At 32.3% G+C, this 70,575-nt stretch overlaps 9 protein-coding genes across 9 annotated transcripts; 6 read left to right on the top strand and 3 right to left on the bottom strand.

Moving 5' to 3' along the window:
* The first annotated feature begins 11,719 nt into the window (after positions 1–11,719).
* On the top strand, positions 11,720–14,793 carry LOC114173865 (ABC transporter G family member 14). The gene is made up of 5 exons (XM_028058517.1): positions 11,720–12,033; positions 12,157–12,949; positions 13,200–13,376; positions 13,463–13,650; positions 13,939–14,793. The coding sequence occupies exons 1-5, from the start codon at positions 11,932–11,934 to the stop codon at positions 14,581–14,583; spliced, it is 1,905 nt and encodes a 634-aa protein (XP_027914318.1). The 5' UTR covers positions 11,720–11,931; the 3' UTR covers positions 14,584–14,793.
* Positions 14,794–17,919: 3,126 nt separating this feature from the next.
* LOC114174607 lies at positions 17,920–21,287 on the top strand. The gene is made up of 4 exons (XM_028059436.1): positions 17,920–18,034; positions 18,120–18,443; positions 20,586–20,716; positions 20,900–21,287. The coding sequence occupies exons 1-4, from the start codon at positions 17,920–17,922 to the stop codon at positions 20,993–20,995; spliced, it is 666 nt and encodes a 221-aa protein (XP_027915237.1). The 3' UTR covers positions 20,996–21,287.
* Positions 21,288–23,820: 2,533 nt separating this feature from the next.
* Positions 23,821–31,179, top strand: LOC114173659 (uncharacterized zinc finger CCHC domain-containing protein At4g19190). The gene is made up of 8 exons (XM_028058165.1): positions 23,821–24,144; positions 26,409–26,723; positions 26,798–26,860; positions 26,944–27,101; positions 27,204–27,314; positions 28,584–28,785; positions 29,639–29,753; positions 29,853–31,179. Exons 2-8 carry the CDS (start codon positions 26,514–26,516, stop codon positions 30,911–30,913), a joined length of 1,920 nt encoding a protein of 639 aa, XP_027913966.1. The 5' UTR covers positions 23,821–24,144; positions 26,409–26,513; the 3' UTR covers positions 30,914–31,179.
* Positions 31,180–32,534: 1,355 nt separating this feature from the next.
* Positions 32,535–34,411, bottom strand: LOC114171300 (protein TRI1). The gene is made up of 2 exons (XM_028056423.1): positions 34,021–34,411; positions 32,535–32,945 (listed from the first exon to the last, which is right to left on the bottom strand). The coding sequence occupies exons 1-2, from the start codon at positions 34,288–34,290 to the stop codon at positions 32,820–32,822; spliced, it is 396 nt and encodes a 131-aa protein (XP_027912224.1). The 5' UTR covers positions 34,291–34,411; the 3' UTR covers positions 32,535–32,819.
* A 4,884-nt stretch (positions 34,412–39,295) lies between these two features.
* LOC114169123 (F-box protein SKIP31) lies at positions 39,296–42,496 on the top strand. The gene is made up of 9 exons (XM_028054161.1): positions 39,296–39,682; positions 39,836–40,045; positions 40,219–40,292; positions 40,679–40,754; positions 40,973–41,083; positions 41,428–41,602; positions 41,719–41,837; positions 42,037–42,097; positions 42,209–42,496. Exons 1-9 carry the CDS (start codon positions 39,605–39,607, stop codon positions 42,277–42,279), a joined length of 975 nt encoding a protein of 324 aa, XP_027909962.1. The 5' UTR covers positions 39,296–39,604; the 3' UTR covers positions 42,280–42,496.
* A 2,647-nt stretch (positions 42,497–45,143) lies between these two features.
* On the top strand, positions 45,144–47,370 carry LOC114173825 (glycine-rich protein A3-like). The gene is made up of 3 exons (XM_028058453.1): positions 45,144–45,335; positions 45,821–46,188; positions 46,661–47,370. Exons 2-3 carry the CDS (start codon positions 45,864–45,866, stop codon positions 46,924–46,926), a joined length of 591 nt encoding a protein of 196 aa, XP_027914254.1. The 5' UTR covers positions 45,144–45,335; positions 45,821–45,863; the 3' UTR covers positions 46,927–47,370.
* Positions 47,371–51,806: 4,436 nt separating this feature from the next.
* Positions 51,807–57,496, top strand: LOC114173699 (ABC transporter E family member 2). Its single transcript, XM_028058240.1, has 12 exons — positions 51,807–52,068; positions 52,163–52,248; positions 52,338–52,435; positions 52,516–52,633; positions 52,717–52,806; positions 54,437–54,741; positions 54,855–55,050; positions 55,419–55,604; positions 55,689–55,961; positions 56,353–56,598; positions 56,709–56,844; positions 56,925–57,496. Exons 1-11 carry the CDS (start codon positions 51,966–51,968, stop codon positions 56,826–56,828), a joined length of 1,821 nt encoding a protein of 606 aa, XP_027914041.1. The 5' UTR covers positions 51,807–51,965; the 3' UTR covers positions 56,829–56,844; positions 56,925–57,496.
* Positions 57,497–58,620: 1,124 nt separating this feature from the next.
* On the bottom strand, positions 58,621–61,641 carry LOC114173876 (pentatricopeptide repeat-containing protein At4g19220, mitochondrial). Its single transcript, XM_028058535.1, is given in 2 exon segments — positions 58,621–61,295; positions 61,298–61,641. Coding segments are annotated over 2 exon segments (2,802 nt in total). The 5' UTR covers positions 61,466–61,641; the 3' UTR covers positions 58,621–58,661.
* A 79-nt stretch (positions 61,642–61,720) lies between these two features.
* Positions 61,721–68,253, bottom strand: LOC114173877 (arabinosyltransferase XEG113-like). The gene is made up of 13 exons (XM_028058536.1): positions 67,928–68,253; positions 67,290–67,586; positions 66,952–67,157; positions 66,461–66,566; positions 65,648–65,904; positions 65,380–65,515; positions 65,133–65,227; positions 64,982–65,035; positions 64,319–64,432; positions 63,338–63,436; positions 63,125–63,244; positions 62,350–62,436; positions 61,721–62,232 (listed from the first exon to the last, which is right to left on the bottom strand). Exons 1-13 carry the CDS (start codon positions 68,070–68,072, stop codon positions 62,065–62,067), a joined length of 1,884 nt encoding a protein of 627 aa, XP_027914337.1. The 5' UTR covers positions 68,073–68,253; the 3' UTR covers positions 61,721–62,064.
* Positions 68,254–70,575: the final 2,322 nt, after the last annotated feature.

The raw sequence follows: 70,575 nt of genomic DNA, 5'->3' as shown, positions 1-70,575 counted from the left end.
GTCGGCTGATCGGAGACGAACAATTATCATGTCGACAGATGACAGATTGAAAGTACTATGTTGTAAAGATGCACTAATTTAAACATGTTAGTAATCAAGAGTAAGAGTAATCCAAATCATGATTAGGTCAATCATAATACAAAGTTTAAATACAAAATTATAAATACAAACTCAAGGTATGGTAGTTGATAATTTTTATTACACATTCACTTTTTTACCTAACATTCACTTTTTCACCTGATCAAACTTAAACTGATAACACCTTTAACAGGTCTTCCTGATCAATTGATGAACAAATTGCCTTTGTCTGAAAAGAATAATATCGGAGTTAGTAACTCAGGAAGTTGTTTTAAGTGAGCCTTCAACCCTACACTCTAAACATTACTTTATAAAAATCATACAAGTATTTTTTCAAATTTAGATAAAATCTACAAATAAAATAAACTTTGAATTTTTAAAATTAAATATTTATTTTCAACCATAAATAAAAGGTTTAAACTTAATAAAGAAATGGAAATAAATCAATTAAGTTAATACATCATTACTTTTATGTTGTGGGTTAAATTATCTTGAAATACATCTATAGCTGGAATACATCATAGCAATGAATAAAATATTTTTTATAACCATATTTTACAAAATATAAATAATTTTTTAATTTATTCATAAATTAATATATTTCTAATTAAATTTATATATATATTTTTTAATATTTAAAATTTGTTGTTTTTATTATATAAGGTTTCATCGGGTTGATCTTTTCATTATGGGGAAGACATAACCTTCAATTTATATAGTCATCATCTTTATATATGATTGACGTTTTTCAGTATTTAATTTAAAAAATATAAAAAAAAAATTGAAACCATGTTTTTGTTAATGAAGGCATTGCCTTATTTGTTATTGCAGATAAAAACAAAATAATTTTTGTAAGGGATTTTGAAAAAAACAAAAGCTTTTGAAAACTTCGTTTTCATTTAGTAAATATGTCAATGACCATAATGCAATGTAATCATCATATTTAATTCCCATGACCAAAACAAAAACTAAATGATAGAAACTTTCCACAATAATAAAAAAAATAAGATACTTAGAAGAAATAACTTTTATTAAATATTTAATTTAACTAATTAAATTTAATTATGAAATTCAAATTAGTATGAATATTTTAAAAAATAGAATAATAATAAGACATTAATCCAATCTATATAATAGAAATTTTGGTTGAGAATCTAAGTGTGAGTCTAAGTCTCACATTGAGTAAAAATAAGAAAATTGAGCACCATATAAGGATCAAGATTCATAAATCCATCACCTTAAGATTTCAGATTGAAAGTGATGTCAATGTCTTATGTAATTAAACTCAAGTGTTTGTTCTTCTCGGTGAAACTTCTCAATATAAACTTAATAATTTTAAATCAAAATATTAAGACAATAAGACTTTATGACAAGAAAAATATTAAAACTTCAAATTAACATATGAACTTCTTCAAACTTTATAAAGTGATTATATATAATCGTAAAATCGAATGTACACCTTTACTTTCTTTATCAACTCATGAAAGATATGAGTCAAAATTAAAACATTTTTTTTTTTAAAATGAATACCAAGATATATTCAAATCTTACTCCATATATTGTATTCTAAGGAATTTCAACTAAAGGCTAAAGCAACGATTAGTCACTCGTGCACCACCAACTTTAGCATCTCTCTTTCTCTTTTCTTCTGATTTATTGATTTGATTGACAAACATTAATATAAATGAGATCACATTTAGTTTTGATTTCGCGGCATAAAGATCATGGTATTATATTTTCAAATAAAGTATATATATAATATTAAAACTAACGTGAAAAAGAAAGCCAAATATATTCTCAAAAAAAAAATTCCCAGTTTTTAAGATACTGGTATATATATAACCTTCAAAATTAGTTCACAAGTTGGATTTTGGATCAATTGTTATGTCACATCAGACACCGATGTATAGAATGGCAAAGATATTGTACAATATACAAACAAGTGAATACAAACCACTTCATCATCAAAGAAGATGAGTACATAACAAAGATGCGTGGGGCATTAAAAATAATGAAACATCGTCCACTTGTTTTCTTACACTTTCAATTTTGTATATATCAATGTTGTCCTTTGCAGTTTTAATTAAAAGCTGATATAAGATAGCAGCATTATCGCCATTTTTTTTTAAATCCAATCAAAATCATACGTCGATTAATTTTTTTTTATGTGATATCATACGTCGATTTTTGAAAAAGTTTTTTGTATATATGTCCTATGGGTTGAAAAGGGTCAACACTAAAAGCAGCAATTATTGTAATTAAAGATATGAAAAGCTCTTAAACTTAACCACAAAGAAAAAGACAACCATTTTATTTGCAAAAAGACATGACTTGGCAAGTGATATCCATTTCTTTCATTTTTTCCTGTGAATTTACGTTTGATTTGTGAAGTGTTTTATACTATTTGTAGAACAGAGTTACAGTGATTAATAAAGATGTTTTTTTTAGGTATCCGATCATGATGTTTTTATTTTTGTTTTTTAATGGTTTAAAATAAGAATGCGCATATTTTATTAATTAAGTCAATATTCGGTTAAATTTGTACTTATTTAAGTCCGCATCACGTCTAAATTCGTACTTGAAAAAAACAAACCTCAGATCAATAATTTGGTTACTTTATTTTCATATAAGAATAACGTAAAGTTATTTGACTTTATATTCTAATAAAATAAAATAACAAATATAAAATAACAAGTTCCTTCTTTTCTAACATATTTCTTATATATATGTCATATATCTTATATTTCTCATATTTTTATAATTTTTTAAAATTATACATACTCTAATTATATTATATGATTCTTAATATTTCGTACTATAACTCTTAAAATTTTATAAGTCCGTATCCTAATTAAATTTGCATTAAAGTCTCAAGATCAAAATGTAAACTTAAGTGAATGTTAATTATACACTATTTTTTTTTTCGTTTTAAAATTGTTAGTTTATTTTAAGTCAAACAAATATCTTAATTGTAAGGAACAACTTTGATAGAGATACTGATCAACACACATCGGGATTTTTTTAGTGTTGCTAGATAGGTTTGTTATGTCACCACTTCTTTCGCATCGTTTTAAATGCGTAATTATTGATTTTATACTTTTAAAAAATTAAATTAAATTTTAAACATCCATACAATTTTCTTCTTCATTTTGTTTATTACTAAAGAGCTGATATATGGTCATAGCTTTTCTATACAGTCATAGGTTTTGTCTCGTAAGAATCCACTTCTAACCCTAATCTCGTATAAAATCAGAGTATCACGTTGATTACATCTTCAATCTACTTAACAATATTATCATTAAAACGGCGTAATTAACTAATAACAAGGATTAAAACGACATTGTTGTATAGTGAGATCGAAAGAAGAAAAAAGAAGAAGATAATAATGAAAATGAGTGGAGTGGATCCCACGCGACACGAAATGATTTGCGGGGAGATGCGCGTGGGAGTGTCGAGACCTAATCAGCATTAGACGAGAAAACGACATGAACCTTTGCTCCACTACAAAATGGGAGTGGGTGCCACGTGGCAGCTTCCTAACTCGATTTTTTCTAACTTCCTAAACGACACCTCAAATGCACCCATTACCCGGCCCCTACTCGTCGTTTCGTTCCCCAGCTTCAATCACACGATAATTATTTATTTATTTATTTTTGTTGATAACGTAGCAAAATAAAATACGAATTCTTTTAATTTTTTTAATATAGTTAGTTTGGAAAAGGTTTTGTTTCTTTAATAAGAAAGAGATGAAAAGGAAGAAGAGGTTATTGGTGTGTCCATAGATGGAAAATAATGCAGCACAGTGAGACGCGAAAAGCAGTATATAAAAGTGGAAAATTATGGTCTATAGTCTGAAAATACCAGCACACCACACTTCTATTCTACTGTTCAATTTCGACAAAACCCTTTTAAACTTATTTTGCCTTATAAATAACCATGACAGTGACAACATTTTGCCCCTTCACTATCATAATAATCATCATAATTGGGTAACATTTTGTCAACATGACACATAAACACATTTTTCTCAACATATTTTCTCTTTTCACTGTTTATCTGTGTGCATACACTAATACACTAATTAATAACATATTTAAAAATTCATTTGTTTCCTATTTCGTTCTTTTTATTAAATTTGATCTTTATTTTCGTTTTATATTTGATTAGGTTTTTATTTTTGTCAAATTTTAATTAATTTGATTTTTTTATTAACGATGTTTAAATAATTAACGTTTTTTAACAATACATGTCATATATTAATTCCTAATTTTTTAATATTTATTTTAATTTTTTTTATTTTAAAAAATGAGAACCTAATTAAATTAAATTAAATAAAAAAAACGAAAATAGAAACTAAATATATATTTAAGCCTTAATAACAAATTAGTTTTTCTTATCTTAGTTTTAAATACGATGGTTGATCAAATTGTGTGCATTAGGAGACATATCCAGTGAAAAAAGTGTTAAAACAATGAAAATTTGAGAAAAATAAATTCTAATTACACAATTATATGACCATTACTAATATGTTTTCTATACGAGGGAAACAAAACTCATGTTCCTCAAATAAATATGATTTTTAATTTGATTTTTTAAATAATATATATATATATATATATATATATATAATTAAAATGAAATCTTTGTCTTAGATTGTTTAATAATAATAAATAATGTTATCTTAAAACCAACTGATAAATTAGAAGTTGTTATTTCATATATATATTATGTTTATATATATATATATATATATATATATATATATATATTAATAAAATTATTTTATTGACATTAAAATAAACATAACATATATTAAAATATATAAAAATGAATTTTTAAAATGTTACAAGACTTGATATAAACAATACAGGATACATAATTATAAATAAATGGTAAACAAAAATAAGATTACAAATCAAATGCACGTGTAAAAGTCTCTCTCGTTAACGTAATAAACATGTGTTATAATAATTTATCTTTCTCACTCAAATCAACATGTCTAAGGCTGAATTCGTAAGAGGTCGAAAGCAATTGGTAAGACAGATTATAAAGTGATTTTCATGTTCGTTTGTGGTTAATTAAGAGTGAGTGAATACACTGATTAGCAGAATATATCGTTTTTAGCATCTCGCATAATGGGAGGTGATTTAAAATGATTAATTGAGCAAATATATGTTTAACTTTTGTGTAATATTTGTGTGTGTGCGTGGCTATGGTCTGGAAATAGAAAATAACAGAGCTAGTGTAGATCCAGTGAGGTGTATAACGTTCACCGAAAAAGGGATCAAATCCTACCATAGTTGGAGTCGATCCACGACATGGCGAGAAAGAAGGTATCCAATCTTACATCACTTGGAACAGATCCCAATTACTTGATACTTTTTTTTCTCAATTTTAGTGGTTAAAAAAAACAACAAAATAAATTTACTCATACAAATATCAAATTATACTATTACATAAAGGGCAAAATGGAAATCTAGTCAATATTTCTATTAAAACATATTTTTCAATCTATTACATCAATCAAATCTCTCACAAATTTTTACCAAATTTACTTCCAAATCTATTCATAATCACCCCTAAATCCCTTATAAAAAACAACACATAATTCATTGTTTTAGTATTTTGAATTAAAAGTGAAGTCAGTACATGTTGGGTTTATATATTATAGTCATATGGATTATAGTCATTGAGAGATTTTTGTTCTATTTATATGATATTGATCTTACACATATAAGACAGTTGACACTACTTCTACCCCGAAACCTTACGACAATGTGATTATGAACAATTTATCTTATATAGTGTTTAACTTTATCTATTTTATCTAATGTGTGACTTTGACTTATACTTAGATTATTCTAAACAATACCTCATATGAATGTTGGATCATATTTCATTCATATTGTGTCTCTCCAATAATTCTTCTTCTAAAACCCATAAAATATATAACAATAATAATAATAATAATAATAACATCTGTAAATTATTTGTTTTATATTATTCATGTTTATTTTTTTCACTCGGGTTATTTTATTTATATTGTCTATAAATTAAACTTTGGAATCTGTTCTGTCAATTTTTTTTTTTAAAAAACCACATACACACACAATCTGATAGACCCTAAATGAACTTGTTTAACTGTTGGAAATAAATCACGTTCTCTTTAATGTGTGAAGCAAACAACAACTTAAAACTTTATTAGGGTTTCACGACCACATACATACGGTGAAAATTGCAGTTTTAATGTGTATTTCTCATTTATACACATGGAAGATTTAAACTTAGTATCTTACATTAAGAAAAGTAAAATTTATGCAAGGTAAATTAAGTTAAGTCATTGGTGGTGAAGTTAGTAATACAATAAATCTGTATTTAAGAGAGCTTTGGAGCATTAAGAAGAAGGTTGGTTTGAAACAATATTGTGGCATCCTAAAGACAATGATGAAGGGAACAAGATTGACGTATCTAAATCTTTCATCTTTTTTACACTGCTCATTTAGCTTTTTTATTTGAGGGGAGGGAGAAGGATTTTTCAAGGATATGATGCTTAATTTTCCTCCTTTTTCTAGGAAGATATGGTTGCATTCAAAATATAGGAATGGTATCGTGTGGATATTTAGTACGATACAATATTAAAAAATTTAAAGTAAGGATGCATTAACATCATTTTTTAATACATACAATTACAATTTTATATACTTAGTATGATCAAATTTTAATATTAGTACAAAAGGACTAATTAAGGTGAATAAAGGTCAACTTTTTATATAGGTTATATCAAGAAGCGATATAAAAATTTAAGACATCAACGTAATTCAACATTGTTCTAATCAAAATTAATGTTATTTTGTAAGAAAAGTTTAAAATATATATAAGGATTAAATATATTTTTGGTCTTTCAACTTTTAGTGTAAATTGAAATTAATTATTCTTGAAAATTTTGAATCAATTTAGTCCCTCAACTTGGTAAATGCATGAATTTAGTTATTTTAACAAAATTTATTAAGTTTATTTGACGTTTCAAACACATTTTATTATAGTATTTTAGTTTGTTTATATCATTTGACACATTTTCGTTTCAATGTTAGCTGAAAAACGCGTTTGAAACGTCAAATAAATTTAAAAAATTTGATTTAAAGGATTAAATCTACATATTTTTAAAGATGAAAGAGTAAATTGGTTCAAAGTTTCTCAGAATAACTAATTTTAGTGTTCACTAAAAGTTGAAGAACAAAAACATAATATATATATATATATATATATATATATATATATATATGATGTTAACATTAGATCATAAAAAAAATGTTAACTTGATGTTGATACTGAAGTTGACCTGTTAGATACATTGCATTAGTTATATGAAGTGGAAGATATAAAATTAACATGATGGTAAATGGTCTTATTAAAAAACAAAATAAAAGTAAAAAATATATTTACTTTTAGCCACACAGTCACTATAGGGGCTTGTTTGGTAAGTAATTGAGCTCGAGTTTTCACTTATTTAAGAAATTACTCTGAGAGCTCAAAGATAAAATTATTAATTTCATCCTCAAAGATTTAAAATATTCCCTTATATATGTAAAACTAAATATTTAAAACAACCAAAAATAGGCCATTTTTTCACTAAATTATAAATTTGAATTTAAAAGTAATACAAGAATATACCAAAAGAAAAAAAAAACAATAAAGGACTCAATAGTGGCTCTTTGAAAATAAGCTTGAGGTTCCATAAGAAAATAGAATCAATCTAACAATAATTTGAACCTCTGTTAAACCCAACTTAACTTGTAAAAAAAAAAAAAATAAATAAAAAATTCTTAATGTGATATTTCTAACAAGTGAATTTATATTTTAATCCTTACTAAAAGTAATTTTTTTTTCTAAACATTATAATTAATATTTTTAGTTATCGTAAAATAAACAGATTTTGGCAATGCTTTTTATAAAATATTTTTCCTTTAAACTTCCTCCCTCAGAAAAATTTAAACCATTATATTTTTCCTTTAACATTCATAATGTGAAATAGTCACTACAGATTTATGTCAAAGACTGAAACAACTAGTAAATATCACACAAAAGTAGGAAAATCTCACCTATTTTACGAAGAATAGTTTGACTCAGTAAATCCACTGAACTTAAGCTTTTGAGGTTGAAGTAACAATCATTATAAATTAAGATATACGAAATATGTGCATTAAACAATTTATAAAATTCTGATATAAGTCGAAACTTTTGATGGAGCATTGAGTTAGTGAGAATGATGATTGTTTAATGCATGCATATCTCTCATCTGTGATGAAAAATAACACAATACAAACATTAACATCATGCAAACAATTTCAACTCTTTCCCTGTCTATCATGGAATCTTCTCCGACATTGAAATGTGAGGCGTGCTGCACAGTTAATTCACTGTGCATTATGCATTTTGTTTACATGTTAAAACAGAAAATCGTGTGGCCAAATATATGTGTTATGATGGTTCGGTGAAATTTGATATATCTGTTCCCCATAAAAATCTGTGGGAAATATGTACACCAGAGTGTTCCATGGATATGAGTCCCCAGCAGAAGTCTCAATCAGAGTTATGGAATAAGCATAGTCAAATGAAACAGTGGTGAACCAATTTATTATCCGTTATGAAACAAGATAATAGAATATATGATTAATAAAACGCAATCCTGTTTCACCTTGCAGACAAAGGTACTAACATAACACCAGACACTTATCTGATGAATCTTATCATAATAATATAATCCCTTAGACCCTTGATGTAAAAGGAGGACATTCCATATGGAAATTCATAAATATTCCATATTATATACATGGTTCTCAAAATTTTGGTTCAAGAAGGTTCAAATTCATGGCTTGTGTGGTTCATGCTTAGAGCAGATATACCAGGAAATATAAACAAGGGAATCCAAGGGTAAGTGTAAGCAGTTAATCACAGAGAGAATATGTGAAAAAGCAAAGGGTCCAAGTGGAAGAAAGAAGGGGTTAATTAATTTAATTATGCATATCTATAAACATAAATTAATACACAAGTTGATGACAGAAAACACACACACACACACACACATATATATATATATATATATATATATATATATATATATGCGCACTTAATGTGAAGAAGCCAATGCTGCAAGTGCTCCACACTGAAAAGGTAGCTCCCACCGGACCCATTGTGGATACCATTTATCTGAGTGCTCTACCAAAAGAAAAAATAAATTATTTTTATGGACAGAAATTGGAATCTGATTGATGGGTTCTACCTTTAATCATTCCTCTCATTGAGATTAAATAGAAAGTATTAGATTAAAAGAGGAAAGGGGTGAATAGTAAACACCTTGCTTAGCAGCATCTCACTTCACTTCCCTTGCCTTTTAACTGAACACCAGTGATATGATAACACAGAATGATATAATAAAAACAGTCATATCGAATTTCGGTGATACGAATGTTGAAAATAACAGTGTTACATAATCAATACCATGTTGCTAGAGGGAATATATATTCATGTAGGAATCACTTAGCTTTGCAAAGTAATGCACCATTAATTTCACCTTTACATTTACCATCATCCAAAATAAAGTGGTATATATACATAGCTAGACAAGTTTAATGATCCTGGTAAAATCCTCACGTACCCTTTTCCTGTTCTTCATTCTTTTGAATTTATTCTTGCTTCTTCTACTTCCAGGAATGTAAAGTTTTCACTGTGAGGCATCCAACTTTATTATCAACTTCTATTGTACCAGACATATGACAACTGTTCAACCAAAACTTGCAAGGCAAAGAGAGTTGTCATGGGAATGAGGAATTAAAGGTTTTCAAAAATTTGTTTCGTTTTCTTTTCTTCTCTCTCTTTTTTTTTTTCCAGATGGATGGCTATCACATGCAGAGTAAAGAGGCAAGAGAATATAACGCACTTTTGGTTTCATTTTGGAGGGTTCTTTTACTCACTGCTTGACCATAACTAACACCAAGCACATGGGGGAGACAAAATCATGTCGTTGTCCTCAAAACGTACCAAATGATAATAACAATAATAATAACATTGTAAACGGAATTTTTTTAAATGAAAACAACCAAATTTCTCATCCATTCATATTTTAAAAAGATGTTAAATTCCATGATTATTTGTAAGCGGTTGAGAAAAATGACAGACCAACCACAGATGTCAGGATCCTTAAAAAGACATTTCTTTTCTTTCCCACGTCAATAGGTAACAATGTACCATCTCTTGTGCTTTTGAGTTCTTCCTCAGATACAAATCTTTTAGAGGGTAAGAAGTAAGTAACTGAATAAGACATGAAAATCCATGCAGAAATAGATGTCATTAACCATAATGACATCTTAGGTTCTTATCTTCACATGTAAGACAGATATGAAGGAAATGAATTGAAATTTCTGATCAATGGTGTAGTTTCCTTTGTAATGATTTTCACGTTTTACTTTTATAGAACATATCAGTAATCGGATTCCAGAAAGATATAGCATATTTCAGGTACGAAGAGGCTTAACCAAAACACTTTTTACTTGAGAGACATAAGATATTGAGTTTGGATCTTGCTTCAAAAGCTTGTTCAGCCTCAAGTTTGAATAAATCTTTAAGACATGGTCATGCCTCACAACAATATTAAGTTTTCAGATTAAGGGGATATGAAAGTATCCATATTTCCTATGAAAAAGGAAGGGGGATCGGCAAAATGATTAGAACTAAGAATGTTAAAAAAACTGACACAAATGTACAAAAGACTATTCACCAGGGTTTACTTCTTGTTCAATTGAATTTGTTTGTCCCTTGTTGAAATGGTGCAAGAGCCATCATGGTCACACTCTATTGTAACAGTATTCAAATGTTAAGTGCTTTCTATTTTCACATGTCCACAACCTAGTATGCACAGTACGATCTTCAAAAGAAAAAGAATGGTAGCGTGAAATGAACAAAGCATATCCAACAGATAGCTAAAAATCTCGAGGGTAATATCACAAAGCATTAAAGACACCCACTTGCTTCAAAAATTGAGCCAGTACATAGTTATGAAACAAAAATCCTATCGTTATCATAATAGGTGGTACTAGCATTTATTTTTTTATTTGTAGCTACATGCATAACTACGATAACAAAAATCCCTCTAATATCACAGGAAATGAAAAAGTTGATGCAGCAACTCTGTAGTCATCCTTTTGTTTTCTTGTTTGTGATGTGGCCCGGCATCACTTCATGGACTAGTGAAAAATATTGATGAAGAAACCTAGAGAGGAAGAAATTATTTGAACTTAAGATAGAAGTGGATTTTTTCGTATGCATGTATTGTTGTTCCTTGGATCAACTAGCTACTGTTGTATAAATGTCGTTTCTATTCGTGTGAGCCAATTTCAACCAGGACCTTTATAATGAGAAAACAGTGAAATCAATAAAGGTAAACCGTGAAAAAAAAATGTGTTAGAAATTGAAAAAGCAAGGATGATCTTAAGCAACGGTTCAGAATTTCTAAGTTTTTTGGTGAGCTTGGTCGTGATAGAATAATTTGAGATAAAAAGGTGGGATTCCACCATCCAAGGGTGGCCTATATACGGGCTCGTTACACAGTGCACATCCTAGTCCTTGCTATATATTTATGTGCTGCTCTTAGCTACACATTGGAACATCGAGTTAAAAGCAATATATTAACTTCTCTCAGTTCTCAATCCTCACCACACTTCTCCAATCCGTATCACCATTATTTTCATCAGAAAACACTGAGAATCCCTTACTTTTTCCTTAGCCATTCCACAGAACTGCATAGCACCAAAGCCAGAATACTGTAATAGTCATCACTCTGTGGAAGGGCCTCCAGAGATGACTGAGCCCCATAACTCAACTGTCCTTTCTCATCCCATGCAAACCAATGAACAACAACAACCTTTTCCAAAACTCATTATGTACCCAATAACTCTGAAGGTAATTCACCAGTCCCATAACAAGAGCACCTATAATACTCATCTCCCACACTTGCATTGATTCTATGCATACATTGATGAAAAAATATACGTAGTTGCTAATCTCTTATGTGTTGGTTTGCAGTTTGAGGAACTGGTGTACAAAGTGAAACTAGAGCAGAAAGGAGGATGCTGGGGGAGTACATGGACTTGCAAGGAGAAGACCATACTGAATGGAATCACTGGTGTGGTGTGTCCAGGAGAAATACTAGCTATGTTGGGGCCATCAGGTAGTGGCAAAACCACACTTCTCACAGCACTTGGAGGCCGGCTCAGCGGCAAACTATCCGGTAAGATCACGTACAACGGGCAACCTTTCTCTGGTGCCATGAAGAGAAGAACAGGTTTTGTGGCTCAGGATGATGTGCTATACCCTCACCTGACTGTCACTGAAACTCTAGTGTTCACTGCACTTCTGAGGCTTCCCAACAGCTTGAGCAGAGATGAAAAGGTTCAACATGTAGAGAGAGTGATCACTGAGCTAGGACTGACTCGTTGCAGGAGCAGCATGATAGGTGGCCCACTTTTTAGAGGAATATCAGGAGGAGAAAAAAAGAGAGTGAGCATAGGCCAAGAAATGCTCATTAACCCAAGCCTCCTGTTGCTGGATGAGCCTACTTCAGGCTTGGATTCCACCACAGCACAAAGAATCCTCAACACAATCAAGCGTCTAGCTAGTGGGGGTAGAACTGTTGTCACCACCATTCACCAACCCTCTAGTAGGCTCTACTATATGTTTGATAAGGTGGTGCTGCTCTCTGAAGGCTGCCCCATCTATTATGGTCCTGCTTCAACTGCCTTGGACTACTTCTCTTCTGTTGGCTTTTCCACATGTGTGACTGTCAATCCAGCTGATCTCTTGCTTGATCTTGCCAACGGTAATGGACAGTAATCATTTGCTTCAGACTTTCAGTTCCTTTTTTTTCCAATAAGAGTTAATAACTATAAAACCAATGGACTTCAAAAGTGGAAGCTGGGCACACACTTTTTTTCCTTTTATCATTGCTTAACTGGCTCTAAAATTTTCTTCACTTAAAATGAGTCATAGTGTAGCAAGTAGGACAAATTTGTTATGGTTTGGTATTCTTTCGAAGAAAGCAACACTAACAATGTTATGATGCATTGCAGGGATTGCCCCAGACTCCAAGCAAGCAACTGAACAAAGTGAGGGACTGGAACAAGAGAGGAAACAGGTGAGAGAATCTCTCATCTCTGCTTATGAGAAGAATATAGCTACGGGGCTGAAAGCTGAGATTTGCAGCATGGAAGTGAACAACCAAAATATCTCGAAAGATGCTTGTGCAAGTAGGTCTTTTTTTCTATCTTTAAGGGGAAAACAATCATAGCTCTATTATTAGCCCCAGTGGCCTGAAATGTCTCTGTTGATGCAGGAAATTCGACAAAGCCAGAACAATGGAGCACAAGCTGGTGGCATCAGTTCAAAGTACTATTACAAAGGGGAGTGAAGGAGCGAAGGTATGAAGCCTTCAACAGGCTGAGAATATTCCAAGTTGTAAGTGTCGCTTTTCTTGGTGGACTACTGTGGTGGCATACTCCGGAGTCACACATTGAAGATCGGGTAAGTAGTAATTGCTTCAAGTTTATCTTTTCCAGTTGATGATATTGACAGCCAATTAATAACAACTAAAAAAGTTCTGGTAACATATATGATTAGGCCTTTAATCTGATCGAGTTCCTTTTCTTATTCATGTCAACATCACACCATTTTCAAGTTCAAGCAGTGTTTTTCCGAAATCCAAGAAGTCAAACTATGATTAATATTGCTTGGCTTGGCTACATTTTTTGTTCTGTAAACTTTAACCCTCAAGAGGGACTAATATGGGGTTGCACTGTATGCGTAATGCAGGTTGCCTTGCTCTTTTTCTTTTCTGTTTTCTGGGGATTCTACCCTCTCTACAATGCTGTTTTCACATTCCCTCAAGAGAGGAGAATGCTGATCAAGGAACGTTCGTCAGGAATGTATCGCCTTTCTTCCTACTTTCTTGCCAGAACAATAGGAGACTTGCCACTGGAGCTTGCACTTCCAACTGCGTTTGTTTTCATAATCTATTGGATGGGAGGGCTTAAACCTGATCCTGTGACTTTTATCCTTTCTCTTCTTGTGGTTCTCTACAGTGTTGTTGTCTCTCAAAGCCTTGGCCTAGCATTTGGTGCTATTTTGATGGAGATTAAACAGGCAACTACTCTAGCTTCTGTGACAACCCTTGTGTTTCTCATTGCTGGAGGGTACTATATACAACAGATTCCTCCATTCATTGTGTGGCTCAAGTACTTGAGCTATAGCTACTACTGTTACAAGCTGCTTTTAGGTGTCCAGTACAATGACAATGACTACTATGAATGTTCAAAGGGGGAGCTGTGCAAAGTGACAGATTTTCCTCCTATCAAATCAATGGGCTTGAATCATTTGTGGGTTGATGTGTTCATTATGGCCCTGATGTTGGTGGGTTATCGACTAGTTGCTTATTTTGCACTGCACAGAGTTAGGTAGATCAAAATTATGACAGAGCTCCCATACACAAAGCACGAGAACTTGAAGAGTTTTTGTACGAGTCAACAGAGGAATAATGCTAGAATACTAAACTTTCGATGGAACTCATGTAATGAAACTTGATCAACTCTCCATGACTGAGTTGCATGTACAAGACTTATTTTTAATAGATTAGAGAATACTAACTCTATGTTTCTTCTTCAACATAAATTCAACTACATTATGTGTCTATGTATTAAGCAAGAGAAATAACACTATGCATTCTAATCCGCATAAAGGTCAAAGATAATATCCAGAAGTTTTCTATCTCTCAAACACAATTGTAGATCATTGTCGGGCATTTGAAACCACAAGTTTGTTGTTTCCTTTCTCAAGAATTTGATCTGATTTATCAGAGTAAACAAAATTTATAGTGTCAGTAATAAATAAAAACTCTTAGTAAGAATGATTCTAAAGATAGTCACTGTAAAAATCAACACACTGATCATACATGGCAGTCTGTGAACGAATGACTGTGTAAAAACACTTTACACTCAGTGCACACACTATTTGTTTACTCTTTTTTTTTTAATTTAGTGGAAATTATCAGAGGTTATGTTGAATTTTTCACTCATGATTAAAGAGTATGGTGGGTTAGAGTGCTTAGAAGAATTAGCATACCATTAAAATGGATCCAACCAACCAACTAACCAAGTGTTATTCATCATCCAATGATGAATTAATGATGGCATAATTGAAAACCAAGTGATAATCAAGATTAAGCCTAGTTAATGGACATCAAAATCAGCTTGATAAAATAATTGAAAGTGGATGGATGGTAATGTGTTATGAAAAGTGATTACCAAGAAAACCATTGAAATCAGGTTCATACTTCATCTATATAAAAAAGAATACCTAAGATCAGTGAGTCTACTTCAGCATAGTGCATCATCCACTCTAATCACTTTGAGGTAGGACATAGAAAATGACTACTTATAATTTTTGCTTAAAAACAGTAACATCTGAAACAAGTAGTAGAATGTTTTAAAACCAATTGACATCAAATGATGTTGTCTAACAAATATGTAAAGTCTCAAATTGAGGCAAACTATGTGAAATTTCCCAATAAATCTCCTAATAGGTTTGACACTCAATTAGCAGATAAATTTGGAGGATATTCTAGAGTTAATCTGAATGTGAGATATGGAGAAGCAGAACCGGATCATTATTAGATAAAAGTAAATTAAGATCGATTCCATCGAACATGAACATAATTATTTTATCACACTTGACGTTACTCATCTTCACCATGTGTTAGGTATTTTGTCATAAACAACAAAAAGGTACCGCACGCATAGTTATAACCTAAGTTATCAAAGTCAGACTTTCCATGATGGTTTAATAAATCAACAAAGTTAAGAAAGTGAATATTTTGCGGCATAGAAAATGTTATCCCTGTGCTTACGTTCAGAAACAGAAAAGGATTCAATATTATATGCCATCCACAACCCAAAATATGTTTATTAATAGAAGTCTAGCAATAGAAATAACATAAAACAACAGCGAAGTCTGATAATTTTGTGGTCCAATTTGTCCTCCACCTAACTCAAGCAACAGAAGTGAAAGGTTCCAATCATACCTACATTTTCTAATCACCAACCAAACCCCTTAATGCAGGCATTATGTGTAATTGTCAAGCACCTGTCATTGAACAGATGCAAGAATTCTCCCTTCTCTCACACCGGTAAGTGTAAAGTTGTTAAAAATTGAACTTTAAGCTTAACTCAACTCTAAAAAATCAATTTATAAAGTAAGGTTTTGTACCTAATTATATACTATAAAATCGTCTTATCTTTAATCAATGTGGAATCTCCAACATGGGTACACAATGGAAGCTCTATACCTAGGTAAATCACACTCATTTTCCTTGTTAGTTAGATGTTAAGCTAAATTTACCTTTTCATTTCCATTACTGTGTTACCTACAAATTTGTTTTCCTACATTGTAACTCGTTACCTACAAAGAATAAACAAACTTGAGGAATGAAACTTATTCACGGAGGAATCATGATATCGTCAAGAGATGTTCTTTAACTTGCATTCAGTTAACCATGATACTGAACAAGAATTGGTCAAAAATGAAATACAAGATTCGAAGTTTGGTTTAGGTACCAGGTACCATCAAAGTTCTGTAATCTTTCGAATTTGCTGAAGTCTAATAAGAACCCGTCCAATTCAACAATTTTACGTGTGAGTGGGACCTCAGAAGGGCTTCATGCTGAGACAGAGAAGTCAATGTGAGTGATGCTATGCTTAAAGCCTTACAGCACATTGCACATATCCAAAGTGTTGGTAGCCATAACCGAAAGTTTCAAGAAGTTACAACTACAAAGAATAAACAAAATCTGAGGAATGTAACTTTTATCCACAGAAGAATCATGGTATCATCAAGAGATGTTAAGTAACAATCTAGCATTCAGTTAACCGTGGTATTAAGCAAGAAATTGGTCAAAAGTGAAGAACAAAGATTCGGTAGTTGGCTTAGGAACCAGATGCCACCAGAGTCTGCAATCTTTACAAATTGCAGCAATCCAATGAGAAACAATTCATTTCATTTCAAACATTTACATGTGAGTGGGACCTCAAAAGGGCTGCATTTTGAGAAGTCAATTGAGTGATTCCATTTATTGTTTGCAGCAAATTGCACATATTCAAAAACAAAACCGAAAGTTAAAGAAATTGACGTCTGAGCAAAGATGTGTTTGGGTATAAGATGAGATATATCATTAATATATATATATGCATGCACTTATCACACACATATAAAGTTAAAGGTCTATATGCATTGAATTCGAATCTTACCTGTAGAAAAATTACAATGAAATTGCACTGAAGGGAAACTGAACAAAGAGGCGTAGGACAATTAGGCTCCACAAAAGTGCTACCTTAATGAAGAATATAATGACGAGTATCAGAGTACATGTTTCTATTTGTTTTTCTCTAAATGGATAACATAATCCAGCAAGGTTTCAACTTTCAACTGTCACTGCTCTGAAACATTATTCTTCATCCTCGACAAAAAATCGATTATATGCAGACAAATCTGAGTGGTCTTTTTGTTGGCTAATTGTCATTTCAGTTACTCAATATAATAAAACTAGTCAAGGATTAGTTTAGTATTTGCTGTAACTAATCTTTTTGCCCTATTGTCAAATAATGTTGAACAATGTAGACATTTTGGATACCCCTGTAAAAATGAATGAAGAAAATTATGAGATATATTTTTAAATTCAAAGTATATTTCCAAATTTGTAATCCAAACTATTTGATCATAAACCATTCAAACAGATTACTAGAGATGGCAAAATGGGTCGGGCCCGATGGACCGGCCCGCCAGCCCGACAAAAAACCACGGGCCGGGTCAAGAAATTCAACCCGCCAACCCAATACAGCCCGGCCCGTCAAGCCTGCTGGCCCGTCGGGCCAACCCGTGGGCCAAAACGGGCCAGCCCGCGGCCCGTACCAATTAATTAAAAAAATGGCACGTGCATATTTCAGCATCCCTCACACTCACACACTCTGTCTGCGCTCCCCACCCACCCACCCACCCAATCTCTCCCTCCGCGCACTCTCTCTGTTTGCGATTTCCATTCTCAGGGCTCGCTTCTCTTCCACTGACGTCGCCGCTGGCCACCGCGAAACACACAGGCCACCACGTCGTCGTCGCTAACCATACCCGCTTCTCTTCTCCTCCACCTTCACATCCACCACGCGTTGGCTATTTCGAGAAAACAGCGTCCACGACCACCGCGAAAACAGCGGAGCCACCGTCGGACTGTGATTGGCGGACGATTTCGACCGCCACGACCACCACGAACACAGGTTTGTTTGTAATTTGCGTTCTGGTTCCCTTTTCTTTCAATTTGTAACCTAAATTTATGATTTTCGTAACCCTAAAATTGGTTTCCTGTAATTGGAAGTTATGGTGTATGTGTGGTTGTTGTTGCTGCGATTTGTCCTTGTTTGGATTGGACCCATTCTGTGAATCATAATTGTTGTGCTGTTGTTGGTTAAATTTTCCCCCAATTTCAATTTCGTAGTTGCTGCCGTTTTGGTGTGGTGGTGATGTTCATTTCTTTTTTTCTTGTTTTTCTAGTGTTACTATTTTTTATCTGACTGTGTGATAGGCTGATAGTTGTGGTTGTTTTCTTTGTTTGTCTGTTTATCTGTAATCATGTTGGAGATATGTGGAGAACATGTATTTCATCGTTGCACTGTGATCAAATAAATACTGCCACTGTTTCATATTGTTCTATCATCCTTGAGACAAAAATATGTTCTTCATTAATGATTGAATTATATGATAGAAAGTACCAAGTTGCAAAGTTGTATGTGCCGTGTTTGCAAAGCTGGGATTGAGTTGTTTGGCCTTAACTTAAACTGAAATTTGCTTATACACTGCAGTATATTTGATGTAGAACTATAATGCCATCTCCTTTTTAACTGTTCTGAACTCTAATTTGTTTGAGGCATCTCTACCGGGGTTTGATGATGGGGAGATTTCAGAAGATGATCCTATTGATTTGGAGGGTTTAGATGCTTCTGCAGCACATGTTGCCAAACAAATTATACAACCTCTCATCCATAATTAATGCTTCTATTTTTTTTTTTATGTAACTGTTTGCACTTTGGTAATGCTCCATGCCTAAAGTACTCTAATTCAGACTTGTTATTGATGTTGCAACAGTGTCTTGATGACTTGCAGAGAGCAAAATGTCATTTATATATATTGTAGGGTTGTTTGTTTTGTGATCAGTTATATTATATACTGCAGGGTTGTTTTTGTTGCAATAATTTTGTTGAAATATGATTTTGGACTGAAAATGTAACATATGGAAAAAAGCCCGCGGGCCAGCCCGCCAGCCCGCCAGCTTGCGGGCCGGGTTCAAAAGTGTAACCCGTTTTACCCTTGCGGGCCAGCCCGGCCCGGCCCGTATAAATCGGGCCAAAATCGGGCCGGGTCAAAACGGGCCGGGCTGGCCCGTTTTGACATCCCTATTATTCCTATTGTATGTTCTGAAGTTTGAGGAGTCATATAAGTGATTTAAAAGCATCAATTAAGAAGACCTAAAATATTCCTTTGGATGCATTTGTTAAAAACACCAATTCAACTGAGAAATGTTAGAATAAGCATGGAATAGAATTTGAGCAAGCTCACACAAGGTTTGATGGTTAAAAATTTTTCCTATTCAAGGAATGACCGAGTAACCGGATGAAAAAAGGATATACAGAGAAAGGCCCTAGAAAGATCATGAAACATATCCTTTTATCTGGTCATGAAGCAAAATTAATAGAGTCAAGGAGTCCCAAACGGGTATCAAATTAAAAGAAATCCTTGTCATTTAAATTTTGATATAAGTTGAAATTCCATGAAAGCCAAAACAAATATTGGACACTGAAAATTCTGGGGAGGAAAATTTTGAGATTAAAGGTGATAAAGGCATGGAAAGGCACAATGTAAGGGGCAATTCCTTTTATTGTGTAAGTAAAGGGAGAAATTAGGATTTGTTGTGGTTTTGAAACACGAAGAACCAAAATCTTGAACTTTTTGACCTTCATCTTTACCAATATAAATCTTATGAGGCCTTTCAAAGTGGCTAAATTGTTGTATATTGCGATTATCCAGTTGGAGTTACCATTGTCACGTCTTGGACTGATGAATTGGTCATTGTGGCACTTGGGACAACTTGGTTAGTACCAAGTTAATGTTAATTTATTGCAGTAGTGGGACTAACCCAACTGTTTGATTCAAAATTTCATTCCGAAAAATGTTATTAGAGAAATTCCGAAATTAATAATTCAAAAATCAAATTTACAAGGGTCAAAAATGGTCATTTTTTTGAAAATTGATGGGGTGAAGTTATTGCCATTACTTGTTTATTCTGAAAATTGGGCCGGTGTAACATATCCAAAACAGAAAGCCCGTACCATTAAACGCTGAAACTGAAACCACATTCTCTGCAGAAATCAAGAGTGAAGAAACGATAATGAGACCTGTTTCTCAGAAATGGGGCTACATTCGAATCATGGCCGGTACAATCCTTGGAGGCATCCTCGGATTCTACGTTATGCACCGTGTTGAATCTAACTACAAGGTTAGCATACCATCACTCTCTTCTTTCTTCCCAGTTGCTTCTTCTGCCTCTTCAATTTTATGGCTTTCTGAAGCTAACTAATGGAGGCTTGATAGAATATTTTGAAACCCTTTTCCCTTTTCTCTTTAAAGATTTTTTTCTTTTTTCGTGTGTTTGATGTGGGTGTACTTGTGCTGTGTGCAGGAGAGAATGAACGAGAGGCTGAGAAACTATGAGGCTGAATTGAGGAGGAAGAAGGACGAGAGATTGAACGAGTTTGAGGAATCCTCCAAGTTTTGAAAAATTGTGGTTTTCTTTTCTTACTTTTTGATGTTCTCTTTTTCTTTTTATGTTTGATTTATGAGAATAATTGGAAAAATTCTATCTTTGTATACTAGAACATCTTTAACGATGTATAGTTTCTCCCTTTTCATATGTTGTTGAAAGGGCTTAAAAGCCTTACTATTAACCCAATTTCATAGAACTGAAACATGCAGCTTGCGTCAAACCTAAGAAAGAGATTTGTATAGTAGAAGATAATGCAGATAAATGTATTATGTTTGAATTTAATGGTGATTAATTTATGTTGGAATATGTTTGATCATATGGCAATATGTAGCATGATTCTAATTCAAATCAAACCAATCCCGTTTCAGTCCTTTGATGTCATTTTTCTTACATTACATGAATGCATTTGTTCAAGATCATTGTATAGTTGAAGGGCTTCAGTGGTTTGTTCATGTTTCCTCGGCATCAATTTAATAGACGCCCCTTTGCTTTGTTCATGTTTCATCTAATGCTTAATCAATACAACCTAGGAAAGAACCATTGTATTAAGAGTAAATATTATGTTAAAAATAAGTTTCATAGATATAACAGTCATACTTTCATTTTATCCTTTATCATTTTAAGTAGTTACATTGATTAACACTGGTGGTACTCATCTCTTATTATCATGTGACATCAATTTGGAGTGACTTGTATCTCTACTGAATTTGCTGATACAATGTAGTTACAACACAATTTAATTGTCTTTCCGCTTATTTCACACCTTTTTTGTTAATGACTTAGAGGGCTTGAATAAATACGGTATCTTGTTTCATTCGCTGATAATTCAAGTTGCTAATGTTGAAAAAAGCTCAAGTATAGCTAAATGTTCAAGAGAACTTGAAATTTAGGAAAATTAAATGAAGTGAGATGTCACTCACTCTAAAAAACCTTTACTGAGTATTGATATTTGCTTTCGGTTGTAGATAAGATTATAGTCTTTGAAGGTAGTTCAATTTTTGCACACTGCATCAAAATGTTATGTTAAAATGATTATTAAATATTAAAAATAAGCCCGCAATGACCAAATTGTTGTGGAAAAGAAACATCTTTCACACGCCCATACAATTTAGTTGGACACATAATAATTTGGACTCTTATTGTTTTTGTCCACGAAATCACTTCAAAAGGTATCTCTTCCCTAACAATTTGTGGTTTTAAAAAATTATGACTACTTTCAGGTACATATCGAGAAAATTGTATATTATGATTCCAGCGAAGGGTAGTTAACAAATGCTCTAAATTAAAGAATATAAAAAGAAATATTTTGTACGTTAATTAAAAAGGTTTTAATAACTATTGTATTTTTGATTGTGAAAACAAAGGACAATGGATAAAATTTAAGAAAATGGAAGATATATCAATTTACGTCTACTTTAGACTCATTTTTCATAAGTGTTACCAAACTAATGATGATAGCAATTTATTTGCGTTAATATGGTTGGAAAGAATTTGTTCAATGTTTTGAAATGTAAGCCAACAAGCGTCGTTATCCAGAGGTATATAAAGTTTGTTGGAATATAAACTCTTTGAGAGAATAAATTAGACAATAAAAGACTATTATGTCTTTCAAATTCATACCTCTTGGGTGATTCCGAGCATTTGGATTATTTTGAGACAATATAAAACTAGAATTTGAACAGTTTTTTGAACTAGGAATATGGTTCTCTTTTCTCAGCCTAGGTAATTGAAGTGGATGCATTACTACTTCCCTTGGTGAATTACGAGATTTTGCAAATAGCTTTTAAGATAAAGTTACAGTTTGATTTTAATTTTCTAAGGATTTCTATATGAATGTGAACTCCAAAATGCTTACTCTTGTACAATAAAAAAGAGAAAATGAATTTTTTTTTTCTTGAGAAGGCAAGAAAAAATATATGAAAATAAAATATATGTCCTCAAAGATGGAAAGATTTGGGAGAGAAAAACGCAGGAGACACTCTTTATTACCAATTGTCTGTGCTTGGGCTGTCATTTTTACTCGCAGTTCGTGGGCCAGCCATGATCGGTCCCATCTTTTTTACCCACGAAAGGCCCCCAACTCTAAAAGCCTCGCATGAGATGGAATGGGAGAGGGCTAGTGTGGTTAGTCCCCTTCTCTTCGTTCAAAACATTTTCTTATCTCCGCAAGATCTTCTCACTGAGTCCCTCAACACGAAACCCTTACATTTCTTATTCTTCGGTGCTGGAGCTTGACAGCAGCACACATACCGATTCCCGAGGTGGTACAAGCGTGGCGGCAGCGATAGCGTCGAGAGAGGTTAGCGTTCATTTCAACTACGTCAGAATTAGATAGATCTATTATGTGATATATGCCTTCTATTTATCATTGAGTTTGTGCAAACACAATCATTGCCGAATCGCTTTCTGGTCCTCTTTCACCAAAGATTAAAATTGATTTTTGCTGTTTTTTTAAAATTATGGTGAAATGAAATTAATGGAGATCGAAATTTCGTGTAGTTAAGACCAACATGATTCATCACATCAGCATTGATTGATAGCTGTTGAACTCACAGAATAATTGAGACAAATTATTAATGGCATTGATTATTCTGTGTATCCAGCAGCTTCATTATGCTTTGGTAAAGTGTGTACCTAGAGATGGCAAAATGGGTCGGGCCCGATGGGCCGGCCCGCCAGCCCGACAAAAAAAACACGGGTCGGGTCAAGAAATTCAACCCGCCAACCCAATACAGCCCGGCCCGTCAAGCCTGCTGGCCCGTCGGGCCAACCCGTGGGCCAAAACGGGCCAGCCCGCGGCCCGTGCCAATTAATTAAAAAAATGGCACGTGCATATTTCAGCATCCCTCACACTCACACACTCTGTCTGCGCTCCCCACCCACCCACCCAATCTCTCCCTCCGCGCACTCTCTCTGTTTGCGATTTCCATTCTCAGGGCTCGCTTCTCTTCCACTGACGTCGCCGCTGGCCACCGCGAAACACACAGGCCACCACGTCGTCGTCGCTAACCATACCCGCTTCTCTTCTCCTCCACCTTCACATCCACCACGCGTTGGCTATTTCGAGAAAACAGCGTCCACGACCACCGCGAAAACAGCGGAGCCACCGTCGGACTGTGATTGGCGGACGATTTCGACCGCCACGACCACCACGAACACAGGTTTGTTTGTAATTTGCGTTCTGGTTCCCTTTTCTTTCAATTTGTAACCTAAATTTATGATTTTCGTAACCCTAAAATTGGTTTCCTGTAATTGGAAGTTATGGTGTATGTGTGGTTGTTGTTGCTGCGATTTGTCCTTGTTTGGATTGGACCCATTCTGTGAATCATAATTGTTGTGCTGTTGTTGGTTAAATTTTCCCCCAATTTCAATTTCGTAGTTGCTGCCGTTTTGGTGTGGTGGTGATGTTCATTTCTTTTTTTCTTGTTTTTCTAGTGTTACTATTTTTTATCTGACTGTGTGATAGGCTGATAGTTGTGGTTGTTTTCTTTGTTTGTCTGTTTATCTGTAATCATGTTGGAGATATGTGGAGAACATGTATTTCATCGTTGCACTGTGATCAAATAAATACTGCCACTGTTTCATATTGTTCTATCATCCTTGAGACAAAAATATGTTCTTCATTAATGATTGAATTATATGATAGAAAGTACCAAGTTGCAAAGTTGTATGTGCCGTGTTTGCAAAGCTGGGATTGAGTTGTTTGGCCTTAACTTAAACTGAAATTTGCTTATACACTGCAGTATATTTGATGTAGAACTATAATGCCACCTCCTTTTTAACTGTTCTGAACTCTTATTTGTTTGAGGCATCTCTACCGGGGTTTGATGATGGGGAGATTTCAGAAGATGCTCCTATTGATTTGGAGGGTTTAGATGCTTCTGCAGCACATGTTGCCAAACAAATTATACAACCTCTCATCCATAATTAATGCTTCTATTTTTTTTTTATGTAACTGTTTGCACTTTGGTAATGCTCCATGCCTAAAGTACTCTAATTCAGACTTGTTATTGATGTTGCAACAGTGTCTTGATGACTTGCAGAGAGCAAAATGTCATTTATATATATTGTAGGGTTGTTTGTTTTGTGATCAGTTATATTATATACTGCAGGGTTGTTTTTGTTGAAATATGATTTTGGACTGAAAATGTAACATATGGAAAAAAGCCCGCGGGCCAGCCCGCTAGCCCGCCAGCTTGCGGGCCGGGTTCAAAAGTGTAACCCGTTTCACCCTTGCGGGCCAGCCCGGCCCGGCCCGTATAATCGGACCAAAATCGGGCCGGGTCAAAACGGGCCGGACTGGCCATTTTGACATCCCTACATATTACACTTTTCAAACCTAGTAAAGATGTGTAAAAAGAACTAGGTCATTTCTTCTACACTTCTTCCATCAAATTTTTGTATTTCGGAATTACAATCTAAAGTACAATTTTTTTTTATTACGGATTTAATATTTCAGAATATAAAATTAAATATATATTCTAAATTGTGTAATATAGAATACAAAATATATTTCAAAATAATTCTGAATTTGAATTTTAAATTATATATTTCAAAATACAAAAGAAAAAATGCATTCTAAATTATATATTTCAAATACAGTCTAAATTATACCGGCCCATTGTGACTCTTAAGTGGATAGTTTTTTCATGCACCCTTATAAACTTCTTTTTACACTCCCGACAAATTCTTGTATTCTTCGTATATAAATTTTTATTCTAAAATGTATAATTGAAAATACGACTTTTATTTTGTATTATGTGATATATAATATGAAACATAAATTTAAATTATAAATTATTCAATTCATAATATATTTTGTATTTTATAATCCAAAACATAAAAAATTATATTCTAAATTATACATTTCTAAATTTAAAAACTTAAGGGGTTGTAGCTGGAAATTTCGAAGTAACATGAAAAAATGGCCCCTTAAGTGTCGAGTAATTTATATCTTGATAATGCAAACAAACAATAGCCTAGTTATACTTAATTTCTCTCATACATAATATAAAAAAGTTGAAATTAAATAATATTTTTAAAATATATTTTGTTATTCATTTGTAAGAATTATATTTAAAATCTATTAGCCTTGTGATAAATAATTTTAACTAGTATTTGTTTTAAATGCTTTATTTACAATATATAAATTTTAGGGTTAGTTATACATTTAAGAAAAAAACAAAGAACATAGTCATAAAAAATCTTTATTTGGTAAAAAAAGTTATATATGTTTTAGTCCTTTAATATTTCTTAATCAAATTAATATATCTAATAAAAACTTATCTATATTAAAATTATAAAAATATTTATTTTATAATTAATTTTTGCAATATATACTATACACCTATCTTTCCACTAATTTATCTAAAAAACAATTCAAAATCTAATTCAGTGACATTTCTGGATTTAAAAAAATTGACAGGTTTTACAGTATTCTTGAATCATCATTCTGTTCTGTTGTTGAAGAAGGGTGAAACATAAACAGTGCTCCAGAAAGAGAGGTGAAGAAGAATCGGGAATCTATGTGATGGAGGGGGAAGAAGGAGGAATAAGGCTGAGCAAGCGAATCGCGAACGGAGAAGTTGATTACAAGACCAAATCCGGCACCGCCTGGAGCCACTCCTATCTCAACCAGAAGCCATGGCATCCTCTCTCTTATCCCAACCAACGCCGCAAGTGGATCGCCGAACAAACCCACGCCAATCGCCAACGCCGCGTCGAAGAGGTTTCTCGCGAGGTAAGTTTTCTTTGATTCCTGCCATTCTATAGCAATTCGTCATCCAATTAATTACTCTCTGTTTGCGGTTCCAGTTCGCGCAGGAGCAGGAGTTCTTTCGCCAAACCGCTCTTATCTCCAAGAAGGAGAAGGAAAAGGTTCGCATCGCATCCTCTCTTTCCTCGTGTTTCATAGTTTCATTTTCTTCGTGGCTTGTTATTGAAATTAGGGTTTTGTGTAGGTGGAGCTTATGCAAGCTGTTAGTTTCATGTACGTTCGTCCTCCAGGTTACAATGCCGAAAGCGCCAAAGCTGCGGAGATGAATGATGAGAAGAAGCGAGAAGATATGGACAAGGGACCTCAACACGATGATGCTCATGATGGACCTTCCTCTTCAATGTAACCTCTTCCGTCGCTTACTTTGTGTTAAATAGTAATGGAATTATTATGTCACTTGGAGTTCATGTATGATTGTATATACTCGTGTTTCTTGCCTTGCAGACCACAGAGTACGAATTTGAATGAAGAGAAGAAAAAACCGAGGCCCAAGGATGTTTTTGGGCGGCCTCTTCCGACAGAAGAAGAATTCGAAGTTCTTAAAAATGCACCAAGGTATGCCAGTTGCTGTTATTTTCTGTGGTTTGTGCGTTTGTATTATTGCCTGGCCTGCGTATGAATGTGTTTTATGCTCCGACACAACATGTATCTGAAGTGCGGAGCTTATTTTGAAAATAATAAGATAGGATACATGCCTATTGAAAAGTTGTACAATTTTTTAAAAAATATGATAAATATATGATTGTTACCAAATTATAATCAAATGTATTAAACATTGTCAGAATAAAAATTATAAATTATTTTCATCATAAAAGTAACATTCTTTTATACATAAGATATTTCGTTAATAATTATCGGTAAAATATTGGTGGATCATAGGTTTTATATAATATTAAAAAACTATCTGGTGATGTGCTTATTTTAATTTGGTTGGATTGCTTGATCTTCGCCAACCAGAAGCATAATGGAGTCTTAGTTTAGAAAGTTACATTTTTTGCCGCTCGTGGAGATCACGTTTGTTGGTTTCTCAATTATGGGTTAAAATAGGTCAAACATTTCTCAGAGTGAAACTTAAAGAAACTTAAATTACTTGTCATCGAATCACTTGGATAATTGGCTTGCTATTTTGTTGGGCATGACTTCAGAACATTTAAGAGTTGAAATAAGGATAATATGAAGTACAACATTTGCCAATTTAGGCTCTAGACCAAGATGGATTCTATATTATATCCAATGTTGAAACTTGAAAGGATAGAGTAGACTTATTGGTCTTTTCAAAGGTTTTTCTATTTTGTTATTTCAGTTCAAGCTGGTGAAAATATGGTTTTTAAAACTTGTGCAAACCACTTTTCGTAAGTGTACGCCATCCTTTAGTGAACGTAACATGTAGGTTTGAAGTTTAAACTTATTGGAAGTGATAAGTTCACTGCTGGAAACTATTATTTCTTCTTTGTTTTAAGAACAACTCTGGATGTTAACACCACAGTTTCAAACAATCACACTGAGCATTTCTTATTAGTCGGGTACAGGGAAAAAATTATCTGTAGTTGTTACATCATGGATGTGAGGTACATGTTAATACACCATATATGTGTTGAAAGTGACCAAAATATGTAGTGTATCAAGTGCATCCTAGATCAGTTTCTTGTTAATTGACAGATTGGTAAAACTATTCTTATTTTTTATTATTGAATATGACAACCAAATTTGTATTTATATATTTTGAAATGGATGTGTATTCTTCACGTTTAGTTGCTGCTGTTAGATCCTATAAACGTTTGTCAACCTATTTAATTGTGCTTTTAGTAACTGAATGGTTTTTAGACTGGAAACAGGAGTTCCTGCCAGGGTGAAACCTTTTGCAGTTGAAGTTCGTAATGTAAAATGTTTAAGATGTGGGAACTACGGTCACCAAAGTGGTGATCGTGAATGTCCCTTGAAGGATGTTATAATGCCTAGTGAGGAAAGCAGATTGAAAAGAGATGATCCCTTGAATGCTATCCTTGCTCACACAGATCCTACAGAGGTCAGTTGCTAATTTAATTGAACCATTGTTTTGAAGATTTTGCAATTCAGTCTTTGACTGTGAATGATTACACTTGTGTCAATAGAGTATAGTTTCGTTAAATTTTTGTAATCATTTTTTTTTTTGTTGACGTTTATTAATTTGAACTTTGAAAGTGAATGTTTTTTGTATTCTTTTATTTCCTCACTCTTTTATTCTGTTCAATTTCACTGTTTGAAGCTATTGAATTGCAATATACTTATCCTATCCTTATAGAATTAATACAACTTGTGCCATGGTAAAATTAATTACAAATTGATGTTCACATATGCTGAAAATGGCTTGTGCAAAATTGTCATTTCTGCTTATCTTTATTTCAATCCCAATCTCTAATGAGTTTAAGATCTTCGGGACATAAATCCACTTGCAACCAATCGTTGACTATGTGCAATCTCTGATGGTGTGTTTGGGTTAGTTAGTTTTACTTTAGTCAAAGATGAAATGAAAGTGAAAATGTTCTAGTGAGATACTGTGTGAAATAATACAAATTAAGCATGTACATATCTCAATGAAAAAGTTAGTTTAGAACATGGAAGGGAAAAAATCTCCCTCTTATAGATGAAGGGCAGAGAATATGAATTCAGGAAGAATTTGAGAAAACAGCATTAGCTGGACAACTTTAGATTTCTGCAGTGTTTTTAGCGTGCCTCCCACCAATGTCCTTTATTGTACATTCAATTTGATATTGAGAAGTGGATTTTTATGTGTTGTGAAATTGTAACCTTGATGATTGAAGATGTGTACTATTTTTTATCTCCTAAAATATGATATATAATATTGACATATATTTTATCATGTTTGCCAACTGATGCAGCCCCTAAAATGGGAGCTTAAGCAGAGGCCAGGAATCAGTCCTCCTCGTGGAGGTTTCAAGCCTGATGATCCCAACCAGCAGATAGTTGCCGAGGACATATTTGATGAGTATGGAGGTATCTGCTAGCAGCTTACTTTTGAACTTATTTGGTGGATGCCTTTAAGTCTCAGATGTTCGTCTAAAAGAAATCATAATTATTGTTTATTTTTTTCAGGTTTTCTTGGTATGGATAATATACCTGAGTTATTAACCAACTTTTCTAAGAAACCAAAGAAGTCCAAAAGGAGTAAGCACAAAAGGCGGCAACAAATAAATTCAGATAGTGAAGCATCATCTGACGATGGAGAAAGGAGACGTAAGAAAAAAAAGGTTAAGGTAAAGAAAAAGAAGCAGGATCATGTAAGGTCAAGTTCATCTGAAACTTCGGTCTCTGAAGAAGGTCATAGAAGGAGCAGACACAAGAGTTTGCATTTATCTGAAGATTCTGACAGTTACAGGAATTATCAAAGTAGGTCTAAACAAGAGCCTTCCTTTTTGTCCAAAGGTTCTGACCGTCGTAGGCATGGTAGGAATAAACATGACAGAAGAAAGCATCCTTATTCATCTGAAGATTCCGACAGTCAGACGGATAATCAAAGTAGAAAGAATGTACAAAAGCGTGAGAGGAAATATACCAAAAAAAGTAAACATGACAGAAGAAAGCATACTTATTCATCAGAAGATTCTGACAGTCAGAGGGATGATCAAAGTAGAAAGAATGTATCAAAGCATGACAGGAAAGATACAAAAAGAAGACGTTCATATTCCAATGAGGATTCTGGTCCTGCATTTGATCATACTGATAACAAGAGCAGGGATGTGATTTCTTATTCATCTGATTCTAGTCATCAAAGACAACCCAAGTTTAAACAGAGCAGCCATAAGCATCCATCAACCGCCTATTCCGATTCTAAAAAGCATAACATAAATTTTGGTTTCGATCGCTACCAAGGAAATCAGAAGAGCGAAGCTGTGCAATCTGATTCACCTGAAGATTCTCATGTGGACAGAGATTATCAAAATATAAGAATCAAACCAAGGTATACGCCCAAGTACTCTGAACATCCCGAGAATGATACGGATAAACAGAACAGGAAAAAACAGTATTCATCGAAGGATTCTAGTGCCGATGGGTATAATAGAAGTAAAAAAAGTAGATATGAGCGTTCTTATTCATCCGATTATTCTGATCATCGTGAGAAACATCACGAGTCGAGAAGGAACTACAAGCGATGAATAGATAGCTCATTGCAACTGTCAGAAATGATTAGATCAGGCAGAGTAGGTCTTCGTAAGGAATGTCAAATTAGTAACACTACTGTCATCGTTATGTTCACTGTGACCATTTGTCTATTAAAGTTTTTTTTATGTATTACACAGCAAGTGATTCTTGTATCGTGTGTTTTCCATATCACTCGCGATTAACAGTTGTCCTTCCCTTTACTGATTTCCTTCTTTAATGAAGGAAGTCTTTTATTTTGCTCATTCAATGTTTGGATTCAGCTCTTCTAAAGGAAACACTTAGTTTAGAGGATAAAGCAAGTATTTTTACTTTTTGAGAAAACTCAAATTTTGAGAAAAACTGAAATTTTGAAATCAAGTATGTACATGTATAACGAGTTTAATATAATGAATTATTAGTGTGAAGTGAATTTGTCATTTAATATATATTTGTTAGTATGATTTCTGAAGACAACTATTGCACAAGTTAATAAACTTATTGTATATAATGATTTGAGATTAAAGAATAATATGTGAAATTAAAACATGTTTAAACTCATTGGCTGTTAATGAAAAATATGTGAAATTTAATTTCGTCCTTTAGGTTTCAATTTATGTTTCTAATTTCATTTTATCCAATCTAATTGTATTAAATTATACTTTAATTTGGTGAACTAACATTATTTCATTTAAGCTTAAGCTGTTTTTATTTTTATACTTGATGTGAATATAAGTAATTCTGAAAATAATCCATCATCACATATGATAGCTGATTGATAATAATGATTTTAAGGTAAACAATTATGTGTTCAAATTGAAAGAGAACCGAGTGAACAATGTTGACTTACAAGATCTAGAGAAACAATAATGCCTTCTTTTCAGGAGATACAATGTAAATTAATTTCTCAGACTTCCTTCTTCATAACAATTTAAATCGCAATTTGAGAAATGATGAAATGCTAAATATAAACCAGTCAACAGGTACTGTAATCGTAATTGGCCATATTATCTGCAACTAAAATGTTATGTTGAACTCATTATTTTATTTATTAATATATGAAAAATATTCATGTACACCCAAAATATTAATCTATATCTGATTTATGCTTAAAATAAAATTTGTTTGGGATATAATATGATAAAAAGGAGAGATAAAAAACTATATATATATATATATATATATATATATGAGATGTATAAGCCTGATTGTCCTTATTATACATAGTATGCATTAACAATTCCGTATTAAAAAATATCAAAATACAAATTTACAGAAATTAATTCACAAGCTCTATAATGTGCAATGAATAAAATAGCCAATACTGAATTTATGTTTCCCTTTATAATTTATGTTTTTAAGTTACGATACACAACAGTGAAAGTAAAAGGAAAATACTGAATCAGTGTAATTTATATGGGTAACATGAATCCACAGTTAATTCGTGAATATCAGTCACCTCGGATTCATTGATGCAAATTGTTGGCCAGTCACATGATGTGCCTGTTTGGTTGAGCATTCAGTACGGTGAATATGCGTCATCTTTGAAGCAAAAAGTACTTGCTTCGTCATTTATGAAATATTTTTGTTTTGATTTGTTAGAAAACACAGATCCTTAATTCAAATAAACTCGCTATGTATCAAATCATGTGATGTCGATAGTGAATAACTGAATGTAAGATTCTAAAATAACAATGCTGAATAACAGGTGACTTGGAAAAACCATGCACATATACTTAAGCCCGAACATGTGAAAGCAGGTAGTAGACAAAATAACACCACTTTCAAAACCCCCCAGTCCGATACCACAAATTTCCATGTTTCTTAGCGGTTGGTCACAAACCATGTTAATTAAAAACCAAATAACCTATTTAATATACTGGAACAAGTTCCCATCACTAAGTGTACCTTCAAAGCTGAATATCAGCCTGATTTCACAAAATGACTAGACAACAGTGAAGCAATCTCTGTGAACCCAACCTTGTCCTTCCCACCAAAAATAGTCTTCAGCTTTGCATCACAAAAGACCTCCCTCTTATTTGAAGGATTCTGCAAAAGAGTAGTTCTGTCATGCATTGTAAAGACAGACAACACTGAAAAGACAAAACAAATTATCCTACTCTATGCGTGGGTTTGGGCTTCAGCTGGAGTTAACAACAAAACAACTTCCTGTAACTTTTGATTCAACTAGAGTTGGAGATTAACTTTGCTTTTAACTGGATGTGAAGAAAATTACCATACATGTTTGTACAATTGTTCTATTGAAGATGAAAGTTGGTTTGGGTTTCCCAACTGAAATCCAAACGTACCCTATAAATAATACCATGAATACTTCCACTTATTTGATAACAGAAAGAGAAAAAAAAAATACATATTACAAAAATGATGGAAAACATACAGCAGAAAGATGCCAGCATAAAAGAAGGATAAAGCCAACAAGATAAAGAATGTCACTAGCAACTCACTAAAAAACTAAAGCAGCATTATCTCAAAGATAAAGATCAGACAGAAACTCCAGAAACCAGCTGATAAATAATCATAAACTATCCCCCTCCTGAAACAAATTATCACCAAATAATAACTCATCTATAACAATCCTAACACAAACAAGTCCCTGCAATTATAGGCGTCTTACTTTAGTCCTTCCTTGAATTTACAACATTTTCACTCTAGTCCATCTTTGTACAAATCGTTTTCCCTTTGCAAAATCCCTTATATTGCAATACGGGCTGTAAAAAATCAAGCTAAAAAGAACTAAAATGAAAGACTTTCTTGAAAGCAACTGAAGCTAAGGCTTTTTGAAATCCGAGACCAAATGTCTACCCCATTCAATTCCAATAACTAGAACAACAGTTTACACAAAACAAAGCACTCAGAGTCACGACTCTAAACCCTAATAGGCAAAAGGCAAGCCATTTCTAGCCTCGTTGAATCACCAATGCTAGTAATCTCCCTTAACTAGTACGAACAAATTCAAAAGTTGTTATGCCAAACATAATAAACAACACTCACTATACCAATCACTACAAACGATGATCTAACACGTGATAAGCACGAAAACAGTCTCTAAGTCCCAAATACGTTTTATTATGTTACAGTGGAAAATAGTCTCTTCCTACAATACCTGAAGATTCTGCTGCTTGATGTACTCCCACACTTTTTTAACAGCGACAGTTCGCGACACTTCAGAAGCGCCGACGAAGTTGCCAAGCTCGGAAGAGACCGGAACCGCCTTCTGTATGCCGGTGTTGGTTCTGGCCATAGCTGGCTTCTTCGCCGCGGGTTTTGCAGCTGCTCCGCCTGATGGAGCAGCTTTTACCTTGGCCGCGCTCTTCGCCGCCGCTGCCATGAATGCCCTGCCGGCGGTCACACCAAAAACCCTTGTTAGCGCCATATTTGCTCTGCGGAAAAACCTTACTCTTGAATTACGAAACCCTAGAGCGTGAGTGAGAGGGTTTAGGCTTTTGGGTTCCCTCCTCCTCGATGATCCCACTGAACTTTTCTATTGTTACGAGTGCGTACATTTAGTAGTGACGTGGCATATTTTTATTGGGTAATATTCTAAAGAGAGCTCGTAGAGGATTTTTATTGGGTAAGGAATAACTGTATAAAACTCAAATATTACAATGCTTTCTTTTCTTTCATTTTTGAGTTTTCTTTCCCTTCCTTCTTTCCCGCTTGAGTTTTCCTTCGTCTCGCAAGATTACATCTAAGTTTTTTTTTTTCATTCGTTTCATTAAAATAGAGTGATGTCAACCGAAATTATAATAATATGATTTTTTATAATAGTGACACGTGTTTCACTTGTGTTTGTTTTTAAATTCATGGATTGGAATTAGCGAATATTTGACAACTTTTTCAACTTAATGATATTATTGTTTTATTTTTATTTTATTTTATTTCAATTATTATAGTTTAATTAGCTTTGAATCTTATTTTATTATGCGTTGTATGTGTAATATAATCTATCATCATCAAATTCTTGCACCAACTGTTGTAACTTTTTTAAGTTTTCCAAATTTTCAATTTGCAACATATACATTTTTCAATTATTTCAATTTAGATTTATTTGATTTTATGAAAAATCAGGATTAACGTTTTATTTTAAATTAATTTACATGGATTAAAATCATTTATTTAACTAATCACACATTTTAATTCTATAGCAATTTTAACTACTTGAATTTTATAACTATTTGAATTCATGTTTTTATTTCATTTTATCAACTTTCCTTTTCAACAATATTATTTAATTTCCATCACTTAAAACATAATCCTTTAACAAATCATTCACATTTTAATTTTAATTTAAAATATTTTCACTTAAAATCTTATTTTATTTAAACTAATCACGCACACTTTATTTCCAACTTAACTTCTACTATTACAATATATTTAGATTTCATTTCATTAATTAATCTTATTTTTTTAAATAATAACTTGCATTTTATTTCAATATAGTATAAACTAAATGTATTTTATTCTAAATTAATTTTAATCATAAAAATTAAAGTTGTAATATCATAATTTGATTGACAACAATATTTTTTTTTATGTATTACATTCCTTAAATCATTTATAAAATTTCCTTTCATTCCTTTTTTATTTTCAAGTCTCTCAAGTCCAAACAAAGTTATGGCATTTGGATGCTTTTATACATTGATTTTTACACTATTACCAGATTTACCCACACTTCAAGTTTCATTGTTGGAAACAAACTTTTTTTCATGTGTTTAATAACATGAATATCTACTATATCCATATAAAAATATAAAATAGATGTCAATTGAAATTACAATAATAAGTTTTGTATTATATTAACACTTTTTCTATTAAGGTTGTTTTAGTTTTTACTGATATGAAATTTGAAAATGAATAAAGCAAATTCTTAACTTTTCTACATCATGACACTTATATGTTTGACAACATGATATAAATGTTAGCTTCTCTATTTTACAGTTTTGTGGTGCTTCATTTCTTTCTTCAAATCTTCCAACGATAACTTAAGCAATTCAGTGTATGAAGATCTGACCCATGAACAGTAATTAAAATTTTTAAGAAGTTCAGTGGTTGTATTTTTTAATAAGTATATATATATATATATATATATATATGTGTGTGTGTGTGTGTGTGTGTGTGTGTGTGTGTGTGTGTGTGTGTGTGTGTGTGTGTGTGTGTGTGTGTGTGTGTGTGTGTGTGTGTGTGTGAGTTTTCGTTTTCTTTTTGTTTAGTATATTTGTTTTCTTACTATACTAATGTACAAAAATCCAGTATACCGTGAGTTTTATGACGTTGTCTTTAATTAAATATATAATAAATAAGTTTAATAATATAAATGGAGAAATTGATAAGTCTAAATGGAATAATTCGTGATAAGAATTACTTCTACTATCTTTGATCTTTAATTAGATGAATATGGAATGAGAAAGAAAAATAGAGAGGTCAAAAAACTTTAGAAAAATTATTTTTATATGGATTTTGTGTTTTAAAACAATGAAACTAGTTCATAACAAAAAATATTTATATTAAATTCTTTTAGTATTAAAATAATTAAGTCTTGTTATTTTTAAACCACTCTCAATTATGAAATATTATTCTCCATGTCTTTAGATTCTTCCACCCAACTAGAAAAAATTTCGTTATTGAAAATTCATTCATCAAATAGAAGGAAAAATTATGTTATCCGCAACTTCTCTTGTAACAACTATTTAGACTTGTCTGAGCTATCATTCTTGACACCTTAACTAACTGAAAATATTGTCTTTGTATTATGTGATATGGCATTTAACAATATAAATTGGCCTAACCACCATTTCCAAAGATAACTTATCACCCTAAAATACAAAGTTTGAATAATCTTTCCACTTGACCAACAAATTATAGTTGATATAGTAAACTTATATTCCACATGCTCTCTACTACCTCTTGTAGGGTTTGCCAAAATATAAAGATAATTTTGGGTCTTTATCGAGGACATGCTAGTAAGCACTTCCCACCACCTTACTCTCACCTTAATATACTACTCAACCAACTTGATCATAGACAACTTTTGGCACACCGACAAGAAAGGAAACATTAATGGTAAACTGATCCATGACCACCCTTCAAGCATCACTCCATTTAAAAAAAAAAACAATGAAACTCATTTTTGACAAAACTATCTATATTAAAAAACTTTAATATTAAAACAATAAAGTCTCACTAATTTTAAACAACTATTAATTCTAAAATATAATTTTTTATGTCTTTAGAAATATAATACTAACATTTATGTCAATTTTTAATAAAAAAAAATGTGAAATCATAATTGTACATGTTTATAGTTATTAATACTTGCATAACTATATTCATTCACAAATAACAATTCATTTTCAAATAAATATTAGACACATTATATGATATGAGATTACAAGATTTAACAGTTGATTGATTAAGTAGTAAGTCAACAAAAATAAATGATTAAGATGACAATGCAACATAATTTATACAGGTTGACTCATTAGTGAACAAGAAAAAGTGAAAGACACATTAGTGTAAAAATAACTTATAATGTCACCAGTTCCATGTTGTCTGCAGTAAAATTCGACGTTAAAAATGCGTCGTGACATTTCTATCTTTCCGTTGCGCGAAATCTCCCACCAAAGTGCAGTGACGACACTAAACTCAAAGGAGGAAGTTCTTAAACCTATTTCACTCTATTGTTCCGTTGTGTTGCTCGTTTGGGTTCAATTTTTCATTCCCCTTGATTACATTTCACATTAAGGTTGATATTTTCATTCACCATTCATTGTTATGTGTCCCAAAAGTTGCATTTTTGTCTTTTTGGATTAACTATGATTTTGTAAAATTCATTAAACTAGCTAGAAAATGTTTTTTGACTCCGATTTTTCCGTGGTGACTCCTATTATGTTGCATTCAAATGTAAAGTTGTCAGGTTCATAGTGATCAAGTTTGGAAGTGAAAAACGTCAGATGGTCATAACTTTTGTTATGAAGCTTAGATATACACTCAACAAATGAAAGTTGTTAGAAATGGGGTGACGAACGCACTACCCAATACCCAAAGAAAATTATTAGGGGTTTGAAATATAAAAAAAAAATCATCATTTACAATATATTTTTTATTTTCTTAGTATTTTTCATCCATTTTTACATACCTGCTTTATTTGAGATATCAAGGATATTTATACGGATTTGAAACTTTTTGTGATGTAGTATTGTATTGTATATTGATTTTCCATAATTTTAATAAAGAAAAATATTGATGAAAAATTAAAAAAAAAACACAACATACTTTACAAAATCGTTTGTTGTAAATACAACATATCTTAATTGATATTTGTTGAGAGACAACAAACATACTTTAAAAACCCAAAATAACATATGTTACATTTTTTATGTTAATGGCGATAAAAATATTTTAGTTTGCTAATTTATTTAGACCCGTTCACAGAACTCGTAATGTTCATGAGTCGACGACAAACCAATACATAACTTGAACAAAAGTTACTAAGTTTTAATCTTTAAGTCACACAAAACTTTTTTATTTTGTTCTTGACTTCTTAAACAAATTCTTTTACATGTATGTAACATTCATAGTTATTTTTTTTTTACTTATACAGTAATTTATGTTTATATACAATAAATATACAAAACATTAAAACAAAATAATTTTTATAAGATATGCGCAAACAATTTTTTTAGGGCTGATTCACATATGGCAATCCAATCATTAGAGAAACACAATCATTAGAGAGGACATACCAACATACAATATCATCCTTAATAAATGAATAAAGTCACATATGTTGAGGAATTTGTGTAAATGATTCCATGTACATGTATTTCTTAAATCTATTCACTTATTTTTTAATCATCGATTCTATCCAAAATCTAGATGATAGACATGATATACTTTAAGGTGAGTATTTTTAAATTGTCACGAAATGTTGTTCTTTTATAAATTACAAACTACAAACTACAAAATGTATTCAATAAAATAGTAATTGGAATAATTTCAATATATATAATGAAATTTATTAATATTAACTGATAGAGGTTGCTTTTAATTTATAAATATAAAACTTGTTAAACGTTAAAATATAGCTTGTAATTTAATTAAGAAAAAGATATTAATGTCATTAAATATATAACTACAAAATTCATATTTATATATAGATACCATTAGATTCACCTAAATTTGTTAGAGAGACAGTTAATTATGTGGATAAATGAATAAAATGATTAATTACATTAATAAAATCACTTTGTAAGAACATTGATAGAAAAAGAAGTGTAAATTAAAACAATGATATGATATTTAAAAAATAAATGATAAATGATAAATACAAAGTATATAAAATTTTACTATATATAAATAAAAGATGGACACCTTTGTGAATGACAAAGATATTTAGATTTAGTCAGGAAAAGAACTGATCTGAACACTATACCTGAGAATCGGGCAGACCCATATGTCAGGATCGGGTCGGGTCAATTCGAGAAAATCCAACCGTCCATTCTGCTTTGCACTATCTCGTCAATCTTCTTTTCTCTCTTGCCGCTTCGTTCCGATTCCGCAACCGTCCTTCGAATTCCGGCCACCGGAGTTCTTTCTTGGTTTTCTGACGGGCGGTATTTGTTCATTTCCGCTTTCGCTTTGATCTCTCGCAAATCTTCTTTCTGCACCTTTCTAGGTTCCTTGACACCATGACCTTCTCCGAAGATGAGGACGAGACTCTGGCACAATTTCTGGAATCAGAGGTTCTCTCAGAGGTCTCTGACAAGGTATTGTGACTGTTTATGGTTTTAAATTTTATTTCGTGTGTAAACCATAGATTAGGGTTTTGATTTGGGGGTTCACCTAGAAAATGTTTGTTCTGTAGTGGCTCTATAGGAAATTGTAGCTCAAGGGTTTAATTTGAGTTCCTTTTGTTGCAGGAAGAGGAAACTGGGGAGGAACCAAAAGCAAAGAGAAAACACGTAGAGCGGGCTGAGAGTACTATAGGAAAACAAATTTCTGATTCATCATCTGCACAGAAGAGCATTGTTGTCAACAATACGGTGGTGTCGAGAAGGATTGAGACTGGTTGTTTCAGCAAAGTTCCACCCGAGCTTTTCCATCATATCCTTAAGTTTCTGTCTTCTGAGGTACCACATAGTGTAGTTTTTTCTTTTTTTTTTTCTTTGTGTGTATAGAAATGTACTTTCTTAAAGTTTTTTTAATAGAGAACTTCCTTTAATTGTGGCACTCCATCTGGATGGATTTTATTTTCTTGTTTGCCTTATGAATTAGTTAACTTTTTTTTTTTCTATGGGTGCAGGACCTTGTTTCTTGTTCCTTAGTCTGTAGGTTTCTAAACTGTGCTGCATCAGATGAGTCATTGTGGCGTCGTCTGTAAGTATATATCGTTCCCTACTCCAAGTTGCATCTTTTCAAAGTGTTATTGAGATATGATATTTCTTGGAGATTTCTTGGAGATTTATCTTAGGATTAGCTTGTGTGGACTGGTTTGGATTTTACATGTTTTTCGATTTGGGAGTTGATCACTGTCAATTAGCTAGTCTTGATGTTCTACTTGACTCAGGAGTGCCAGTCCCATATCTGCTGGGTATGAGAGACGGAACTCCCTATTTGAAGTGGTGGCTGCCCCTATTTTATCAGCTTGGCTCTGAGGAGTTGGTTCTCCTCTTTTTAAGTTCTTGTTATTTTTGTTTCCTTTTTTACCTATATGTATTATTAAAATACATATTTATAGCTAACTCATGGTAAAAAAATTTCAGGTACTGTATGCGATGGGGTATTCTCCCCCCTACCCGGAAGTTAAGGGAATGCCCATGGAAGAAGTTATACATTCAGGTGTGTGCACAATTTATATTCTGATTTTTTTAGTAGCATTTCATTCTTGCATCAGTTTGTAGTTTTTGGTGAGGACTTTGATTGCATAAACTGAAATATACATAACACACGTTAACGAATGTATTTTAATCTTTACTCTCTGAAACTTGGATGGAGTTAATCAACTGTACTTCGTGAACTCGTTTGATCTCTCAACAACTTTTGTTATTATTATGCAGCGTGATGGAGAGGACATGGTTGAACTTGTTAGGAACTGCCAAAATGAGTTTAAGGAGTACTACATTCAAATGCAAGCAGCTAAGCGAAGTCAAGCTCCTCTTCCTTCACAGGTAATGATGGAAATTATTATAATGTGGAACTTTATACTGATACGTTGAGATTGAGATCCTTTCAGCTATCTAAAGAAAACCTAGATTAACAGTTCCAGTCTTTCTACAACTTTTCATGATCCACAGGTGTCTCTCCTTTCAGTCGAAGGGGGGAGGAAAGGACGGAGTTGAAGTTTATATAGCACTGATTATTTGTTTTGAGATTTTATAATATTATGCTAATGTTGTTTTGGAAAGTAAATTTGCATCTTTTATATTATGATCTCATTCATCTACTCATACATCTATATAATAGATGCTTCTTAACTGTTTGTTATTTGCCCCCCTTTTTTCTTCATATGAAGTTGAAGGACGATAGGATAATTCTTGACAAAACATTAGCTGATCAAGTGGCATCATGGAAAAGCAGCAGGGGCCTAAGTGATGCAGTGGTGGTTGATCATACTTGTTCTGGGGAAAATTGCTCTTACTACCAAATTGGAGATGTATTTATTTGCGAGAAGACTGGACAAGTTCATGGTGGGAGCATTATCTATGCCAATGCTTCTACGTGCTTTAATTAACGTTTTTTACATTAAACTTAAAATCCTTTGGCCTGAGTGGAACTTATAATTTGCGCTTATTTTCTTTTGTAGTTTGTGACGATACATGTAGAGAAGTAATTATGGATCCCACAAACGAGCTTTTGGTATGTACAATATCAGGTCACTGTTTTGATAGATTATTGTCACCTTCCGAAATGGAGCCTGATGCTGTAAGTGTGAATGTTCTTTAACATGATATTTTATATTGTTTACTGCAATACATTACATATCCATGAAAATTGATCTTTTTAAAAGGGTCAGTATATATAATAAATTTATACTGTAAACAAATGCATATTTATAAAAAAATAAGTTAATGGTTACTTTTGTGAAACCTCCTAATGTTTTCTTATTCTTTTGAAATTTCAGGAGCAGCAGCAAGGTAGTGTGGCTGATGAGGCAGAACCATTTATGGGATCTGGCCGTTTTGGTAAACTTATCTATTTGTCTTTGTTCCTTTTTTCTGGAGTTGTTAAAATCCAGCCCTTGCGCATCACAGCGTGTATTTTCATTCTTCTGACGCATATTTCCATTTTAACAGCACGAGCTTATTTGCTGGGGTACAATTGTGCTGATGAAAAGGAGCTTGAAGCTACTTTGAGGTTTTGCTGATCCCAGCTTTGAGCTTTATACTGGATGATCCTATGTTTCATCATTTACCTGTTTGTTGTTTAACATTAAATATGCTGTAGTTTCTATTGGCAGAAGAATACTTGCTTAGTTTAAGATTATGAAACTCTGCTTTTGTCTTGTCTTATATATCACTAGTTTCATCCTTTTAATGTATATATAGTTGAACTTAAGTAGAGAATTTTCTTTTCTCTCGTTACTTAACAGATGGTTTGATATGTTCTAAAATTAATAATTAGTGACATTTTTAATTTGTTATTTTTTCCTATATTACGTGGCTGATTTTGGTGCCTGTTATTTTACTTGCTTAAATTAAGTACTTGTACTTTTTAAATTAATAAAAAATAATTAATATTCCATCTTATTATATATTATAACATCCAATTTGAAAATAGAAATTTTGCTCTATTCGTTGTTCCAACTAGACATTCTTGATACTTTTCTCTGTTTCTTTATCTTTTATTTTTTATTTTTCTAAATTGAAAGAAAATTATGAATAGTGAAACTAATTTTATATTACAATGTAAATAGTGAATTTAAAATGTATATTATATACTAAGATGAAAGAACAGAATGCAATTGAGAACAAATTTACTTTTGCTTCAGACAAGTTCTTTGTTGTATTTTCCTTTTTTGGTCAGGGTGTCTTTTGATAAAGCAGGTGTTTAGCGTTATTGACTTCTTCTTGAACTTCTTTGATACTTTTTTGAGACTTTTCATAAACTAAACACATGCACACGAAAAACTGTCGTGTACTGTTCTTATTTTATATATATATATATATATATATATATATATATAAAAGATAACTGATTCTCTCTCTGCTAGTAGATATGTCGTCTTTTTAAGTATAGACTTTATTTCTTTTATTTGTTTAAATCAATACATGAGAATGGGATAAAACGTTTTTTAACCTTTCAACTATTATTGAATTTATCTTTGAATTAGAGCGTGTATGAAAACAATTATTATTTTTTATAATGAAATTAATCAAACATAAAATAGTTAAATGTGTAATAATTATCGTATGTAATGCATCACAATATTGAATTCAAGTTATAATGAATATTTACTTTATTTGAAAAATTAATTTAATTATCTGGATAAAATCATATTCCCCCTCCACATTTCCTCATAAAGTTCATTTAAAAATCCTTGGATATAATCATATTTCACCTCCACATCTCATAAAGTTCACTTGAAAATCCCTTGTATTAGTATTTCACTAAATTATTTCCTTTTACTTGCTATTTATTGTTGTTAAAAGTATTATTGATTTGGAAAATATAAAGATCTTAAGCAATTGAAAACTTCAAAAACTAAAATATATCACTAATAAAAAGAAACAGAAATCACTTTATTTCTCACTTTAAATCCTATTTAAGCATGCATATTTTGATCAATGTAATTTTTGAAAGTTCAAGTACTTTTATAATTCAAAATTTCATTTATTTTAGAATTATTTATCTACTAATATACTTTTCATAATATTTAAAAAACTTTATTAAAATGAGTTATCCTTCTAAAATTCCCTTTCCAAGAACTAAAGTGAATGTTGTGAGCCTCTCATATAAATATAAATGAATCAGATTCTTTGCTTTATTTTATTTAGAATGGAACTGGATACCGTAAATCAACCAAAATTGATGAATATAAAAAAGGTTATTAGATTTTTATTTTTCTTTTAGAGCGGTGGTGATGAAATTAGAATCTAGGGTCCCAATGGAGTAAATCAAGTGGGTTGAGTACAATGTTTTTTTTAAAAAAAAAAAAAAACTTTCTTTCCGTTTCAGCCTCTAAATTAGAATCAGACTGAGACATATTCATTGCAGTTACTAAGATATTATTATTATTATTATTATTATTATTATTATTATTATTATTATTATTTCGGCATATGCTTTTATAATTTTATATTAACTCACTTCAGATCTTTCAAATTCAGTCCTTGAAATTCATTTGTCAGTCCAAACACAACTTTAGTCAAATCAATTTCCTTCAAAATAATAAAACTATGAATATTTCAGTTTTGTCTTGCTAAATTATTCAATTATGTGAAACAACCAACTCAATATATCAGATAAAATAGTAATATACTTTAAAATATTTCAAAATAAAAAATATCATAGAAGAACAATTTAAATATTTTAATATTGAAAATAATGAGTTGTTTAAAATACACACAGTTCCTAATGAATTTGGATGATTAAACATATGTCTTGAATTACATTAATATTTATAAATACAAACAAATGAATTTTATTTGGTGTTTCAAATTTATTTTTTACATATTTTAATTAAAATATAAAAACAATTCTTCTATGTGGAATCTATTTTATCTTTTAAACTTATTCTTTAAATATATTTTCTAATTAAAATAGTTATATTATTAATTTTACTATTTTTAAATTTAGCTATTTTTCTTTTAAGTTTGTCCGTTTTTTAAATTTAACTATTTTTTAATTATAAACTATTTATAATACAAATAAAATATATTTACAATAAAATTACAAAAATTATTTATACATAATTTAATAATTATATTTTTTATAATTATAAAAATAAACACACATACGAATGTATTTTTATTATTCCATACATAATTTAATGATAATAAGGTGATAAAAGTAAATTCAATCACAACATAACCTTAACTTACATAAGGAATATATTACGGTTCTATTTTTACGAGGTTAGCATAAAATTGATATTCTCACCACAAAAATCAAAATTTATATTTTTGTGTATCACTAATTAGGAATTTATGTATCATTTAAAAGAAATACATAATAATAAAAATTAATGTTAAATGAGTTTTTAGGTATACTTTGGAAATTCCACGTCCACCAGGACTGGATTGCATGCTTATGCGCGTCAGAGACGCGTTCCATCCACCCTCTTTTTGACCATCTATCAGACACGTCCTCTCCTTTCTATTTGCAATATTAATGCTTATTATTATAAATACCTATTTCTCTCCCACTTTCTTTCTTTCAATCTTTTCAATTTCTTCCTCCCTTTCTGCAAAATCCGAATATGTGAGTTATTTCTTTGTCTTTATATTTTCCCAATCATTCGTACCTCTTAAATACCAATTTTCATTCAATTGTGTTTTTTTACCTTCTTCATCTGCATGCAAACCCCTCCCCTTTTTATTTTTTGTAGTTGCGATGCTATTTTTTTTTAATTCATGATGTATACATGACTGCTGGTTCAATGTTTCTTTGTTATGGTTGATCATTCAGTGATGTTTAGGCTAATGTTGTCTGATAACGGGTTCTCCTAAAATATCGCACCTTCTGATGTTATTGTGTTCACAATGGTTTAATCATAAACGACAGTGAAAATAAAATTTCGTCTTCACATTCCGTTTTCACGCAAGATCTGTACGGGATTGTTTAATGTTTGTGTTGGATTGGAGAATGCCCATTTTATTTAATTTGTAAAGCAGTATGTGCCTTGTGTGGTTTCTTGTTTTCTTTACAGAGATATGTGATTAATGTGTTCCTCTTTCAATTTGCAGATTCCTGATTGTGAATCATCCATCAGCTTTTTACCTTTGAAAGATGGGAGGTGGCAAGGACAAGCATGATGAAGAAGACAAAGGACTGTTCTCAAATCTGGCTTATGGAGTAGCTCATTCTGCTCATGGGCATCCTCCTGGGGGCTACCCTCCTCCAGGGGCATATCCTCCTCCTCAAGGGTACCCATCTGGACATGGCTACCCTCCACAAGGTGGTTATCCTCCAGCTGGTTACCCCCCTGCAGGTTACCCTCCTGCAGGTTACCCTCCTGCAGGTTACCCTCCTGCCGGGGGTTACCCTCCTGCGGGTTACCCTCCACATGGCTATCCTGCTCCATCTGCTCCACATGGTTATCCTGCTCCACATGGTATCATTCCATCATTTTTATATATGTTTATTAAATATTTTAATCGACAAATGGTTGCAATTCAATTGTATAACTCTTGAAGTTACACGGAGCTCATGATTTAAAATGATCTTATTTGGTGTCTTTTGAACCAAAATATATGCTGTATGATTTACATTACAAGTTCCATATAACATAAAGATGTTTTTGCTGATAAACAATTCATGGATAGTATATGTTAACTCTGACCCGTGGTAATGGGTTGTAATGCTTTATGGCCACATTGTTGCTCTCATTTGTTAATTAATATTGTCTACAGTGATGTTTTCATAATTTCAATATGTATCATGACTCTCCTCTGCTATGCTTGAAATTTGATGTTTATATTTAAACTCAGTTGACTTATGCATTGCCTATTTAAAAGTTTTTTCCCAGCTATTGGAATTTTTAATAATATACTTTAAGGAAGCTAACTTCCATGCTTTGTCATTAGGATCTCATGGGTCTGGTGGACACAGCGGTGTAGGGACAGGAGCATTGCTTGCAGGTGGTGCTGCGGCAGCAGCAGCTGCCTATGGGGCTCATCATCTTTCCCACGGTCACCATGGATATGGTGGATATGGTGGACATGGTGGATATGGACACATGCCGCACGGCAAATTCAAAAACCATGGCAAGTTCAAACATGGGAAGTTTGGCAAGCATGGAAAATTTAAGCACGGGAAGTTCGGCAAGGGTATGTTCAAGAAGTGGAAATGATGATAGTTTGAGTATATGCAACAGCTGTTCTAAATGCTGGTGCGGATTGCCTTTATAAATAAACTCTACTTTGTTTGATGTCTATCCATACTTTGGTGGAACTCTAGTGTTTTTAATTATTTTTTTGAGTCAGACAAAGATGCATCATCAATTCCTTATGAACGGCAAATAGATCCCTGGATAATATTTGCAAGCTTGCAGTTCCTCTAGCAAAGGATTGATTCATGTCTATTGTGTTTTCTTATGTGTACCATTTTAGTTTTAGCCTGGGTTGATTTTACTGAAATGAGAATGGATTCATCACTGTCTTTATAAGAAGACCTTAAACCCAATATCTAGTATGTATAGTTTATATCTTATATATACTGTATATTTGTGTATGTATATGTACTGGTTAAAATAGTTCAAGGGTGGTTCATATATAACATATAGTATTCTGATGAATGCTGTTTGAATGGGACAAAGTCAAAAGGGTTGTGTTGACACCATCTTTTCATCACCATTTTGTCCTCCTTTTCCCCTTGTAGACAGGTTCCATCAGCGCATCCAATATTTCTATTTACCTTTTTAAAATAATAAAATTAATGTGACGTGTATGGTTAATGTTTATTTGCTTATTGTTACATATGATAGATATACTATATTCTATTTCTATCTACTGTAGAGTAAAAAAAGTTATTTTTTAGTATGAATGACAACTTATATCTTTTGTTTCATCGTGTAGTAGGATTAAAAGATGTTTTATAAAATTGTTATGTAAATTAAAAATAATTTAAGCTGATGATTTTAATTCTTCAGATTTTAGAATTTGTTAAGCCTGTTAGTTTTTTTGCTGAAGGCAAGAACATAACATGTGAATAAATGGCCTAATGGTAGTAAGCCTCTGTATCTTCTGTTTAACTATTTGGTATACAATGCTCATGAACACTAAAGTTTGGAGTAGTACTGCAACATAAAGATCTGCATCAATTTGTGACTATGCATTATTTATTCATTTTATAAGAGCAGAAAGCAATACATTGCAGGAATTGGTGTCAGGGTACTGCATTGATTCATTAGTATAATTTTTGTTTTTTTTTTCCCGGAGGGTCTGTTTACCATTATGAGTTTTATTTTGTTTTTAGATCAGAACAAATTAAAATTGAAACCTAGTTTCCTAGTTTGGTTTAAACTTGCAAACCGATTGATTAAAAGTGTTATTATTATTTTTTTTGTTTCTAAGCTTTTCAAGGATTTAACTATATATATATTACAAAAATAAATATTTGATAAATTTTAGTGTTGTTTTAATTAAATAATTCTATCTTTTATTAAATTTATATGTTATATAAAGGAACCATCATTTTATAATGAATTTTGATACATTTTTAACTAGATGATTTTACTTTTTATCAAATTTAAATAGTTGTATTATTTAAAAATATATATAATTGTATAATTTTTAATAAAAAGTGATTGCATAATCCATTAATTTAAAAATAATATCAAATATTCTTTTTTTTTATAAAGTTATTTATGTTTATTAAAATTATGATTTTTGTAAATAAAAGTATAATTACACATACACAAAAAACCGTGAGGTTATCCCTGTAAAAGTAATCCTAATGTTAATTAAATCATTGGTCAAACCATTGACAAATATAAAAAAGGGATGGAAGTTCCTATGACTACATGAGCGAGAGAAAGGCCATATTGCAATTCTTTTTGTAATTTTCTTTACAAACAGAATAAATTACTATAACGGTTACAAACATTATAAGTGTATATGTAGGGGTGGAAAACACCTTGGCATATATAGGAACGACATACGGGTAAAAAGAAAAATAGCAAAGGATAAATAAATATATAAAAAAAATCTTAAAATAAGGTAATCTTGCAAAGTTTAAGTTTAATAAATAGGACATATCTGGGTATTATATATATATAGACACTCTTAATAAAGTAGGTTAGTAGGTTAGTGTTGTCACTTATTACAATTAGAGATGTTATTTTGGATAATGGTTTATGGTTAGTCTTAACTCACTCTTTTCTAAGCTCTTTTGATCACATTTCAAATGAGGGGAAAAAAAAAATCAATCTCACCCTTTTAAGTGAATTAGAATTATGGTTAAGGTGGGTTTGATATATTAAAATACTTTAACTAATTCTTAAAACCAATATTTGAGCATGAGTCAAAAAAAAGAGTCAAGTCGTTTTAGGTTGACCTAGATCGAAGGTTGAGACTAAATGATCGGATCAAGTCACACCAAAAGATGAAAACAAGTCGGCACGAGTCGAAGGGGTCGAAGGTTGAGATTGGACGATCGGGTCAGGTTAGACAAAAGATCGAGATGGCCAGACCCAAACCCATGATTGTGACGGACCAACTCGGTTTCAAGGTCAAGATACCAATGATTGAGACTGGCCACATTGAAAACAAACCGACTCGACGACTGATATTTGTCGGGTCAGGGTGATTGACGAGATGAATGATCCAAGACTGATTGTCGAGACATGGCGACCTAAATCGAAGGTTTAATAAAATATTTGTCATGTTTATAAAGAAAGTTCATGGACTGACTCTGACTCACAGGACTTTTGTGAGCTTTTCGGCCTTGTAGGCTTTTTTGACCTAATCTAGGTGGACCAGGACCAAACCTTATGGATTGAATCAAATTGACAACTTTAATTAGAGTCATATTATTTTAATGTCAATAACTAATTTCAACGTACACGGCATCCATAATTTGAAGAACAAAATGAAAGATAATGTTAACCTAAATTGAAAAGTAATACATTTTAAAATATATCTCAGTCCTACATAATTTTTTTTTATATAAAACATAGTTATAAAAATATTATTTTGTTGATTGTTATAATTATTAAACTGAAAAATAGTTATCAGTATTAAAAGTAAAATAAAAAGAAAATACACGGAAAAAAAAAAATTAAAATAGTAGATGTGTAATTTAATCATCTATTAATGAGGTAGTGTCTAATGTCGGATTTGTAACATTTTCAATTATCATATAAGGTTAGAAATAAGAAAACAGTAAAATAAAATAACGACAGTAATATTTTCATTGTAATAATCTTTCCATGTTATTAATTAAATTTTATTATAAATTAGTAAAATTGATATCATCTCTATATAATTTATTTTCAGTAAATTATCAATATCAGGAATATTTCAGAACAGTTAACTTACTAAAAGAACTACAAAAGAGTTATGTCATGAGTTTAGTAATGGTCTCAAACACCGTCACTGTGATCTTTTTAACTCAATCATTTGATGATAAATAAATTATTATTTGATAATTTATTATTGAAAAGTGTAAATATTTTTCATACTCTTTTATATTTAAATTAAAAGTTAAAAATTACCGATCTATAACTTAATCTAAATATGCTTAATTATATAAAGTTTTTCTATAGTGTTTCTTGAGTATACTATAACAATTTTTTCTTAAAGATAATTTGTATACATATATTATGTAAGATAAAAAATGACATTTAAAGAATATTTATTTTAGTTTTATATATTTTTTTTCCATTTTCAAGATAATTTAATACTAACTCTTGCATGAAAGGATATTTTTAGTGAACAAATTGGAATGTTGTGCACTAAAGCATATTTTAAGAACTGTTTTTTTTTTTTTTTTTTTTTTTATAAAACAACCACTCAAATTGAATCGATATGAAAATTAATGTTCTTTTTTTTTTCAGTTTAAATATAAGAATCAATCAAATTTAATTAGATTTAGATTTCTACACATTTAAATCAATATTATGTATTATCTGAAAAAATATAAAAAATAAAATAAAAGAAAAAATAAAATAAAGTAACGTTCTTTTGTGTTTGAAATACAAATATGATTCATATTTTTCCAAAAATAATTAAGTAGTCTTTTTAACGATAAAAAATTAGTTTAAAAGGAACCATCTAATTTAACAAACCATGTATTATGATTTTGGAACAAATAGTTGATGTTTAGTGATTTTTGTTAATCAATTCAAGTTATTAAAATTAGTTTTGGTCGTTCTATAACAATATAGGTACTGTGTGAACCTATTTCAGTTTTGACATAAATTTTTTACATTAATTCAATATAAATATAAATAATATTTGATTTTTTATATATCATTTTTTACATGTGTCCTTCCTTATCTTTAAACTTATGTTCATTTTAAAATATTAAAATAACTTTGAGTAAGTAATTTAAAAACACTTTATGTATATTAATATCTTTTACTCTCAATTTTGTAGTTTATTTTTAAGTACACATTATCCTTTCTACTTTTCTTTTATAATCATTTAACATTTATGTAGTTATTATTTATTTATTTTTATTTGGAATTTATATATAAGTATAAAACTTTTATTAATATTTGATATAAAATAAAAAAGAAGATGTATATTATTTTAATATAATTTTTTATTTTTTTTATAAAAAATGTTTAATTAAAAGATAAAATAATCAAAAGACAAATTTAAATATAACAATGAATAAGAAAATATGACAAAAATTTCATAATTATTAATTATATACTAGATGAAATTTTTACTTGAAATAATCACACTCGCTAGTCCTAGGTGCCATTACTACCAGAAATAGTTAAAAAGGAGATGAAGCGTAAAGACAGGATATAAAATAATATATAAATTAAAAACTAAATTTTAAATATTAAACACTTTTTTCACATAATAAATATATGCAAATTAACATTATTTATTTAAGAAATTTAAAGTGTGTTAGAAAAACTGATTATGTAATAATAACAGTTCTTTGTAATGAAATACTATTATTGTGATTAAATATCATGATTAAAAATACGTTTTTGTTTATACAGGAAGACTCTAGTACAAGAATTCGTGTAAAACCGACCCGATACTGAAACCAACCCATATACCCGATTACAGTTGCAGGTTGAAGCAAGTAACCCTAATGCTATATGCTTGTCCGAAACGTTCTCACCACACGCCTTTCCTTTGTCACGGCTCTGCTCTCTTCCTTTCGAAAGGGTAAACGAATCTTGTCTTCTTCAACTCTTCCACCGCCATGGCCGATCGCTTGACGCGTATTGCCATAGTCAGCAACGACAGGTGCAAACCCAAGAAGTGCCGCCAAGAATGCAAGAAGAGTTGTCCAGTGGTCAGAACCGGTAAGATCTGATTCTTCTTCCTTTCGATGCCAAACCCTAATTTTCCTCACTCCCTCAATTCGGACGGCTTTACGGGAACTCGCTGTCATTACAGGTAGATTGTGTATTGAGGTTACTTCAGCTTCCAAGATTGCTTACATTTCTGAGGAATTGTGCATTGGATGCGGTATTTGTGTGAAGGTATTGTTGGAGATGCTGTTACTGTGTTTTCAGGTGTTTTTTTTTTTTTTTTTTTTTTCATGTGATGAGATAGTTGTTTGTTTGTGTAGAAATGTCCTTTTGAAGCTATTCAGATTATCAACTTGCCAAAGGACTTGGATAAGGATACTACTCATAGATACGGTCCCAATACTTTTAAGCTGCATAGGTTAGTCCACTGTGTTGTTTCGTGGTTGAAATTTGAGGCTGTGGGTTTGGTGTTTCTGATGAACTGTGTTGTGGTGGCAGGTTGCCGGTGCCAAGGCCCGGGCAGGTGCTTGGGTTGGTCGGGACGAATGGGATTGGGAAGTCCACTGCCCTTAAAGTTTTGGCTGGGAAGTTGAAGCCGAATTTGGGTCGATTTACTGTAATAGCCTGAACTTGCCTTTCTTTATTGCTTTGTTGTTTGGGTTTTGGTTGCGCTTGTTTGATTTTTGTTTTTGGTGGCAGAATCCCCCTGACTGGCAGGAAATTTTGACATACTTTCGAGGATCTGAACTGCAGAATTACTTTACCCGTATTCTCGAGGATGATTTGAAGGTGAAGTCTGCATCCCTGTTTAATATGATTCATGTGGTGATGTCTTAATGTTTTAGTCTCTGGCAGTCTAATACTGACTAGGTGGTGTGCTCATTGATACCAGTGTGATTTAATGATCTGGATTTGCTTTCTTCTTCCCATTATTCTACTCACTGGACCTATTGTTAATTATGTGATGTTAGTCCGTGGAACTAGTTTGTTATAATTGGTTCGGCTGAGAGGGATAGGTTAATGTTGGAATTGGGAACGTAGTTGGGATATGTTGGGATATTGATAGTGTTGTTTGGGAATGAAGTTAGGAGAGTTTATTATTGTACTGCAACTTTATTTATGGTGGAGTGCAGCTCACGGTGGGAAGGAAACTATCCATCGCAAAATTTCGACCAATGGTGATGCCTGATAGTCGGAGAAGCATGATGTATTTAGCTGTAAATAACATCGTATATTTATGCACTACACCCCGCCCCCCTTCCCCAAAAGTGCACTTAAAAACTGTAGGTATTACAATAAAAGAGAAGTTATAGGTTTATATATGAAGATCAATAAACATTTAAAATTAATATATAGGTATCCAAAGATAATATCATAAATCCAAAATAGTTAATTAGCGCATTAGAATGAGGAAACAATCAAGTTCAAGCGTAAAACTGAATGGTTAGAGCACAAGTTGATTAATGATATTTGTTGCTTCTGTAATCTGTATCATTATTGAAATTGAAATGCTATAACTATTGCTCTATTTCGTTTGTTTTAAATACTAATTAACCAAATTACTATGAATGACTCTGTGTCATACATTGATTGATACATCAAAATGCCTTGTTTTAAGAAATAAATTGTCTCACTACATTTCACAAAATGCATATTTTAAGGTAGACCACATATACTATAAATGACTAGTTTGTAGTTGGAGGAAAAATGGTAGACATGGAGGGGGGATGTCTAATAATAATATAATGTTATAAGCGAGTCAATCATTTGGGGACTAGAAGTTGGCAGGAAGCAACTAGGAATGGGTTCAGCCACCGCTAGGTGTCTCAGTTCTTTTAATGTTTCCTTGTTTTAATTCCATACATGCTCATCTGAGAAATTCATTCATTGTTACTATTCTTTGAAAATTCACTTCCTGAAATTAAAGAAGTAATGTTCAAGAATGGAATAATTTGTGTTTTGTCCTACATAATTATAGTTATTATGGTAATACAAAATTTGAAGGCCTTGTAATATATAAAGATGCGTGCTTGAACTGAAGGCATTGTAATCCCTCGGTAGTTATCCTACATAATTTTTAACCTTTCTAAAAATTTTGCTTTATCCTTACTTGATGTCTCACTCTGAATATTCGTTCATTAAAATCTAGTTAGTTGACTTTTTTTCCAGATCACACTAAAATAGTGTTATGATTAAAATATGGCTTTTATTTTTTCAAGTACTTGCACTTATTTTAATATAGTTAGTGTGTGTGTGTGTGTGTGTGTGTGTGTGTATATATATATATATATATATATATATATATATATATATATATATATATATATATATATATATATATAGTATCAGCAATCTTAGTATGTTAACGACATTTGCACAGCTATTTATATTTTAATATATTTGTATATGATTTATGTAGGCTATCATCAAGCCTCAGTATGTTGACCATATTCCAAAAGCTGTGCAAGGAAATGTGGGCCAGGTGCTAGACCAGAAAGATGAGAGAGACATGAAGAAGGAGCTTTGTGCTGATCTTGAGCTTAATCAAGTTATAGATCGTAATGTGGGGGATCTTTCAGGTGGTGAGCTCCAAAGGTTTGCCATTGCGGTTGTTGCAATCCAGAATGCTGAGATATACATGTTTGACGAACCATCTAGTTATCTTGATGTGAAACAGAGGCTGAAAGCTGCACAAGTTATTCGATCATTGCTTAGGCCTAATAGGTTTTTTGCCCTTTTCTCTTAGTATTGCATGCTTAAAAATGTTGTCTGTATCATATGTTCTTCACCAAATTACTTCCAATATCATGAATATGTTTGTTTCTCTCTTTTTCCAGTTATGTAATTGTTGTAGAGCACGATCTCAGTGTCTTGGACTACTTATCAGACTTTATTTGCTGTCTATACGGCAAACCTGGTGCATATGGAGTGGTGACACTTCCTTTCTCTGTCAGAGAAGGAATTAACATTTTCTTGGCTGGCTTTGTTCCGACAGAAAATCTGAGGTTCCGGGATGATTCACTAACCTTTAAGGTATATTATGCTTCATGCATCTCCTTCCTCTCATTTGGTTATTATTCTAAACCATTCTGGTGAGGTAAATGAGAATATTTGGTGCTGAAATTTAGTGGTGATTTTTTCAACATGCAAAAAATGAGTGAAAAACTGTAAATATTATGTATGTGGGAGTTCGCTGTATATATTCGGCAAAAATGATTTCATGTAGTGTCACATCATTTATATTATTAGATGCTCATATTTTCTATACCTTAAAAGGGAAATATTTTTAAACATTATAAATCAGTGCTGACTTTTCATTACTGTATATTTTAGTACCGAGTTTTAAAATCCACAGTTTTTCAATTTTATCAAAGCACACCCTGCTCTCTTGCTGTGTCTAGGTTGCTGAGACTCCACAGGAAAGTGCTGAGGAAGCTCAGACATATGCTCGTTATAAGTACCCAACAATGACCAAAACTCAAGGCAATTTTAAACTTCGTGTAGTTGAAGGAGAATTTACTGATTCTCAGATTATTGTGATGCTGGGTGAGAATGGGACAGGAAAGACAACATTCATTCGAATGCTGGTATTCTTTTGGTCATACTTAGTTCTTGATGAAACTGAGTAATACTTATTGCTTTGGTGTTAACCTTGCTTTGGTATTATCCAGGCTGGTTTATTGAAACCTGACAGCATAGAAGGTGGATCTGATGTGGAGATGCCTGAATTTAATGTTTCATACAAGCCTCAGAAGATTAGTCCGAAGTTCCAATCAACTGTTAGGCACTTGCTACATCAAAAAATACGTGATGCATATACTCATCCCCAGTTTGTTTCAGATGTGATGAAGCCACTTCTTATCGAACAGTTAATGGACCAAGAAGTTGTGAATCTTTCTGGAGGAGAGTTGCAGAGAGTTGCTCTGTGTCTCTGTCTTGGCAAGGTATTATAAGTTTCGTCCACTAGAACTGTTTTTAGATTATTTATTCACCTCTATCCTTGTTGCTCTTCCCATACTTCTTTCGTCCTGTTTTCTATAGGCAACTAATGTCAAGTCCGGTGTCATTCCATGTAGTGACAATGAGTTTGGTGCTAATCCCGTTGTCAACTTTTGTGGGATTGCATGGATTTGTTGCATGCCTCCTGTCTCTTAAATCTAGATAGCAATTTCCTGATGCATTACTGTTCTACTTTAGTGGCCTGTAGACATATCCATGCTAATTCTGTTGCCAGATTGTTTGAATTGTACCACTTGGTTTTGTTGTGTGCTTTGATCTCCCTTAAGATGCATGCATCCCTCTTGTTTCTGATCTGTTGCTATCCTACCATAACAGCCTGCAGATATCTATCTGATAGATGAGCCAAGTGCATATCTAGATTCTGAACAGCGAATTCATGCTGCTAAAGTGATCAAGAGGTTTATTCTTCATGCAAAGAAAACGGCTTTTGTCGTTGAGCATGATTTCATCATGGCAACTTATCTCGCAGACAGAGTTATTGTTTATGCGGGTCAACCATCAATTGATTGTGTTGCAAATTCTCCTCAATCATTGTTGTCTGGGATGAACCTTTTCTTATCGGTGAGTTTCATCATACATTGTTCTGGTACCTATACCTTTTAACTTTCGATCTGTTGTGCCTTTTGCTTATACATGCATAATATATATAATGTATTCCTTCATTTCTGCAGCATCTTGATATCACATTTAGAAGAGACCCAACTAATTTTCGCCCAAGGATCAACAAACTTGATTCAACCAAGGACAGAGAACAAAAGTCTGCTGGGTCTTATTACTACCTTGATGACTGATTCCATACTCAGGCTGGTTCGTCCTAGTGCATTTTTATTCCTCTTAGAACGCATGACGTGGCACATGGAAACTGACTATATTTTGTTGTGTTGCAGTTGTTCTTTCACCATTACAACATTGCATCAGTTTGAGCTTTTCATGGGATCTCAGATTTGGTTAATTTGATGCCTTGAAATATAAGATTGCCATTTTTACCAATGGCAACTTTCTCAGTGAATAGAAGAGCCTGCATACATGCTTATGTTGGTTGGTGCATTTGTACATTTACCCTTATATTACTGCAGTTACTTATCACCAGTTTTGCTACGACTTGGGTGGGTGAATCTGAATATTACATGGGTTTAATTGGTCGAGATTTTCATTGAATGTCCCAAATCCATTGGAACATCATGACGTCAGATTGGGTTTATCGCCACTTCGGCATATAATTTCAGTTGAGTATGTATCGAAGTTTACTTTCATTCCCATGCTACTTGATTTAGATAGATATCTACTGTCTGTTTGGAATATGTTGCCGTTGAGAAAGTTGTTAATCTTGATGAATATTGTTTTACTCTTGAAAAATGGAGATTATTGTCGATTTAATGATTCAACTGTTGGCTAGACAGATACAATAGAAGTATAGTCGTTGTGATTTTGTCCTACAATTTAAAATGGTAGTTTCGAATGTCTACTTTTTCTTGTGGTTCATCCTGTTCTGTGGTTAATGATGATTGGATGTAGCAGAAATTTTGAAATGAGAATATAACAAATAATTTATGAATTATTTCATGTAATTTAATTTATGAATTATTTCATTTAACTTTATTATCGGAACTTTTCATTTCATTCTCTTGCAATAAGAAATAACTACAAAACATGAATATTTGGTAACATAATAAGATTGTTAGTAGGTTAGTTTACTTATAATTTAGATTGAGTAAAGAATTTGATAGATATGTTGAATGTATTAAAGTATTCTTTTTTGAATTTTTCAAAATATACTTTATTTTTATGTCATTTAATATTTTCCTTGTTACTCGTTTTGGTATTTTTACCCACTATTATTTATTTTAATTTTATAGATGTAATTAATGCATTATTTTAGTATTTGTTAGTTATTTTTTAATTAATGTAGGGTTTAGGGTTTAATTTAAATTTAAAAAAGATTAAAATTGTATATTTTAGAAACTAATGTTTTTTATATAATGTTATATAAAAATTGTAGAAGTCAAATTTAATGTAATAAAAATTTGAATACATGAGCATTTTAAATAATATGATATGTTCAAATAAAAAAAAACTATACAATTTAATTATTTATACAAATATTAAAAAGTTTTGTAAGAATTTATTTATTTACAAAAATATATTAAATTATAATTATATAATAATATATTTTTATTTTAAAACATACAAATTTCATTTATACAAGAAAGTTTATTTAATCATTTTATATTTTATTTTATGTTGTATAGCATTTATTAAAATTTGTTAACCAATTTGCAAAATATTTTTAATTAATTAATTAAATTTATTAGTTTAGAAATTTTATCAACTAAAAATCAATTTATTAACTAAAAGTAACTTATCGGTTATCAATTAATTAAATCATCGACTACCAAGGTTTTGATCATTAATAGTTTAATAGTTTTAACATCAATGTTCATTAAAAAAAAGCTATTTTTTTGTTGTATTCTTAAAGAGAAAGAAAGATTAAAGCGTAAAATAGAGAATGAAAAGTGGATGTAAAGATTTATTTGGTGCGAAAGTAACAGTGTCCATATGTAAATATTGCTATTTATACCAAGGTGTGACCTCGAAGTGAAATAACTATCTTTTTAAAATTTTTATCAGAAATCAAAATCAATAAGACTATAACCTGGGGTTTTTCTTAAACCTAAATCCTGGATTAATTGTCTCAAGTCGGTAGCATCTTTCCAGCTTCCTGCAGCTACATACATGTTTGACAATGATATGTAATATCCAACATTGTGAGGTTCCAGTTGAAAGAGATGTTGAGCAACTATTTTTCCCAACTTGAGTTCTCCATGATAGTTGCATGCACTTAGGAGAGTTCCCCAAACACCTGAACTGTCACACCCCTTAGCAAACTTATAAGCCTCATTCAATCTACCTGATCTCCCAAGCATGTCAACCACATATACTTGATGCTCAGTCCCAGCTTGTACTCCATATTTCTCCAACATACACTCATAGTACCAAATGCCTTGGTTCACAAGCCCTGAATGCCTGCATGCAGATAAAAGGCTAACAAAAGTGCTTTTGCTCACCCTTTCTCCTGACTCGCACATCTCATTGAAGAGTTTGACTGCTTTCTCACCGTTTCCATGATATCCATATGCAGAAATCATTGAATTCCAAGCTGATTCCGACTTCTCCTTTGCATGTCTGAATACGTGTAGGGCAGTGTCCAATCTTCCACAGTTGCTGTAGAAATCTATAAGAGCTGCTGATATGAAAGAATTATCTCCGATGCCAGTCCTGAACACATGGCCATGGGCCTGTTTTCCATGTCTTAGGACGCCGATTTGAGTGCAAGCAGAGAGAAGACTAACAATGGTGATCACGTTTGGTTCAAACTGAAGATGGCGAAATAGTCCCAATGCTTCTCTACTTTCTCCATTATGAGATAAAGCTGAGATTATGCAATTCCATGAGCAAAGATTGGGAATGGAACAGAATTTGAAGACTACTTTGGCACTGTTGATGTCTCTGCATCTGTCATACATAGTAATTAATGAGTTCTGAACCCGAGTATCTGATCCCAATGGAGTCTTAAGTGCAAGGCCATGCAGAGACTTTCCTAGGCTGGATAGTTCCAGGTTTGCACAGGCAGACAAGATATTTACAAGGGTTATGGAGTCATAGTTGAAAGGAGGTTCCTGTCTCATCAACTTGAAAATATCTAGAGCCTCTCTGAAATGGTTGCATCGCACACAACCCACAATTAGTGTGTTCCATGAGGCTATATCTGCTAAAGCAGAATTCTCATGCAAAATTGAAAAACTGGCAGCTAAATATTCACAATTGATATACATGTGCATGAGAGAATTTACTAAAAGAATGTGGTTCAAAAATCCAGATTTTAACTGCCAGCAGTGAACTGATTTTCCGAAATGGAGACTGTTAAAGGAGTCACAAGAAGAAAGAATAGCAAAAACAGTAGATGAACTACCATTTAGGCCCCAACGTAGCATCTCTCTGAACAATTTTTTAGCTTCATCCGAATACCTGTTATGGGAATAGCAAGATATCATTATATTCCATGTTACGGGGTCCTTCTCTGTGGTAGAATTGAACAAGAGCTCAGCTTTCTCCACCAGGTTGCACTTTGAATACATGTCTATCAGGCTGTTTAGTAACATAACATGATGAGATACCATCATTTGTCTTCTAATTGCAAATCCATGGATAGTTCTTCCTTCTCTGTAGAGCATCAGTTCCGCACAAAGTGGAAGTATAGTAGTCAATGTCACCATATCAGGTGGGAAAGACCCTACTATTTGCATTTCAACCAGAAGATCAAATACTTCATTAATTTTTCCATTTGAAGCAAACCCTTCCATCATTGCATTCCAGGAAACAGTATCTTTGAGTGTTATTTCTCTGAACACTGTTTCAGCAGCTTTGATGTCCTCACATTGTGAATATAATGAAATGAGAGAGTTGGCAACTGAAACGTGCGTGCTGTCCTTGTAGCCTAGCTTGATTCCCAGCCCGTGAATGGACTGGCCAAGAGCCAGCTCTCCCAAACTTGAAGATGCTGAAATGGCACAAGATAGACTGACACTGTCTGCTGTTTCTTCAGAAAAACTCACCCTTTTGAAGTAATACAATGCTTTCACTGGATCCCCATTGTAAATACTGCCTGTCATCATTGAATTCCACGAAATAATATCTTTACTTTCCATCTCTTGGGATACACCCTCGGAAGAGCTTAGATCACCACACTTAGCATACATGTCAATAAGAGCATTACCTAAACTGAGATCCGTTAGCATCCCAGATTTTATACTCACACAATGAATTACCCGTCCTTGGTCAAAGTTTTTTATGAGTGAAGAAGCTGACACCATAAGCAATAGAGTAGTAGAATCAAACCCAGTTTTGCCCTTGATCATTTTCTCTAAGAAGTCCATTGCTGTTCTATAGTATTTATTTTCAAGAGATGCTGCAACAATAGCATTCCAAGCAATCACATCTCTATTGGGAATCTCATCAAACAAACCCTTTGAAGAGACAAAATCTCCAGCCTTAGAATAGACAGTGAGTAGAGATGTTGAGTTTGGGAGGTGAGCCAGAGCACCTAACTTTAATGCTGCACAATGGGCAACAGTAGCAGTCACAATTTTGGGTTTTCTGAGGGACAATTTGATATAATCAACAAGCTGAAAATGAATATCTTTCGCACGTAGAGCTCTCTGTTGCATTTCCTCAAACAGCTTAATGACAGCTGAATCAATACGGGGACCCTGTGTCGTCTCTTAACAATGCTGAAGTTCCCAGTTTGGTGGTTCTGCGAAGAAATTGAAAGGAATGATTGCGATATTCCAGATCCAAGCAACGCTAATTTTCCATTAGCCCATTTTGTTATATACTTCAACGTCAATTGGTATACTACCCAGATTCTCATCTTAACTTCATTATTGATTACAGGTATAAAAAATCTCGTCTTGCGCAGAAGAACGTGAATTTGAGAGCATAACAATAAATAGCCCCTACGTCGTAACTCTTCTATTCATAGAACATACTGTAGCAGTGTTTTTCCGTTACACTCTATTTTTTGTATTAAAGATTTAGTTGTCTTGGTCTAGTCACGTGACACTAGAGGCGAAACTGGTTTAATTAATAATGGTTCATCAGTATCTTTTGCATCAAATACTTGAGCTTTTAACTGACTTTGTCTTCAGTAAAATATTTTTTCAATTAGGAAGTCTAGGAATTTTACTCCCAACAGAACAGATAATGCTAAACAGTGACCAAAATTTGAAAAGGGATGGTGCAATCAGTTGTTCCTGTTTTAATAATTACATGCTCTTCCCATTGTTACACAAGAACGACATTTTCTCATCTCTCTAACAACTAGCATCATCAATGTGGACACAGATTCCGAACTTCTGTGAGTAATCTTGATCTTGGCAATGAGTTGGAAACCAAATCACCTTTTAATGAAATCTCTTCTTTGTATCTCCTGTCCTTAGTGTTGAAACAAACATTAACCTGAAGTTGACCTCACCATGGTGGATGATCATCTGCAGAAGTTTGAGGAGGGAGAGGCTTCCATTCAGGTTTCTCATCCCAGTACATATCGTAATAAATGTGGCCAGGAGTGTGATCAAGCACGCAGCACCATATACCCACATACCGTTTAACACGGTTTCTAAATTTGTCCTCCCTTTTCTGATAAAAATATGCATGGCTCAGGACATGATAAACATGAATGTCTTCGCAATTTTTTTTTTTTTTCCATTAGTAGAAAAGTGAAACTTCAAAATAAATGAGTGAAGTAGTGCTTGCCTTGTCGCTGAAACCTGTGAAAGCGTCTTGCATTGAAGAGAACTGGATGACTTTTACATCCTTGAACGAGGAAAATACTTTCATGTACTGCAAATTCAAGTAAAAACAACCAGGATCAGAGTTTTTTATATGTAACCTGAAAATTGTGCAAAGCCAATTTGTATTTTTGTCAACACCTCATCCATCTCTCAGCCAAAAATATATTTATCTGACCAGAAAATGAAAAAAAAAAAAGGAATTACGAATTATTTGATAAACCGAAGGGCTCAATTTTGATGGCATGAGGCTGTGGTAAGGGTGGCCACTACCTACATGAAAGGACCCTCCCATCATGCAATTCTTAGAACAGTGTTCTTCATATTCCAGGAAAAAAAAGGGTAGAAAGCTGCCTACAGAAGAAACCAGTGATCTTACATATTTGAGTAGTTGGTGTAGAAAGTCTTCACGTGAAGATATTTTGGAGGAATTACTTTGGAAGGAAGAAAATTGAATTTTATGTTTGGGTGATTGGTAAAGATTCCAGCATAATTACAAGTTGGACACCAAAAATTACTTCTTTTGAGATTCAGATTTGATTTTCATACTGCAGACATAACTAAGATTTCTCACACCATACTCTAAGTGAGCATTCCGAATCAGCTGCTTATCCTTGATGCAAGTTAATAATATACTCGGTATAACGAAAAAAGATCTGGCACACAAATATGTACTTTGTTTATAGGGTTGACTTGGAAATACATAAAACAACTCTTAAATGGATCAAATTTTTAAGTACCGTTTCTTCATTGCTATGCCTTGGAAATTTGAGTATTCCCCCAACAGTGGCATTATTTGATGCAAAACAATCTTGGGCTCCTTCCTTACAGAGCTGAACATCAAGCCATGACTTCTTCACCTGAATTCAAGAAACCCAGCATAAGTTTCCCGAGTAAGATACAAGGAAGAAAGGAAAAATCACAATTTCACATGAAAATGACATGTAATTCACCTCTGAGGGGAGGGAGGGGTTGTCAAGTAACGAGTACTCTCTAATATCTATTCCGGGGCCAAACTCTTCCTCTGGAAGTTGTTTCAACATGACATTTACCTGCAACAGAGTACATTTCCACAGCAGAGCACACGACAATGAGAAAAAATGTTTGATTATGTACACAGAAGAGAGGCAAGAGGTTACATTAAATCTTATAATTAAAAAATATTCTTTAGTATTAATCTGCAGAGTTCTTCTCTCTGTATCCCACTTAAAGACTACATCTAATTCAAGAAAACATGGAGATCTGAATCAGTGAATGCCAAAAAAATTTAAACCATACAAAAAATAATTAATGAAATAAAGCATAGAATTTCCCTGTTAGTTTTATGCATCGAAGGGACACCATGTTTAATCTGAGTCGAATGCCTAAAATAATTATACAAGCTTTCTTAAAAAATAAATAATCATGTAGATTATGGACCAGAAGTGGTAAGATACAAATAATACCATCAAAATACATTTTGTCGTAACTTCTATCATGGACTCTTAGATTTTCCCATGTTTGTCTAATATTTCTTTCGTCAGTAATTTAAGGCCTACAATTGTAACAAAAACCTTTTATTTACATATATATGAAGTTATTCTTCTCTTGTCATCCCACAAATTGAAATTCAAAAGATTCACATTCAATTTGATTGGGCAAACTTTTCTATAAAAACTTCTAGAAAAAAAATGAAATTAGCTCCTCTATAACAAGCTAATTGTAGAAGCACACTCATTTAGTTTTTCAAAATTTTTATTTTTTAACATTCATAAGCTAATTTTAAGTTATGAAGAAACTCATTCTATTTTTTCTTCTTACTTTTCTCTTCCAGAAATTCTTATGTGGAAGTTTGTACAAACAAACCCTATGCAGTTATCAACAAAATTTCTAAGGCTGTGTTATTCATCAAACTGGGAAATAATTTATGAGCCACTTGATCAAACTGGAGATACCTCAAATACATGATCCAGTGGACAGAGAAAAGGTTGTCTAGTCATAGACCCCTCCAAAACACCAGGATGGGGAAACCATAGCCTATCAACCCTGCACCATAATGGAGGCACAACCTAAACACATACACATAAAGAACCCAGTTAAGATCAAATTATATAATTTCTGAAGTGAAAATACACCGCAAAAGAGAAATCATTAATCATAATCATTAAGAAACCCCATACCAGCTGTATCAAATGCTCTAGGAATAAGTGTTGACCACATTTATCAACCATGGCAACATGTTATGCCATAAAAAAGTTATTACAATCTTTTTATGTTGGATGATAGGACTGCTTAATATAAACAAAGTACCAGTTGTTGTCTCAAAAACACACTTTCAGCTCAATGTCATTCTCTTTCCTTCTATAGTTTAGCACTAACATTAAGGATTTTTATTAAATTGTGAACTATCTGCATGTCAAAAATGCCAAACAAGCTTAATGAGTAAATATTGTGCCAAAAAAGTACAAGTTCACTGCAACTTTCATGTAATTGCTAATGGTTGATAACTTGCAGAACTTGTAAGTTACTTAACAGTGCTTGAGAGTGATGATATGAGACATTTTCAATTCAAAGTGTAATAACATAAGCATTTTATGATACCAGAAAATAGTTCTCACCAGTGTTCTGTTCAAAAGCGAAGCAATAGCAAGTGCTGTTCTGATCTGTTTTATCTGGACAAGTTCATGTACAACTTAAATGAGGAGATGCAACATCACAATTTCCATTAAAAATGCAGAAGTGAAAAGGATCAGGTCGATACATGCATACTTGGTAATTAACAAGTGTAAAATGCGATTCGATGGTATGGTTCCCACTTAGCAACAAGCTTTTTGGAATAGATGGCTTGAATGACAAGAACCCCCCTGCAAAGGTTCCTCATGGGGGAGTCAATATATCAACCACATGCAAATAATGAAAATAATGCATTGAAACATTAAGTACCAATTATGGGTTTTCAGCAAGAATACAAAGCAAATATATGCTAACCAAAATTGAGGGAGAAATAACTAATTACCAGAAGGATTATAGTATTCTGGTGGGTCACGGAAAAGCATGGCTTCTCGAAGTCGGTGGCGTTTTCCTTCAGTGCCTGCATATTGAAATGTTGTGTGCACTGCATATGGCTCCAATCTGAGTTGCTGATACATAGCCTACAATAATGAATGCAAGTACATTCTTAGGAACAACTGACATAGTTTGTTTCCCTAAGGTTCACTAAGACATAAAGTATATAACATATATAATTCAAAAAGAAGGAACTTGAAAATGAAATTAGATCCTACCTGGACAAAATATGTATGTCCACTACAAAAGATGCTTGAAGGCAAAATTCCTAGCTTTAGAGTTCCATCATAAGCATAAACAAGTCCACTGTCCTCATCAACTGACGGTCCTAACTGCCTGTGAACAAGATCATTGAAACCATTCTGATCCCATATCTTGTCATCAGCTAGGAGCAGTTCTTTCCATTCCTTTGCTAATTTTATTGCAGACTCGGTAGGTCTCCAATGGAAAATTCCTATGTTGTAGGCAGCACCAACTACACAAGGTGATAGATACAATCATATCTGTTCCATTAAAGCTAATAAAGTGTGATAATAAATGAAATAGAATTAGGTACCAAGAGGTTAAATAAGTGAAAAAGAGCATTTAGATTCAAAGCAAAAATCAGGTAGAAAATAACTTCAATGTGTGGTATTTTTAATTTGATATGCCAAAGAATGTGCACTAACTTCAATAAGATTATCTTTTGTTCCTAAATAGAGACAAGACACATAATATAATAAAAGTTTCAGAGTCTTAGACCAAGTTTGCATGTTGGATAGTATTTTTTGCTGGCTTCTAATCTTAAGCCATAGCAAACAACTGATAAGAAACACAAAAATAATGCCAGAAATGGAATTTGTATAAAAGGTTCTCCATCATTCATATAAGAAACATTTTCAAACCGTATATGTCATTTGATTTTGACTTGCAGTAAAGTTCAATATAACTCAAAATTGTCGGAAGTGAAGAACTACTACCAAACACCAATATGGGAACAGTAAAAATCAAAGCAGTAAGTTCTGCTCCTTATATTTTACAAAAATATTCACCTTCTTGCCAAATTTCCAGACTATCATCAACCACTGTTGGAACAACTTGATCACTGGATGTTAAAACATCTGCTCCAGGATAACGGGCGAGATATGGAAGTGGGTTCTGCTCCATGATCACATAATTGCATATAAGTTTTAAGAATAAAATATATCTAAGAACAATTACATAATGTGGTAGGCGATTTCCTTAAAAGATGATTATGTATATTGAACATAACAGATAAGAAGTCCCACAATAATTGCACACAAAGAAGTGTAAACAAAATAAAGAAAGGACACCGGATAGGAAAAGAGAATTAACAAGCTGGAAAAGAAACTAATAATACATTGATAAAATAAATAAATAAATAAGAAGATGAAATGCTGTAATCGTACACATTTTGCAGCTACTACTAAAATTTGGATGATTCATAATAAGCACAGCTAGCATATGAATCACACCCTTAAATGTTAAAACTGAACATGTATTGAGAAATAGAGAAAAGCACCTTCAACCAAACCATGTCAGTGTCACACATCAACAGCTCGTAACCGAGAGGCAGGATCAAGTTGATCAGAATAACTTTTTCTCTCCCCATTTTATGAAATGTTGGAGACCCCCAGCCAACATCTTCTGTACTCATATGGCTACCCATGTCAAAAACTGGTATCCCTTTCCAATAAAGCGCCTCCAACAACTTGTTGTCCATTGCACCTAAAAGGTAAATTTCAAACCCCTTTTACAAACTCTGGTCAACAGTACACAATACTGGATATGCATCTCTATCAAGGGCGATACCAAAACTCATGATAGTGAAAGTTAGAAGCCTTAAATTGAAACACTCACCCACAAGATAATTAGAAACTTCCAGATCATTCAACTGTTGAACCCAGGTCAGAATAAAGTCCATGAAGGCATAGTTACCAAAGGTCACTATTATAATGTTATCTTTCACCCTTTTCTGAATCAATTCTTTGGTCAATCTGAAAGCCTGAAAAGGTGGCATCTCTTTATTGCGTGGAGGAACATCCAAAATAGGTCTTGTCCTCACATTTCGTGCCTCCGGAGGAACCGAAGGCACAGCATATCCGGTTGGCAACCGAGAACCGTTGAGCGTTTGTTCTGCAAGACGAACATCCGCATCTGAAAAACATGCACAGTTCAAGGTTTGAATTTGAATCACACCCACATATGAAATAAATAAAGGGTCAAAAAGGAAAACACAAAAAGAAGCTCAATGTATTTCAAGTGTCACATACAAAAGGCCCCCCTAACACATTACAGTGCATTAAAGGACGCAAAAGTGGAAGCAATGTCAATTACTCAAACATTATATATCTCCAACTAAGGAAGATTAACAACAGATTTAAAACTGACCAAAGGGTATGTCACATTCAAAGAAGTAAGAAAAAAGGTGTGAATTTTACGAGAAAATGAGTATAAATAAGAGTGTGAAAAAAAGCATAGAGTTAAGTGAAGGGTACTTGAAAGCGACCAAGAAGAGGGGTTGGTGGAGGGGTAGCGAATAGCGGAGAAGACGTAGAGTGAGGAAAAAACGATGCCAATGATGACAACGGTGTAGATCGTGAGGAACAGAGGCCTCGAATGAAGCACTTCCTCACACGCCATCAATGGAAAGAACAAATCACAGAGAAAGAGAGAGTCAGATTTGCATCTTCCAATTTGAGTCTCTTATTATGGCAATGAAAGGTCAACTCTTAATTTCATCCCTCTCTATTGAGTTGAACATCAACGTGAAAACGAAACTCTGTCTCAGAACGAATCTCAACTACTCTGCTTCTCTTTCATTTTGGATTCGACAAGACATTCACTCATTCACGCAGGTAAAAAAAAAAAAAAATTTACTTTTTCCATATATATTAACCATAACATCTCATATTTATTATTAAGAAAATAATATTTTAATCTATTTTTTTTTACTCATTTCTATTAGATTATATTTTTTATTTTTATAGTGACGTGGTGTGATGATCTAATAATGATTAAGATGATGGGTTAAAAATGAGTCAAAAAATAAAGTAAGTTAAAATATGAGAATCCTTATTAATATTAAGTAAAAAAGATTATCAAATGTAAATTATGAATTTATTGTTAACTTAAAACGATTCTTGTGAGAAAAAAAAAGTTACCCTAATCAATCAAATTAAAGTGATAACCTAACCTATTATAAGTCCCGCTACCTTAGGGTTTTAATTATCACTAGACCACAATATTAACATTAATTGCCATTAATTCACTCCCATTAAGCATATAGTGTACCGTATAATTATTAACTTTAACTTAAACTGCTGTTAATCACATAAACGATAAACCAAACCATCTAAACCACCATGGTTAACCCATTTTTTTTATCAACTTTAATGGGCTTCATATCACTTGGATCGAAATGAAGGGCAATTAGATTAAAAGCAAGGGAATTTCTTTTTCCACTCCCATACTTTCTTTCTACACCTTCATAAATATACAAATTTGCATTTAGCCTAAAAAAGGACTTCTAAATTACATAACCCAAAAATAATTTTTGGCACATTTTTTATTTTATTTTACAATTTGCAAGTCATTTTTAATTTTCAGATGATGTAATCTAAACTTCTTTTTTAAATGTGTAATTAAAAAATTATTTGCATGAAAAAAACCTTCTAAATTTTGTCATTTTTTACTTTCAGATCGTTCAATTTGACACTTTTTTCTCTGAATGATATCTGAAAATTTCTTGCATATTACAAGTTTTTTTTTCTTTCTTTAAAACAAACGTCAATTTATAACACAACACATAAACAAGTGTAGCGGCAAGGACAAAAGTATGGTCGCAGCGGCATTGACAAGGGGACAATTTGATATTTTAACCACTATCAGGTGTACTTGAAAACTTTGAGGGTGCAAAAAGAAATGACCCAACAAGCATAACCACTATGTTAAACTTCATAATAATGCTTATTATGACTTTTAGGAAACTTAGTAAAATTATAAGGGTAATTTTATTCACTATTTTGTCTAATTATTATCATTTCACTGCCTATTTGGTTGTTATTTCTTGAATTCTATGGTTTATTTTACTTTCTAGTTAATTTTATTTATCATTTCGAGTCATTTATGCTAAAATAGTAATTTAAACAATCACTATCCTAGTAAATAATAAAATTCCTCTTACTAATAATTTGCTTCATTGTTCTTGACTTTCAATGCCAACAATTCCATGCGTTTCTGTTACTATCATAGGAATTCTTGCATTGTGGGTTTGAACAGCAACGAGGGGGTGCAAATAAGAACAGACCGAATGGTAGACGCCCAAGCCCAATATCTGCTGGGCTCAGCACCAATCAAAATCAATACATTATAATAATATGAATTGTGAATTTGATTTTATTCACAATTGTCTTATTCTCTCCCTTTCACTCTTTACTTGATAGTACCACACCTTAGTGGTCCATCCATCATGCACAAAGTCTTAATTTGTTTAGTCTTTTTTAATTAGGGATGACAAACCAATTAAAATTCAATGAAATATTTGTAAAAAATAAAAATTAAAAACTCAGTAAATGAGCATTGGTCCAGATATACATAGTTATCCACACAAAAAAATAAAATAAAATTATGAGTAGGTGATATAAATATCCTACCATCCAACTTGCCCAATACTACTATAAAAGTTTTTCAATATATTAAATTTTAAAAAAATTATATTACACAACTAATTAACTATATATCCTTTTGAATAATATCACACAATTTATTATGTATACTTATACAACTGATATTATATATATTGTGAAATTTTCTCTAATTTACTTCATAGAAGACACATTTTATTTATAGAATTGAAACTATTTGTTAGTTAGATAAGTTTACACGTATATTAAAAGAATTATAGACGAAATTTCTCATTAAATAGAACATTCTTCAGCTTTATGATGTTTAGGGTTTATAATTCTGTTAAAGTAGATTTAAATTTATTTGAAGTTATTAACAAGTAATAAAATGTAAATTATATTTTTAATTAAATTGTATTCAAGAGTAAATTTATTCATTATGTTTTATAATTAAGACAAAATATGAAGATCTAAACACCTCATAAAATATTACAAAATCAACAAAAATTTACCATCATCAG

Source organism: Vigna unguiculata, chromosome 2 (genome assembly GCF_004118075.2).
Source record: "Vigna unguiculata cultivar IT97K-499-35 chromosome 2, ASM411807v1, whole genome shotgun sequence".
Taxonomy (NCBI): domain Eukaryota; kingdom Viridiplantae; phylum Streptophyta; class Magnoliopsida; order Fabales; family Fabaceae; genus Vigna; species Vigna unguiculata.
The sequence above is the reverse complement of the archived record's forward strand: the minus strand, read 5'-3'. Positions and strand labels throughout refer to the sequence as shown.

What these genes read in the sequence shown, in the direction of transcription:
- LOC114173865 (XM_028058517.1), top strand. Translation starts at nt 11,932, where the DNA reads ATGACTGAGCCCCATAACTCAACTGTCCTTTCTCATCCCATGCAAACC. An exon ending in CTTGCTTGATCTTGCCAACG is followed by an intron (nt 12,950 to 13,199) that starts GTAATGGACAGT and finishes GATGCATTGCAG; the next exon opens with GGATTGCCCCAGACTCCAAG. An exon ending in CTCGAAAGATGCTTGTGCAA is followed by an intron (nt 13,377 to 13,462) that starts GTAGGTCTTTTT and finishes CTGTTGATGCAG; the next exon opens with GAAATTCGACAAAGCCAGAA.
- LOC114174607 (XM_028059436.1), top strand. Translation starts at nt 17,920, where the DNA reads ATGGCAAAATGGGTCGGGCCCGATGGACCGGCCCGCCAGCCCGACAAA. An exon ending in CACGACCACCACGAACACAG is followed by an intron (nt 18,444 to 20,585) that starts GTTTGTTTGTAA and finishes CATTCTCTGCAG; the next exon opens with AAATCAAGAGTGAAGAAACG. An exon ending in GTGTTGAATCTAACTACAAG is followed by an intron (nt 20,717 to 20,899) that starts GTTAGCATACCA and finishes TGCTGTGTGCAG; the next exon opens with GAGAGAATGAACGAGAGGCT.
- LOC114173659 (XM_028058165.1), top strand. Translation starts at nt 26,514, where the DNA reads ATGGAGGGGGAAGAAGGAGGAATAAGGCTGAGCAAGCGAATCGCGAAC. An exon ending in GATGGACCTTCCTCTTCAAT is followed by an intron (nt 27,102 to 27,203) that starts GTAACCTCTTCC and finishes CTTGCCTTGCAG; the next exon opens with ACCACAGAGTACGAATTTGA. An exon ending in GTTCTTAAAAATGCACCAAG is followed by an intron (nt 27,315 to 28,583) that starts GTATGCCAGTTG and finishes AATGGTTTTTAG; the next exon opens with ACTGGAAACAGGAGTTCCTG.
- LOC114171300 (XM_028056423.1), bottom strand. Translation starts at nt 34,290, where the DNA reads ATGGCGCTAACAAGGGTTTTTGGTGTGACCGCCGGCAGGGCATTCATG. An exon ending in TCAAGCAGCAGAATCTTCAG is followed by an intron (nt 32,946 to 34,020) that starts GTATTGTAGGAA and finishes ACTCTTTTGCAG; the next exon opens with AATCCTTCAAATAAGAGGGA.
- LOC114169123 (XM_028054161.1), top strand. Translation starts at nt 39,605, where the DNA reads ATGACCTTCTCCGAAGATGAGGACGAGACTCTGGCACAATTTCTGGAA. An exon ending in GGAAGAAGTTATACATTCAG is followed by an intron (nt 40,755 to 40,972) that starts GTGTGTGCACAA and finishes ATTATTATGCAG; the next exon opens with CGTGATGGAGAGGACATGGT. An exon ending in CCGAAATGGAGCCTGATGCT is followed by an intron (nt 41,838 to 42,036) that starts GTAAGTGTGAAT and finishes TTGAAATTTCAG; the next exon opens with GAGCAGCAGCAAGGTAGTGT.
- LOC114173825 (XM_028058453.1), top strand. Translation starts at nt 45,864, where the DNA reads ATGGGAGGTGGCAAGGACAAGCATGATGAAGAAGACAAAGGACTGTTC. An exon ending in TGGTTATCCTGCTCCACATG is followed by an intron (nt 46,189 to 46,660) that starts GTATCATTCCAT and finishes CTTTGTCATTAG; the next exon opens with GATCTCATGGGTCTGGTGGA.
- LOC114173699 (XM_028058240.1), top strand. Translation starts at nt 51,966, where the DNA reads ATGGCCGATCGCTTGACGCGTATTGCCATAGTCAGCAACGACAGGTGC. An exon ending in TTGTCCAGTGGTCAGAACCG is followed by an intron (nt 52,069 to 52,162) that starts GTAAGATCTGAT and finishes CTGTCATTACAG; the next exon opens with GTAGATTGTGTATTGAGGTT. An exon ending in CAACATTCATTCGAATGCTG is followed by an intron (nt 55,605 to 55,688) that starts GTATTCTTTTGG and finishes GGTATTATCCAG; the next exon opens with GCTGGTTTATTGAAACCTGA.
- LOC114173877 (XM_028058536.1), bottom strand. Translation starts at nt 68,072, where the DNA reads ATGGCGTGTGAGGAAGTGCTTCATTCGAGGCCTCTGTTCCTCACGATC. An exon ending in AGAATACTATAATCCTTCTG is followed by an intron (nt 65,228 to 65,379) that starts GTAATTAGTTAT and finishes GAACCTTTGCAG; the next exon opens with GGGGGTTCTTGTCATTCAAG. An exon ending in CGCTTTTGAACAGAACACTG is followed by an intron (nt 64,433 to 64,981) that starts GTGAGAACTATT and finishes GTATGTGTTTAG; the next exon opens with GTTGTGCCTCCATTATGGTG.